Source organism: Pezoporus wallicus, unplaced genomic scaffold (genome assembly GCF_028554395.1).
Source record: "Pezoporus wallicus isolate ANWC-B61680 ecotype Strahan unplaced genomic scaffold, APGP_CSIRO_Pwel_v1 scaffold_6446, whole genome shotgun sequence".
In the NCBI taxonomy this organism is placed as follows: domain Eukaryota; kingdom Metazoa; phylum Chordata; class Aves; order Psittaciformes; family Psittacidae; genus Pezoporus; species Pezoporus wallicus.
The window spans coordinates 1,980,825-2,052,913 of NW_026636264.1; positions in this window are offsets into that span (position 1 = coordinate 1,980,825).

A 72,089-nucleotide genomic window follows, 5' to 3' on the forward strand; every position below is an offset into this window, starting at 1 on the left:
GTTCAGATCTGTATTTGAAAGCATGTAGTTACTTTTTGGTAGTCATTTTATATTACTGAGCTATATTTTTGTATGAACTTATTGTAATTGTATTTGAGTAGGCGATTGGTAATAATGAAAAAGATTCATTCCTATTATGCCTGAAAGAATAGAGGTTTTATAGAACTCAGTGGAATTACAGGCGTACTGTTCCTCACAGGAATGAATGTTTGCAGGAAGGGAGAGAATGTAAGAATTGGATAGCTTGTCTTAATTTCCCAGGTCTTTGACTGCAGTAATTCAATTACAAAAATCCTGAATTTTCATCACCAATGCTTATCATGTGGTCAAGAGAACTGTCCATCTTTTATTATTGCAGAAAAATCCAGACCTCTCTGGACACCATTTGCTTCTTGTTTTTTTTGGAACTTCCTTATATTACTCCTATATGCCAACATTTCCAAACCGTATTTTCCCACTCAATCCCCAGGGTATGTGCTGAACTCACATTAAATTTTGAGCTGCCACTTGGCATCCTAATTAAAGAGCAAGCCTTAACATATGCTTTGAATGTTGCTACAGCTCATCAGCTGTCAAGTAACTGCCATGATGCCCCAGTCTCTTTAGTGATTATTCATTGTATTAAAAGTTTTTAATGAGGGGAACTGTTTAAAAACAATTGCTTCAGTTATAACTCTAAGTGATAAATATCTGAAAAGATCTGAATTGCCAGTTTCTGGGTGCCAGTAATGCTCCATTATCTAGAGTGTGCCTGAACTACATGCCGGGGAAGGGAAGAGGGAATATTATAAATTAGAGATTACAGAAAACAGAGATGTGGCTTGTTGGCAGGTAGTCTTCCATTTACAAGCATGGAAGTGAACTAAAGTGTAAAAGCTTATAGAGAAAAAAGTGAATAGCCTTATCTGGAAAAGAGGAGGCTTTGCAATCTGTTGAGAACAAAAGTCTGCTAAAACATAACTCAGCCACCAACAGCCCAAGCTGTAGAAACTCAGGTCATATACAAGGTCTCATTTCACCTTGCAAAAGGGATCAGACTGTGGCCCTCTGAGACATCTGTGTGGTTCTAGTCACATCTGCTCTGCCCAGAGCCAGCATCCACAGAGCCAGCCACCTTGCCCTGACTGCACAGATCAGACATGTGTGCACTGCGGTCTGCACATGTTTCTGTATCTGCATGATGTCTCCAATTTTTTTCCTTGTCATTGATTGTACAAACAATGTGCTTTTTTCAAGGGTTCTTGATATTGTATAGCTTCAGAGAGTTGCCATATTTAAGTTGACTTTTAAGGACTGTTCTGTTGCACCATAAGAAAAGTAAAGTAATGCAGCCTAGCAGACTTGGCCAAAACTGAAGCACCCCACTCCTTCCTTTCACTTCTTGTTTCCCAGTGGTCTGGTATGTGATTGGGTCATCTCAGTGCTATTTTTTATTGTTGTGGGTTTTTTATTTTTTTTTATTTTATTGTTTTATGTATCCTTGTCTTAGTTTTTATGATTCAAGCATTGCTCCTTTCACATGTACAACTACTAGCACAAACCAGCTACAGTGCTGCCAGAATAATTGTCTTTCTTAGTTCAGGTGTTGATCCTGTTCTTTGATCCATATGAGTGGTAAAACTTGCCTGTGCAGAGGCATTTGCAGAAAGGAAAGCTTGGAAGCATGGCATATCCTGGTTAATAATTTGCTGTAAAATTAGTGCCCTGCGCTTTTTTCTTTTTAGTTTGCTTGGTTTTAAGTAGGTGATAAATATTGAGTAAATACACAGACTAAAATATACAGACTGATGTGTGATCATATGGCTTTCCATGCAGGGAGACTGCAAAATCCAGGCCTTTCCAGGATGGAAACAATGCAGAAGTCTGCAGTGCCCATGTCTCTCGTGTTTAATGATGAATTAACTCCAGAACTTCAAGTTGGTTTGGAACACATTTTCTTTTCCACTATAACATTTCATGAAGTGTGAGTTGTTGCAATTTTTTTCTTTCTTTTTTTTTTTTTTCTGCAGATGTTGCTGGCAGAGCTACACCACGTTTGCTTATTGATATGAGAGAGGTGAGGGAAAAGGAATGTGGAACTGAGGTGGGTCAGTTCTCCCTGACACTGTTCTCACAGACACAGTTGCAAAATTTTTGCAAGACAAATATTGAAGACCCACTTCGAATATTTACAGAATCAGTACTTTAACATACATAGACTCCTAGAATCATAGAATAGTTAGGGTTGGAAAGGACCTTAAGATCATCTAGTTCCAACCCCCCTGCCATGGGCAGGGACGCCTCACCCTAGATCATGTCGCCCAAGGCTCTGTTCAGCCTGGCCTTGAGCACTGCCAGGGATGGAACATTTACCACTTCTTTGGGCAACCCATTCCAGTGCCTCACCACCTTCACATCTTGGCCCTCTGCTCCAATAATTCTTTTAAAGCCTGTGGCTCTGAAAAGAACAGACATGAATAACAAGTCATGAAGTGTAGAGAACCTTATTTTTACTCGAGTCAGCCTTGCCACTTTTTTTCATGTCTTTATTACATATATATGGCATATGGCAATTCCTGTGATATGGCACAGCAACCCCTCTTGCTTGCTCCACTGCACACCAGTGAGGGGCAAGCAAGCATCACTGCTGGCTTCCCAAGACTGTTGGAGCTATGACTCTGCTCATGGCAAGGAAAGTAGAAATCCCCAGGAAAGCAAGGCAAGAGAAACCAGCTTATTGCTAGCAGCTCACCCTAGATTCTGAGAAGGCATTGATGCAGCAATTAATCTCACCTAATTTTAGAGTTGGGATTCAGCTTTAATTTAAAACACCTACATCTCAGTGTCTACACATGAACCTGAGCTCTCTTTACAGACAGTGGACACCCAGAGAAGCCTGGAGCCCCACCAGTAGGTGGGAGTGGGATTCAGTTGCCTTATCATCAGCATCTTTTACTACCTCAGATGTCCTCAGGGGTCTTGTGTGGCCACCAGCTACTGCTCTGGAAGGGGCTACTGAAGGGACGAGTCACCCACAGGTCCTGGGTCTGTATGTTCCAGCTCTAAGGAAGCCTCAGAGATCTGCACTGGTGACAAGAAAGCATGCTCTTTGGTGCTGAAAATGGCCTTAGGAGCTTATGCTGAGGTGAACATGGCTGAAATTCACATGCCTGAGCTACATGTTGAGACTCCTGTGAGAGAAAATGTGAAGAAATCAGCATTTCTCAGGGATAGCTCTCCTAAGCTAATTTAGGGTTTATCTTGAAAAGACGTTACAAAGGAGTCTGAAGTGATCCGTGTGCCTAGTTCCACATTAAATGTCCAGAGGTCAGAACATGTGTATGAGACTGGTAGTTATGACAGAGGGCCTACAAGAGACATGGAGCCTTTGTCCAGCTACCAGAAGCCAGGAAGGTTGTCTTTAAGCATCATGGTTACCTCTAGATGCCTCTGTTTTGGCACTGAGCCTTCATTTCTTCTCTGACTAGCTGAGGTGTAGCTCCTACACTGTCCAAACAGCTACAGATAGGTGGGATGAATTCTGTCCAGTCTGGGGCTATAAGAGTAAATGAATTGTCCTTCCCTGTTCCTGGCATCCTGTTTGTTCATGGAGGCTCCCAACCCCATTAAGCTGGCATGGATTATGGAAGCAAACACTCAGTTTGCTGACACCCACCATGCCTGTGGCGCAACTCTACCTTCTTTCACGTCGCTCCTTTCAGTCTATGCCATTGCTCAAGAAGCAATCTTCTGGAGACCAAACTCCAGCTGGCAGCTTCCACTGGCTTTCCAGACAGCAAGACAAAAAGCTGGAGAAACTGAGAGTAGAAACCCAGACCTACTTCAACAGCTTCTCTGCGGCAAATCATATTTCAAGGGGCTTAATTGTATGTTAAGGGATGGACTGAAAAGCAGGCTTAAATGGGAATGCAATTTTGTCGTTAGCTACAATGCAGCTAATTTTAGGGATAATGTGAAGGAAATTTCCTTACAGAAAACTATAGTAAATTCTAGCTGTTGTAGGAGAATTAATAAGGAAACAATGAAATAAATGAATGGGAATGAGACTTCAATCTAGTCATAAAAGCAAAGGATGTTTATTTAAGAAAAACATTGGAAATTAATAATTCAAAGTAGAAGAAAATAAAATATTGAGAGTAAAAAAAAGCATAGAATAATATATATGAATTGGTGGGATTGGGTAAAAGTATGCTAATACCTTAAAAATATAGATGTTTCAGTCCCACCAAGTGATATTAATTACATTCTTACTGTAATTCAAGCTTTACTACCTCCATGCTAATATGTGAATTTTTGATAAAAAGATTTGTTCATCAGAAACCAGAGTGATATTATAAAGGCTCCACATACTACTCAACCACTTCCCCTGGACAGCCTGTTCCAGTGTTTCACAACCCTTTCCATGAAGAATTTTTTCCTAACATCCAATCAATGTATATAAATACCTGAAGATGAAGGAGCCAGGCCCTTCTCAGTAGTGACTAGTAACCATACAAGAGGCAATGGGCACAAACTGTAACACTTTTTTCCTGTGAGGGTGATAAAACCATGGGATAGATTGCCCAAAGAGGTTGTGCAGTCTCTGTCTCTGGAGATATTCCACAGTATCTGGACATCAACCTGGGCAACTTGCTCTAGCTGATCCTTCTTAAGCAGGGAATTTGGACTAGATGATCTTCGGTGCTTCCTTCCAACCTCTCCCATTTTGTAATTCTGTAATTTCTCCCATCTCACTGATCTTCCTAACCCCATTAAATACAGAATGTGTGGATGGCAGCCCTAGCACCCACAGCTGATACGATAGCCCAGATCAGAGCATTGCCCCAGGCCTGAAGCCATCTCTCTGACATGCCTAAGCAGGTCTTCCTAGAGTGTCCTTCCAATCTAGCATTTTGAAACTGGTTTGGTCCATGGTCCCCTTGGTGGCATGGGCCCTTGGCAGAAATGCAAGTCCTAGGGCTCCTGGGAAGGACAGATCCTGCTGTCCCACACTGTCCAGCCGGGGGAGACAGAGGCCGCCTTGCAGAGCAGGGCACTGCTACTGGGTGAGAAAAAATCTGCAAGCTCCTGGGGCAAAGACAACAACTTTATTCTATATTTGAGCCATACCTTCCGAGAGCGTGTCCCGCTTGGTCCAGGTCAAACACTCTCTCATTCTATTGTCAGTACAAATGCAAACAAGCTCTGTCTGAAAACTAAACAGTAACAGGAAAGCAAATAGAAAGAAGGCAAGACCTATACAGCCCTTAATTTATTACCAATTTTTTAAGCTGCAAACCGTCAGTGGTGCCAGTCAGCAATAAGAACGGTACAAACACCGCATTAGGGAAAATAGAGTCACATTTTTAGCGATTGAAAGGCTCTGACTCAATGGGGAAGTATTTTTTTGTGACATTATACACTACTGTAAATCAAGGTAAGTTTTGGGGACATCCCATGAGCAACCCAGTTCTTTTCAGACTCAGTCACTCCTAGCTTTTCCAAAAGATCCAGATTGAGCCAGGCTGTCTAAATCCTATTAAAGTAGGTAAATTCATGTAAAAAGGAATGTTCCTTGGACTGCAATAAGGTTTCCTACCAATTTTCCTTTGATTATATTGCAGATGACAGTTTATAACAGAACTGCAGGCTATGGTAACACGGAAAAATACATAAAATTTAAAGTTTATGTATTTCCAGCTCCTTGTCAGACATCAGAGGGATTTAAAAAATTAAGCTAGGAATTTACAGCTTGACACAATCACATGTGCAGTAATAAGAATAACATAAATATCAAATGTAATCTTCTCCATCCCGTCCTTCCCCCAGTCTTGAGAAGAAGCAACATTGGAGAAGTATTAAAAAATAACTTGGACTCCCAAGGTGAAGATGATACTAAATACAAAAAGCCACAGGGAAACAATTTTCTTTTGCCATGTGAGGAGATTCAGTCAGCAAATTCTCTATATGCTACAGAATAACTCTTTCTGGAAAACCTGTGCATAATGTATGTACTACTGCTTTTTTTTTTTTTTTTTCTTTCTATGGGTAGCTTTAAAAAGCTTTTAGAAGAACTTGAGTACCCTTAAAGAGCCGCAAAATGTTTAAAACCCATATTTGACCTGGGAATTTTTCATGAATCACTCAGTAAAAATTGTGGGCATAATCACTCAAGTACTTCTGCAGAGGAGCAATAGGTGATTTGTACAATGAGTTTCCCTGAGAAGAGTCACATTAGTAAAGTGATGGTTTTCCAAAGGAGTGTGAAGGACTGCACCCAGTAACTGAACCACTGCGTTTTGCATGGCAATCTCAGTGGCACAAGCAGCATCACTTCATGGAGAATATGAATATTTCTATGGTGTTGGTTCCTTCCCAGCTCTCCTTTACACTTACAACACACAGCCCCTTTGTATCTTTACCTTTTGGTAAAGGATGAAGCAGTGTTTGTTTCACTATATATAATTTTTTCCATGGTTCAAAACAAGCAAAGGCATTAAAAATTCTCTCTGAGGTTAAGAATTAAAAAAAAAAAAAAAATTTCTATATGTTCAGAATAATTTAATACATCATATAGCTGAAGGGAAAAAAAAACAGCTTGCCTGTGCTATAGTAACAAACTATTTGTGTAAAGGACATACAGTGTAATAAGACAGTATATGAACAGTAGTTAGCATTAGCAGATTCTCAAGCTTAGGACTACAGTGTATGGGTAAACATTAAGCTCTGTTAAGTATGAAGTTAAAATGTTTTATCAGACTCCCTGTGAAAATAATTTTTGAGAGTAATAGAATTACCACAGAAATACAGGTAAGCCTGGAAGAAAAGGCATTTTCTTCTGGTGAGTTTGCCTTGATGTTCTAACTGCAGTGCAAAGGGAATGAGATTACAGTTTTTTAGGTAATAAAGATGCATTTTTTTCAGCACTTCTGCAGCTAATTATGAACTGTATTTTAAAACATCAGATTAGGAAAAGTTTGCCCCATCCAAGACTAGTCTCCTCATTAAAATCTTGTAGACACTTTCTGCCCCTGAAGAGGTTTGGGGAGTAAGTAAGAAGCTGGAATAGGAAAAAAAAAAAAATAAAGAGAGAGAAAAGAAAGCCAGCCTCATCCAACGTGCAATCCAGACAATGAGGAGCCTGGTGATGATGTAGTGAACACTGCAGACAGGGAACTCAGTTTGAACTCTGTTTGCTTCATGCAAAAAAATCTTCACAGGTATGAGAGCAGCTTTAGACGCCAAGATACGAGCTATCTGAAAACCATTGGAAACATTAAGCAATAGGGTTATGTGAATTCAGTTGAAGTTCTGCCTCCTACCGGGGAAGAAAATTTCTATTTCTTGTACTTAAAGGGGATGACTGAGGTTCCCCAGATTCCTCAGTATTAAATGAAAATCAAGAAAAACTCAGGAGAAAAGTTTAATTTACCACTGAATCCCTGACCAATCTGAGAACAGTGTGAACTCCTACAGGGGCTGAGTCGATGGAGAGAGTATGGAAAAGCTCCTGGCACTCGATTTGAAAGATTAGGGGGCAAAGGTCTGGTCAAGAAGTGGTGCAGTGAGAGAAATGGAAATGTTACAGAGAAAGCAGAATGAGAGTTTGAATCCTTAAGGCACTTTCTCAAGATTTGGCAGGATGATGGCTCCCACATTAAAAAATATAATAAAGCCAAAGACAAGGACTGAATTTAGTTGTGTGTCAGTAGTGACAGGATGCTGTTCCTTTCAACGCTGCAATACTGCTGAACTTGCCTAGTGTCACCTTAATGGGGCAAACAAAAGGCCCCTCTGTTCTGCACTACAGTGGGAATTCTGGAGCCACTGCGGCGCAGCCTGGTGACAGAACCCAAGCAGGCTTCTTTTTCCTTGGGGTTGGGTAAGGACAAGGATGGGAATGTGTAAGGTTGGGAAAACACTTAGAGGTATGTGAGCAACAGCCTGATACCGCCACTGAACCTGTGGACCAGGCAGAGGTTCAAAAGGAAGAGCCCCTTGACACAAGACAGAGCCTATGTGTTCCACCAGTGAAAGGTGGGCAAGGATGAAATGGTTCAGGCAAGGCTGGTTGTTTTGTCTGTGAAACTGAACCCAAAGAGACCACCATAAATAGACCATATTCAGACTATTGCTTGGTCTGAAAAGCTCTCTCTCTGTCCACTGCCAATGCAAATGTTGTCAGAACAGTCTGCTCAGTGCTAAGAAGATTACACAACTGAAGTAAGCAAAATAAAATTCATCTTTTCTAAAAGCTCTTAGTTTTTTGCCAGAGGGTAGTGAAAAGAGGAGCAGGAAAAATGATGAGTTAATTTCTTGCTGTTGTAAGAATCAAACATGTAATAGACCATACCATGTTATTTTGCTCTGAAGAGGATGCATGATACTGTGAAAAGGATATTGAGGTACCCATTTATAAATCTGTGTAGGAAAAGGTTATCTGAACTATCTTCAAAAGCTTAAACTGTGTGGAATATTTCTATTCATTGATGGTTGATCTGGAATGCTTTGGAGATTTTTCTTGCTTACTTTTAGAATGAATACTATTTGTGTTTGCAAACATATGGACATAACAAACCCAATGCTCTACCTCCTTTAAAACTGAACACACAAACTCCTTGATATTTCCTGAAGCTGGCAAATAAATGTTTGCCAGATTCAGAAATCAGTTCACGTTTTGACATCATAGCTCTGAAAGTCTTGTATAACTTTTTCTTTCTTGATTTGCTTCCAGAAAAAATGCCAGATTACCACACTGTGCAATTACAATTTCAAATTCTCCATAGAAACAAACTTTTCAGTTGCTATTTAGAAATATTATTATAGAACAGCAATTACAATGCTGCTGAAAATGTCAATAACTCCTTTTCTCCTACTTAGTTTTCAATGACTATGAACAACTCACTTTATTGGCATAGCTAATCTAATGACCATTTTATCATGGTCAGTGAATTACATACACAGTAGAACTATGCTAGCTGGATACCAACCCGATGTCTGCAAATATTCTTGAATTAAAGTTACAAGACTTACAAAAACAAAATCTCTGTAATGATTATGTTACTGTATTAATAATAAATTCCTCAATAAATTATGGTTGAGGAAATAAACATACAATAAATAGTTGGTTGACTTAACTATTCAGTGTAAATACTATAAATTCATGCACCTAGAGTTTGTGCAATGCCATTTACTTTAAAAAAAATTGTTATTATGCTTTATTAATTTGACTTTGCCAGAAAAAAATTAATTATACTGTGTTGACTTCATATTGAATCACATATCTCAGTTACTACAATCTTTTTTGCTTAAGACTTGTCAACATAATCCATAATAAGTTCATCTAATTTTGAAATAAAGTTACCAAAGTAATCAATCTTTGGCCTTTTTTCAAACCTTCAAACACTTTCATATTTGATTTTCTAAGGAAAAATATGGTACAAGATAAAGAAATAGAGAAGCCACAAGTCGATGTCAAAAAGATCCACAAGGATGGTGAACAAGTCCCCTGCTCAATTATTCTGCCATTATGAACTGAGTGTGAACTGATGGTAATTGAAGCGAGAAAGGCACTAAAACACTTTCCAAAGCAACATCTGCAATGAATCAAAGGAATGAAGATAAAATGACAAGGACATTTAATGACAGCACTGTTCCCCTGCCTGACTTTCTGCTTAAAAAGGTCTGGCCAAATTCCAGTTAGAAATTATCCCAGCACAATGCGTATACCATTTCTGTGTGATGTGTAACTGGGTTTCACTGAGATATTTGAAGAATGCAGTTAAGTATCTCTTTGAAATCTGGACTGTTCCCAAACTCTCTGGTGCTCATGCCACTCTGGGTTGAGCACTTCTTTCTCCTCATGTTTTTTACACCCACAGAATATTTTCTGTATTTTTTGGGAGGGAGCATCACTGATAATGAATGCACATTGGTATTACACCTTATGAGGAAATTGAGAGTATGCAAGACCATCCCAGGGCCCATGACACTCCTCCTCTTCTTCATAGTTCTCCTTACTCAGTCCTCACCTAGTCATACACTCCCATAACACACCACAGACCCACACCTGCATGAGGCTCACACTTCTGTTACATATACAGACTTCCAAGAAAGACAGAACCCCCTTTGAGAGTAAGTTCTTCCAATATTTGGTTACTTTCACTGCTAAAAATGCACATCTTATTTATAATCCTTTGATTAGTATTTTCTTAGAAGTTTCTTTATCATGAAATTCCAGATTATGACCAATTAATCTATAAACAGAGAAATTCTCACATGAATTTGATTTTCCTGTATTTTCAGACTTTGGGGTTTTCTTGTAACTTCTCTCTGATGTGGGCAAAGAAGTGAACAAGGTATCACACATTGCTAGAATGATAAAACACTGTGAAAAGCCAAATTAATAGATAGAATCAATGGCATGACTGTGGTATAGAACTGGTATACGCTGAAACTGATGCAAAAAAAAAAAAAGGCAGTTGAAAGAAATCTTTTTATCTTGAATAGGTTTTCAATTATGTTTAACAGAACCCTCACATTTAACTAATAAAATGAATAATACTGTGATCTTAAGTGTAAAACAATTTCACAGGCAAAATATTGATTCTTTGCCTGTTATCTGATTACCTAAAATTAGAAATGGAAAACATTCATAATTTTTTGCTTACAGGGAAGAAGCAAACAAAATTATTCCAAATCATGGGAGGATGGTGAAACCAGACTGTACAAGATGCTAAAGAGATGAGGTGCTTGATCTGCAGTTCCCACACTGCATGGACGTTTTTTGCATAAAAAGGTTTTGGCTTCCTAACAAAGCTGAAAACATTTATGGACTTGCAACTCAGTTTTTCAATCAACTGTCTAAATTCCTCCTGCCCCTATAGGTATATTTTATGAGAAATTTGTTTTGTCTGAACTACCCTGCCCCCTCCTCAGCTGTCCATTCACAACATTTACAGTATAAATTTTTTATCTGTTTTCTAGATTAGTTCTGGATCAACATATCTGATTGTTACTGTATGCAATGGAGGGCATAGAACTAAATTTTTGCAGTTGTAAATGGTTAATGTTAATTGAAAGATGCAAGTCATGTCTCAACAATTCTTGACTATTTTTTCTGAGTAGTAAGTAGAATTTTCTGAAAATCAAGAAAATTCACTTATCTAAGAAATACTTCATTAAACATACTGAAAATACATGGTACGTAGGAGACATGTAATCTCTATAGTGTTGGGATCCATTTGACCTTTGATACTCTTTTCAGTGGAAAGACGAATCAAAGCAAAAGTAGAAAAATGTGCAAGGCTTTAGTTCAGAGCCCTCTGAAGACACTGGGAGATTTACCAGGCTAAAATGAGAAGAGATTAGATTTTTAAACTATTCAATTTCTACCAGTACTTTAGGAAAGTGAAGTGTATTTCCGCTTAAAAAAGCCACCTGTCAAGTCATGCATAATCAGTATGAACGGTGAGATTAGTGGAGTGTTTTCCACAGTAACTACAGCAATTACTGGCTTTTGGGGAAGACCAAGCATATTTGAAAGTTTGAGCAAATTCAACAACCAGTTCTGAATGAGAAAAGGAGAAAGTTTTGGATTAGAATAAACACATTGTATTTCAGTATTTGTAAATAATCTGGGTAGGGTTTTTTTTAATTTTTTCAGTTTGGTGTGCTGTTTTTTTTTTCAAAACAGTGAAATGAAATTTAACTTTTCTTTTGAATTATAGAAAAACAGCTGTAAGAATAGGAGATGAATGTAGTGAAGGTAAAGGGGAACGTGAAATGTACCTGCAAATTATAAGAGAGAAGAAAAAAATTTGAAAAAGCAAGAAAACGCTCTCCAGTTCCGGAAAAGGGCACTGAGTCTTAGCCTGTGCAGGTGAGCAGAACCTGGGGACCCTTCTGTCCACTTATTTCCATTGACCTGCTCACAGTGTTTGGCAGATCCACTTTCCATGTGTTGCCTATTCTATATCAGGGGGAGGGAGTGGTGATGTAGAACAGAGACAGGTACATATTTAGTCCTGCTCCATGCCACTAACAGCAGATGTCTGAGACACTGCATCTCCCCAGCAGTCCTTGCTATAGGATGCGTATAAAGGAATAGTTGAGACATAAGCAAATATAAAAGACAGAGTAAGATGGCAATTGTTTGAAACACAGGCTGCCTTAATAGTCCTGTGAGTTCCTCAAGGGGATAAAAAAGATATTACAGCAGTCAAAAGTTATGTATGAAATAAACACATTTTTCCATATCCACATTGCGTATTTCTTCACCTGAAATTAGCTAGTGTACTGATAAATGAATTTATGTGGTTGATTTCACAAGGGCAGTCTGTATATTGCTACCATCTGTGCACCAAAACTTTTAAAAAGTACAATATCGGGAAAAAAATGCTTATAAACATTCTAAAAATGTGAGTGAGTATTCCAGGCTTTTTAAACTTTTTTTACCATATTAGGTTTGAATTAGAATTTGGTCTAGGGTGAGCAGGGTGAATTTCTAAACCTTAAAAGATCAGGCAAAAGAAAAAAATTATATCAAGTAAATCCCTATAAAAGCAGTATCACATCCAGAAGAAACATGTCATTTTGTGTCTTCCAAATACTTTGAGAAGAATAAAATGTGGTTTGGAAAGAAATATGGTATGCTTTGAAATTCCAGCAGAAAAAACAAGGAAGACCTATTTGTTTTCTTTTGTCTTTTCATGCAGCCTTTCTGAATTATTTTTTTTTTTTTTAGTATCTGTAAAGCATTTTTAGACCATTTTGTATGACAGGTTGAATATGCATCATTATTTTTATTGCTAGGACAAATGAGATAATCGTAAATGTTTTGTCTCCAAAAAGGAGACTGCTATCAGTTTCATGTGGGATACGCAATAAAGCCATGCGCAAAGTGAAGCCGGCGCACATGGTGATTGCCAGGTGGAGATTAGCTGCTTTTGGTGGCAACTGACAGAAGAAACAAACCCAAGATTTTGATTGAGAAAAGCAGTTATTTACAGATTTCTCTTCTGTCAGTGGCAGACTTAACTGCAACAGATACCTGAGTGTCTCTGGCTCTTCTCTAAGTGTGACAGGCAGGAGGTAAATCACTAAGTCACACTTAGTTGTCAATGGTTTTGTGCTTTTAAGTCACCAATGGCTCTGAAATTTCAGAGATAATATTGACTTAGGGGGTGATCTGCAGCGCTAGAAGTGAGGGGGGAGAAACCCTCATCCCTCTGACATCTGGATGGTGATAAGAGTGAAGGAATCCCTGAGGTCAAACTTGGCCCAAAGAATCCCTTCAAACACCTGCGTCTTGAAAGGAATTTTCCATCCTTTCAGCTCTCACTTTTCTGCCAAGGAGGTACAATAAATGTAGGAATATGGTTCAGTGCAATCTTTTCTTAAAGCTACACACATCTTTCTGTCTCTTTAGTGTTTCCCAGTGGTCAAAAAGCCAAGAGTAAAACACAGAGGGTGAGCATGTGGTGATCCTTCCCAGCTTCTGGACATCAATGGCTGGGGGCCTTCCTGCATTAAGGATGCATTTGTACTATTACAGTTAATAACCATCAACAGATTCATTTCTGATTAATCTGCAGAATCCCTCTTGAATTCATGTGTATATTTTTCCTTGGCACCATCTGACAGCAACAAATTCTGCATTGTATTCTGAGCTGTGTGAAAATACTTATTTAATTTGAAATCTTTATCTTCAAATCTCACTGAGCATCCCTAAAGCCCATGTGAGAAAATGGAATATTTTCCTTCACTTTCATATTCTCCATATCACTTACGATCTTATATTTCTCTTTTGTACCCCTCTTGCTTTTTCACTTTCTAAGCAGAGAAGAACTTCAACTCAGTTTTTCATTGCCTGATAGCAACTCCATATATATTATCATGCTTATGGAATTTTCCATTATCTTTTCCAGTTGTCCTATATCCTTCTGGGGTGTGATCAGGGTGAGATGGCATCATAAATCAACAAGATGGCATAATAACTTTTTTTTTTGGTAATTCATCGGTTTATTTCTTAATCATTCCTAACACACTACTTAACATTTTTTCCCCACCATCACTGATCACTGAGCTAGTGTTTTTCAGGAAACAGCCACAAGGACTTCAAGTTTTTCTCCTTTGCGGCAATAATTTTGACCCCATGTCTGCATATTTGTGACTAGAGATCTTCTGTCCTACGTGCCTCCTGAGAGACCTAGATGCTCTCATTAGGACAATTTGCTAGCATCTGTGCTCATGAAAAGGTAAAATATAAAACCAGCAATAACAACAAATGAAGGTAGAAGTTTAAAATCTGCCTAGGTTTTTAAAGGTGCCCATCTATTATCTTTCAGCTGACTGCTAATTTTATTGTAGACCAAATGGGTCAGGGAAATTGTTTTTTCTTACACTTTAAAAATTAAGTTAAAAGAGGCAAATTATGTGACACGCTACCTATACACATCTTACTTCTTATTGAATTAAAACTAGATATTTGAGAATCAAAAGGAAATTATTTTAGCACATTCTGGTCTGCTTGAAAAAGTATGTTTTAAATAGAGCAGGTAATCAAATTATTATGCAGTGGAGATGGATGAGGAAAATGAGGACTACATGATACGTCACAAATGATTCATTTCTAAGTCTGCAAGAGACCAAAAATGGCACAATTTTCTGTTAATGTGGCACCCAGCTATATTTTTCCCATTTGCCACTGCAAATGGGAAATTTGCGGGGAAAAGCCTGAGCTCTGCTAGCAGGGACAGGGCATCCGGATCACAATAAACCAGCTGTGTCGGTCTGTATCTGCACCGCCTTAAATTGGCAGTCAGTGGCTTATCTGAGTAGCAGGAACTGTAGCTGCAGCGCAATGGCAACAGCTATAATACTGTTTCTAATGCAGTAACTCATTAAAAAAAAACAAACCTCAGGTAAAGTGTGCATCCATTTTGCTTCATTGCCCAAACAGTAGTGTTTATTAAGGTAGTGAAAAGGGATATAAAGCATGCTTTGCTCTACATTAATGATGAGTTCTTGGATAGTACGTTAGTAGTGTCTTATCTAAATGATAACTTTAATTAGAAAACTGATCCCAAGGTACTTTCTGCTAAAAATCTCAGAGCGTGCACCTGCCACAGGAAAAAACTGCTCAGCTCATCTGTTTTATACCAAATTAGAACCAAAGTGCTTCATTGATTTATAAATTATACATAATTAACTGGCAACAAATTAATTATACCTTCAGGATCAATATCAGCAGTAAAACAGATAAACTGAAATACTAAACACTTGCAAAACATCAGCAAACACCTGCAAATTTCTAATCACCATTGTACAGTTAATCCAGGGAAGTTTTGGTTGCACATACACACTTTTACACACACACTTTCACAAGTACACCCCACCCACCGTTTGGATTACAAGGTCACTCAATGCAGTCTGCCAATGCACAGACTAGTGGGAATGGGCTCACAAGCACAGACCCAGGGCGTGGGTTCCCCTTTGCAGTACCCTGTGCTGTCACTCTGCTGCCTTCATGGTTTTCAAGAGGGAAGGCTGTGTGGGCATCCCCACATACACCTCTTGGCTTGTCATAGCCTTTTCCAAAGTTATGCTATGCCAGTGGGATCCAGAACTACACCCACTGACATACAGAAATATGAATGCCTATTAGAAAAGTGTTTCAGCCACGACACTTGCATGAGCTGGTTTATTCCTCACAGGAGCTTCAAAAGGGAATTCTTTGCTAGGGAATTCTGATCAGAAATCTTGGAAAACTTGTAAAAATTCCTTACACTTCAACTGTCTGTGTAAGTCATTGGCATAGTCTTTCATCAGTAACATTCTAATTAAATAGAGAGCAGAAAACTGTTGCCTGTCCAAGTTTCGTGGGCTAGAAAAAGAATTATATTCAGTTTGCCGTATGTGTGGCTAACATAAAAATACAGAAAGAATACATAAAAAAATGAATTTAAAACAAAGCCTTTTGAAGGAGGGGCTGCAGATGATGTGACTAGCCTCGTAACTCCCTGAGAATGAGGGCTTCCCAAAGCAGTCTGGCAACCATGGTCTGATGTGTTTGCAGAGTGCATGAATCCAATGCTTTCTGCTTTCAGTGGGAGCCAAGACAGTTAGGCAGAGCTTTATAAAATCTTCTAAGGCATGGAAATATGAGACAATATTGATAAACTGTAAAATTACTGACTTCTATGGTGCAGTAGCAGCTGGAAAGTACCAGAAAACAGAATATCCTTTACTTGTGGCAATGGAGGTGGTCTGGCACAACCTAACCCACACCCTGCTCTGAAGGCAGCTGCCTCACTACCTCTGTCCAAAGATCATTTTTGTAGACCATTTTAAAGTAATCTGGGAAAGGTTGGTTTCTCAAAGGCACATACCAAGAAGCATACATACCATTTACTACAGCATCTCTCACAGGCCTGATACTGGGAGGCCACAACAGTGGGTGCAGAGCTATTCCAGGAGGCAGAATACCTGCTTCTGCTTACCTGTTGGAGGGGCCTGATGTGAAACCATGGATGTGGCTTGGGGGTTGCCAGGAACTGAGATGGCTACTGGTGTTCAAAAGACCATGTAATGGTCTAGGTTAGGCAAGAAGTTATGGAGAGGAATTTCCAAATCCCTTTATTTAGTATTTCTGTTTTAAAGGGGTGTCCTGGGTTCAGGACCACAACAAGGGTATAAACAGTTGCAGATAAAGGTTTAATTTTGATTGCATGTGCACTGATATTTGATGAGTGGGAAGTTCCCCCATCAAGATATCATAGCAAGAAAGAGTGGGCTCAGACAATGAAAAGAGGGGAGGCCTCATATTCCCTCTGTATCCTTATTTCAACTATGCTTCATTTTAGCAACTGCATTTGCTTTCCCCATATCATAAATAGTTTATAATCTTTCAGCCACTAGGTTCATAATTTAAACAGGAAGGCATTTAGCATTGCTGTTCTCATTCAGCTTAAGGATGTGCTTCAAGCACGAGATTAAATCCTCAACTGATGTAAAACAGTGCAACCCCACTGGGTTTGAGGGAGCATCTTACCCCTGTGCCAGCAGCATTTCTGCTTCCATTACCTCCAGAAGAAGCCCCAGGTCCTCATGGGAGCTCTCCTTGTCACACTACCTCCTCCCATATGAGCTCAGAGCTGAGCAGGTTCGTCACGCAATGGGCTTGGGTTGATTGCAGCTGATGCTCCGCTCCTGCTGCCCCAGGCAGCCCCTGCTACCGATCCTGTGGCATGCAACAACCAAACTGCGCTGCAGATAGAGCTGAAAATAGGAACCATGATTCCTTCTGAAAGTGGAAGTATCTCATTCTGTCACTGACAGCCGGCACATCCCCAACGCAGAGAACGGGAAAAACAGTCAAGTCAGATTTACCTGTGACATCCCTTCCAACCTAGCAAGCAAGCACAGGCTTGCAAGAGTTTCACCTTGTGATTGTTATGGCAATGTAAAGCAATTATAAGCCCACAGCACCTAGAAAACTAAAGTGCATTTCACTTTTGCTTTCATGTTTATTTTGTTGAATGTTTTCCCCATGAAAGCTTGTGTCATTATACATATTTTAGCTGGATTTTGCTGGATTATGTAGACTATTTAACTGATGTTTCCCCTTAGCATTGCTTGAATGGGTGATCATGGAACTGATCCTGATCAACATCTTTGTCAGCAACATGGACAGTGGGATTAAATGCGCCCTCAGCAAGTTTGCCAGCGACACTGTTATGTGGTTCAATTGATACACTGGGGGGAAGGAATGCCATCCAGAGGGACCTTGACACACTTGTGAGGTGGGATGATGCCAGCCTCATGAGGTTTAACCATGACAAGTGCAAGGTCCTACACCTGGGTCGGAGCAATCCCAGGCACAGCTACAGGTTGGGCAGAGAAGAGATTCAGAGCAGCCCTGTGGAGAAGGACTTGGGGGTGTTGGTTGATGAGAAAATGAACATGAGCCGGCAGTGTGCGCTTGCAGCCCAGAAAGCCAACTGTATCCTGGGCTGCATCAAAAGGAGCATGACCAGCAGGTCGAAGGAGGTGATCCTGCCTCTCTACTCTGCTCTCGTGAGACCTCACCTGGAGTATTGTGTGCAGTTCTGGCATCCTCAACATAAAAAGGACATGGAACTGTTGGAACAAGTCCAGAGGAGGGCCACGGGGATGATCAGGGGATGGAGCACCTCCCGTATGAAGACAGGCTGAGGAAGTTGGGGCTGTTCAGCCTGGAGAAGAGAAGGCTGCGTGGAGACCTTATAGCAGTCTTCCAGTACCTGAAGGGGCCTATAGGGATGCTGGAGAGGAACTCTTCATTAGAGACTGTAGTGACAGGACAAGGGGTAACGGGTTAAAACTTAAACAGGGGAAGTTTAGATTGGATATAAGGAGGAAATTCTTTCCTGTTAGGGTGGTGAGGCACTGGAATAGGGTGCCCAGGGAGGCTGTGAATGCTCCATCCCTGGCAGTGTTCAAGACCAGGTTGAACGAGGCCTTGGGTGATATGATTTAGCGTAAGGTGTCCCTGCCCACGGCAGGGGGGCTGGAACTAGATGATCTTAAGGTCCTTTCCAGCCCTAACGATTCTATGATTCTATGATCATCCACATACAAAGCATAAAAGAGAAAGCTGCATGCAGCATTCAACTTGAATGTAACAGATAATTACCATAAGAATCAAAACAGCAGGGCATAAGCAATCCGGGAGGTTACTGGAATGCATTGATGATAATTTCCTCCTCCAAGTGATAGTAGAACCAACAAGGTGAGGGGTTATGTTGGACCTTGTTCTCACCAACAAGGAGAGGCTGGTGTGATGGTGAAGCTTCAGGGCAGCCTTGGCTGGAGTGACCATGAAATGGGGGAATTAAAGATCCTCAGGGCAACGAGGAAGGCACAGAGAAAGCTCACTACTTCAGGAGAGCAGACTTTGGCCTCTTTAGGGTTCTGCTTGGTAAAGTGCCATGGGATAAAGACCTGGCGGGAAGAGGGAGCCAAGAAAGCTAGTTAATATTCAAGGATCCCCTCCTTCAAGCTCAGGAACAATTCATCCCAACAAAGAGGAAGTCAGGCAGAAATACCACATGGCTTGTGTGAATGAAGGAGCTCCTGGACAATCTCAAAACAAAAAAGGGAAGGTGACAGAGGGTGGAAGCAAGGGCTTGTAGCCTGGGAGGAACACAGAGAAATTGCCCGAACAGCCACAGTATTTGACACTGTCCTGCAAGACATCTTTTTCTCTAAACTGGAGAGAACTGATTTGATGGATGGATTTGACAGATAGACCACTCAGTGGAAAAGGAATTACCTTAATGGTCACACTCAAAGAGTTGCAGTAAACAGCTTTATGTCCAAGTACAGTCCAGTTCTGAGTGATGTTCCTCAGGGTTCAGTTTTGGGACTGGTGCTGTTTAACATCTTTATTGGTGTCATGGTTTAAAACCAGGCAGAGGGCTCGTTCACTCACTCCCCCCCTTCTTTCCCTCCCCCTACTCCCAGAGGGACAGAGAGGAGAATCGAAAAGAATGCAACTCCCCCGGGTTGAGATAAGAACAGTTTAGTAACTAAGGTATAACACAGATCACTGTTGCTACCACCAATAATAACAATGATAAAGGAAATAACAAGGGAAGAGAACACAACACCTCACCACCAGCCAACTGATAACTCGCCCCCCCAGCCCGACCAAGCACCGACCCATACCTCCTCCAACCCCGCAGTGCACGAGGCCTTCCGGCTAACTTCCAGTTACATCCTGGGCATGACGTGCTGTGGTATGGAATACCTCTTTGGTCACTTTGGGTCAGGTGTCCTGTCTCTGCTTCCTCCTGGCTTCCCCTCCTCCTTGGCAGAGCATGAGGCTCACAAAGTCCTTGGCCAAACCAAAACATCATTGTTATCAGCTCTGTTCCCAAGCTGAAAGTCAAAACACAGCACTGCACCAGCTACCAAGGAGGAGATAAATGACTGCTATTGCTGAACCCAGGACAATTGGCAACATGGACAGTGGGATTAAATGCACCCTGAGCAAGTTTGCTGATGACAAAAGTTGTGTGGTGTGATGTACATGCTGGAGAGAAGGGATACCATCCAGAGGGACCTTGACAGGCTCGGCAGGTAGGCTAGGGCAAACCTTATAAAGATCAACGACGCCAAGCGCAAAGTCCTGCACATGGGTTGGGCAATCCCAAGCACAAATAGAGTCTGGGCAGAGACTGGATTGAGAGCAGCCCTGAGGAGAAGGACTTGGGGGTGCTGGTTGACAAGAATCTTAACATGACCTGATAATGTATGCTTGCAGCCCAGAAAGCCAACCGTATCCTGGGTTGCATCAAAAGAATTGTGACCAGCAGGCCAAAGGAGGTGATCCTCCTCCTCTACTCCGCTCTTGTGAGACCCCACCTGGAGTGCTGCATTCAGTTCTGGGGCCCTCAGCACAAGAGGGACACGGACCTGCTCAAGCAAGTCCAGAGGAGGCCATGAAGATGATCAGAGGGCTGAAGAACCTCTCCTATGAAGACAGGCTGAGAGAGCTGGGGTTGTTCAGCCCAGAGAAGAGAAGGTTACAGGGAAATATATAAAGCAGCCTTCCAGTACATAAAGACAGCTAGTAAGGGGTTTTTAAAGAAGCTGTGTAGGAATAGGACAAGGGGAAATGGCTTTAGACTGAAAGAAGGTGAATTTAGGTTAGATATTAGGAAGAAATTCTTTACTATGAGGGTGGTGAGGCCCTCTCACAGGTTGCCCAGAAAAGCTGTGTCTGCCTGTTCCCTGGCAGTGTTCAAGGCCAGGTTGGATGGGGCTTCAAGCAACCTGGTCTAGTAGAAGGTGTCCCTGCCTGTGGCAATGGGGTGGTAACTGGGTCATCTTTAAGGTTCCTTCCAACCCAAACCACTCTATGATTATATGATAAGAAGTTTTGCCCTTTAGGGACATTTCTATCTATTGTTTTCTTTTGCTCTTATTTTTTCTGCCTCACAAAGCTAGGAAAGCAGGGCTATTAAATCATATCTATATAAAAATTCCATATACTCAATCACTTTAAAGTGTAGAATTAGATATAAATAACAAAATGTGTCACATATCCTATCCTACATATCAAAACACCTCCCGTCTTCCAAATATTTTGATCCATCTCAACCATTCCTACAATGCAAAGCCATAAAAATATGTAGTTTTGTAACAGTCATCTCTAGACAAGTAACAACATAGCCCAACAGGGTAAGAACTCACTAACTCATTGGCTAGTTGTGGTGAGCTCCAAGAGTCTGGGTTTGGTCTGCACTGGATCTGGAATGACGGGGTTTAAGCAGTGCCTGGAAAGCAGATCTTGTCCAGGATTATCAGCCATGCAGTCCAGCCATCAGACATACAACCGAATAAAGAGCACAATCCAGCACTTTCTGGATACAGGTGGAAACAAGATCACTAACTTCAATCCTGCTAAACCAACTCACCCTATCAAGCCTGTAGGGAACTGAATGAACACCATAACCCTACAATATCCCCTTCTCTCTAGTATGCCTGATATGTCCAGCAAACAACCAGGGATATGGCAAGCTTAGATTGCATTTTGCCATATTATCAAATAATTCATGGTGAACTGGAAGCCATTCAGGGAAGGTGAAAATAAGACTAGAAAGATAAATCACTTACAATCATATAAGCATGTCACATACAATATTAGGTGAGAGAAAAGGGAGAAGAGAAACTATTTTCAGAATTGGATGAAAAAAAAGGCAATAAATGATCAAGAATTATTAGGTCTTGTTCTATAAATTGGAATTTCAAAAAAGGAAAAATAATTCTTTTAACTTACTGTGTCTTAAAAATGGAAACCAGCCACAGATTATGAAGGTGCTGGAAAATCTATTTTAACAGCAAACTGTAGGCCTTTTGAGTTTTGGAATTTTTTTTCCCCCACTGTAATTTACTTTCCATTTCCTTTTTTTTTTTTTTTTTTTCTACTTTGTGTACTGATCCCAACCCTGCAAACTAAAGGCATTTAAAGATTACTTGAATTCAAAGGAGTATTCACATGAATACATGTGGGTTGACAAAAGCGCAAAGAGGTGGGGGTGAAGGTAGGGTGTGTTGCAAGCCTCTGAAGTCAGAAATTTACCTTCTGATTTATCTGTAGAGACTACCTTAGCATGAGATATTGCAAGAATAATTGTGAATAGTTTGAAAGAAAGATCTCAAATGTAAAAATGTGTCATTTGCCTCAGAGTGAGGCTTACACTCAGGGGGACCGGGTAGCAGTCTGTAAATGTGCAAAGTGAATAGACCCCAAGGACCGAATACAATTACTTAGGAGGTAATGAGATGAGATTAAGAAGGGAATATTTAGACAGAATGCCAGGAAAAACTTGAGCTACTTTGAAGTGTTGAATAGTCTTGTGAGGGAAACGTGAAAGAGCAATTACTTGAAATATTTAAAACTGTAAGTATGCTCATATTTGCTGCAGGGAACATGTCTCCCTTTGCAGGGAGATAGAATGAGTGATGCAACCATGTCTCTACCCTTATTTTTTTTTCTTCCATGATCCAGGGCACAGTGCAATTCAGATGCCCAGACACTGCAATAACAAGTAACACAAAGGATGCTGCAGTGGTGAGCAGCCTGAGGCAGGTGGTGTGTAGGTTACAAAATTTTTGCCTCCCATATCACAAAGTTGTAGAGACTGATGGGTTCCTCAGTCCAGATACTGTTATCTGTGTACATATATATCACATTCGTGAATGCTTAGGGCTACAACCAGTATCACCAACTGGCGATAGAGGTGAAACTAGAGGTGAAACCTCTGTGCTTGACATCTTAGGAGTAGTGACATGGTGCCCTTGGGGGGGAAAAAGAAACAACTTTTGCAGTCTAAGTATTAGATCTGTCTCAATCCAGACTGCCACCACCCAATCTGCTAGTCTCACCAGCCATCAATCTTTCCACTTCTCTGCCATGAATCCAAAGGAGTCTTAGAAAGCGGATCTGTGATGCTCCTTGCTAATGGAGGTTACAGGTGCAAAAAGCTGACATGGAGTCATGGGGAGACTGGGCAAGTACTCACAACAGAAGCTGGTAAAGGACTATTAAGTAGAAGAGCTACATCAAGCTCAGGAAATTCCTAACCTGGACATAGTCAAAGGTTGGAAAGCAGTTTGGGGATGTATCATGTATGTTTGCTTTGCTCTTACTTTTCCCTGGGTAGCTGCCGATGGCATGTGCTGGAGACTGTGGTCAAGATGGACTCTTGCTCTGAAACAGTGCATCTGTTAATATACTTTTATGTTCTTCAGTTTTCCAGAATCTGGATGAAAGGCTGCCTGGCTGTGATCCCCTTTTATTTATCATTTTTGTATCATAATGATCAGGGAATTAGAATAAATAGGGTGGTTCTGTATCCATAAATTATTCCTGTATTTTTATATTTTCCAACAGATACTGGGTATTTAACACAAAATGTGAGGGTTTTCCACTCTTTTCCTTTTTTTTTTTTTGCTAAGCACTTTTTATTAGTGTTGTCCTAATAGCCAAGGAATAGTGCATGCCTAATATTACTAGTGAGAGGAAGCAAATCTCCTGTATAGTAAAAGGGAAGAGGAAGACACCTGTAAAGGGCAGTTGAGAAAATGAGTGGGATTGGCTGGTCCATTATTTAGCTTCTGGTATTGGCTTTACATAGTTGTTGAAATAATTTGAAATACACAACAGAAATGACAAATGGTGTTTATTATAACATGTTTTATGAAGTTAATTACTAAGAGGTAATTTGATATAGGTTATATTATTAGCTAATATGTTTTTCTATCATGGATATGTCATTGCCATTTTAACTGGTTACATGGATTAAAGTAACTCAGCAAAATATACTTGCTTTTTAGTTGAAAAAGGATGTTGATGTAGCACACTCTGGGAGGACAGTGGTTCTTCAGCCTTCACAAAAAAAAAAAAAAATTAAATTATCATTAATGTAAAACACTAAATAATATTTAAACACTACATGTGTGATCTCTGCAAAGGAAATTCACCAAGCTTTTAAAGTGATCTGAATATTAAAAAAAAACAAATAAAGGAGAACTTTTTGAGACTTCTAAATGAAAGTGAACACTCCTCAGAATATTTAGCATTTCTAGACCCTCTTCTATTCTGGGTTTAAAGAAATGAAAGGAGGCAATTTGCCACAGAATAGCAATTTCTTGAAAGCATTCTTGAAAGTTTGAGAGAACCGAGTTTTTAGAAAAGAATCCCCGGCAGGAAATTGAACTCACACAACAGCAAGGAGCCACAAACCTGGGGAGCTGAGCAGCCTTCTGAGCTGCTGTTTGAATAGCCCGTGTGAATACTCTCTGCCAAATCAGCAAGTGAGATTTTTCCATTAGGAAAAATTTCAGTAAGTTCTGCTACTGAAGTGTGGTTCAGGTGAAGAACAAAATTACAGACTTGAAACTGCCTAGGAAACAGAAAAGAGCAAGGTAAGTAGTGGATTTCAAACCTTAAGCAGAAAGTAACTGAAAGATCTCTATCATCATAAATATTTATCAATCGGATAAAAAATAATGCATTAATTGGGTTGTTTAAAACCAGAGAGAGTGGTAACAAACCTAATAAGGAAAAAGCTAGTGAGATAGGTGAATGGACCATGTAGAAGAGATTTCATTTCAGTCCTGAGTGCAAAAATTACACTCACGTTTGACAGGGTTCTTGACTAATAGTGTCCATTTGGAGAAGGGATCATGGCACAAAAGCAAGACAACTAAGAACAAAACACAGATTTTATTTTTTTTTCAGGGAGGTAACTTTTTATATTACCAAATTTTATTTGAGCATGGAGCATCAGAAAAGCATTTGGGGATGGGAAGTTCTGAAAATGCAAGTTCAGATATTTTTAAAGTCAGGAGACATTCTCAAGTGTGAATGTTCCCTCTTGTTTTGTGAAAGAAATGGAAAATTTATTTTGGTTCAGCAGTAACTTGAAAAACATGTCAGAGCTGTGATTTGGACTGCCTCATTCTGCTCTGCTCGCCAGGATAACTTTGTAAGCTGAACCCATGAGCTATGATGGCTCCCACAACAAGTTTTCGTGCTTCACTCTAAAGTGAAGAAATAGAAAACAGAAAAGAAAAATTTTGGAAGTCTGAACTAGATTAGAGGATCTTCACTTTTTGTGTCCTCTGAACAGGTTTCAGGTGTATGTTGAGAAGATGTAGCTGCAATTTCTTGACCTTGGCTGCTCCTTCCTAGTGAAATGCAGAACCGCATAGTTCCTGCTCCAGTTTATTGTTCAAGGAACAAACCCTTTAAGGCCTTAACTAACAAGGAAAGAGGCTGAGTGGAATCCAGGTCCACTGTGCTCTTATATATTTATGGAACATACTCACCTCATCTGATCCTGCTCTCTGGCCATCTTCCCTGAGTACAAGCTGTTGGAGAATAGTCCCAAGCAGCCAGAAATGTTATTACTGAAAATTATGATCCAGCTCTGTGCTGAGGTCCTGTAGTTCATTGAAATAGTAGTTGAAATACCTACATTTTCATAAGGCCAAATGCTATGGATCAAACTGAGTGCCCCATGAGGGAATTCATTGGTAACACCGCATATGCCACCACTCTGATCCATCACTTGTCCTGCACAGTCTTATTAAAGTGCTCCTCCATTACAAATTACAAATTACATTACAAATAAGAAGTCTGCTTTTGGAATGAGTCTCTCCATTGTCCCATTTAGGTAACTTGGAGCAAAGTAAACTGGGAGTACACAAATATAATTCCCTGTCAAACTGAAAGATGTACTCCAGGAGGGCGCATGACAAAAATACAGGTGCTAATGAGCATTTGGTCAGTGGGACCAGATTAAAGCTACTACAAAACGCATCCATGAAACAGCAAGGTTGTAAATGCTGGGTCTTCAGCCCAACTGGTTTGCTCCACAGATTCCTTCCTGCTGCACCACAGCAGCTAAATATAAAGACTGCTGGAGTGCACTGGCACCCCCTTCCTGCCTCTCCAACCTTACTAAGAAAAAAATGGTGCGTACAAACAGATGGATCCAAGAAGGCTAACATGGTGCCAGAACATAGAATCATAGAATCATAGAATAGTTAGTGTTGGAAAGGACCTTAAGATCATCTAGTTCCAACCCCCCTGCCGTGGGCAGGGACACCTTACGCTAAATCATATCACCCAAGGCCTCGTCCAACCTGGCCTTGAACACTGCCAGGGATGGAGCATTCACAACCTCCCTGGGCAACCTAACCAAAGTGTCAGAATATAACCAATATAACAGACTGGTGGCTGTGGAATTCACATAGTCTGGTGTAGATACGGCCACAGCAGTCATTCCAGTGAAAGTTTCTTTAGGACTAAAGTACTACTCAGTGTTGTATCATAGAGATGGGATTTGGCTGTCAGTATTTTTTCTTACCAATAATGTTGTGGTTCTTTCAAATTTGCCCTTAGGCCTATCTAGTTTTATGCAGATATGCTTCTCCAAAATGTGGCAAAAAAGACTAAAGTGAACTTCACATCATGGTCCTGTAAGCTGCAGAATAAGTTTATTGCAGGACAGACACACTTTGCAAACCACATCTATTAGGGCTTTCCAGGTTTTTCTCTATACCATCTTAAACGATTTTAAGGAATTAAAGAAACATGAGAATGACTTCAGGGAAAAAAATGCTTGACTGCAATGGGACCAAGCTGGTTATATGGCTCACTGAGCAACTTGGCCCTATTAGTAAACATCGATTTCCCCCCTCCCTCTCCATACCTTTCAATCTGCAGCATGCAATTGCAACAAATTCAGCAGGAACAGTTCACCTATTTCAATGCAGTAGAGCAACTGTTTCATTTCATACATTTTATGAGTCTAGGTTAAAGAGTGCCATTTCAAAGCAGTATTTAAGCTACAGGCTCTGTAAAAATGCTGGGATTTCAGTAAATACAGTATGACTGTTGTGTCTGGGGCAGAACTGACATCAAGCCAGATTGTTCTTTTCAGCTGTCTTCTCACATGGACCTGAATCTGAAAGGCCTTTCCAAGATGAATTACATAGTTCTCATTCAGGAAGTTTCCACCGAATTCCCCACAGCATTCGCTGGGATCGATATTTCTCATAGGAGCAGAAATTGCAAAATGTTGTCATCCACAAGCAACAAGTTAAAATTGTTTTAATATTTGCCAGATATTGCAGAGCTCTTGAGGAGTGTAGATCAATTCTCTGTCCCAGGTGGGCACATCAAGCTCTCTCTGAACAGCCAGTCTCGTTTACCCTGCTGGAAGATTTACTGGTGCAGTTACACTGCTTCCTCTGCTGTTTTCTTCAGCATCTCACCTAGAGCTTCAACTTGCAATGCAGATAGTCCCAGAGTGAGCATCCAAATCTGACTCCAAGGAAAAGAAATACCCGCTGATTTCTGAGGAGCTCTCTCCTTTGCTCCCCCCTCACTCTTCTCAGTATATGAGTTTCAGAGCCCACTCCAGCTTCTCTCACATGCCTCCAAGCAAGATGCAGTTTGCACAGTGACAGTCTCAAAGATAAAAACATGGGTTGTCCAACCAAAATCATACCTGTGTGTGGCTGATGATGCAAGGATGCTTACTGCACTTCATGCCAAAAACTGCAAAATTTTGACCTCCTTTCCCACATAGACACTACTAATCTGAGTCTCTTTTCTTGACCCAGGTAATAATGTGGGGACCTCATAGCAGCTTTCCAGTATCTGAAGGGGGCTACAAGGTTGCTGGAGAGAGACTCTTCACTGGGGACTGTAGTGACAGGACAAAGGGTAATGGGTTAAAACTTAAACAGGGGAAGTTTAGATTGGATATAAGGAAGAAGTTCTTTACTGTAAGGGTGGTGAGGCACTGGAATAGGTTGCCCAGGGAAGTTGTGAATGCTCCATCCCTGGCAGTGTTCAAGGCCAGGCTGGACAGAGCCTTGGGTGATATGGTTTAGTGTGAGGTGTCCCTGCCCATGGCAGGGGGGTTGGAACTAGATGATCTTAGCGTCCTTTCCAACCCTAACTATTCTATGATTCTAACTTTCACTAAATTCATGAGAATCTGCACATTAGAGACATATTTGTGCTGGTCAAGTGTGGCTGAAATCAGATTCAGTTCAAATGGGCTTATACAGGCAGGCTCTCAGGTGAGCAGCAGAGAGGCAGGCAAACAATAGAATTCCCTGCTAAACCTTGTTTCTGTTTGAAATCAAGCTAAAAACCAGACTGCCTTGGGAGGACCAAAGGGTTTTGGTTTATTTTATTGTTTTGGTTTATTTTAATAAATTGAGTGATTTGGTTTAAAAAAAGATATGGAACAGCTTCTAGACATGAACAATTGAGAAGGGTATGACTTTTCAGCCAGAAAAAGAGATTACTTTAAACAGCGTGTGATAAAGACCTCTTATTGTTGGTTCAGCCTGTCTTTGCTCATAATACAGTGATTTTTAATTTACTGGTCAATCAGTAAAAAATTTCCAGGAATGTTTGACGGTACCAATGAGCCAAACCCTTCTAGTCCAGGGAAAATTAAAAGCAGAAATAAAGAGGAATAGGGAACACTCTCGGCCATAAAATTAACACTTAGCAGTTATCTACATACCTCTTTCCTGCTTTTCTTCTTCCATCTTAGTGCTGCCATTTCTAACACTTCAATTTTCACAGACTGGCACCTTGCCAAAGAAAGAAGAGAAAAAGACTGAGGGAGAATAAGGAAAATGGTAGAACATCTAGGCTGTACAAAACAGGGATGAAAAGAACTCCACTGCACATGACAAGTCAGTAAAAAAGTTCCTGATTCCTTGCAGAAAGGTCAGTGGTATGAGAAATTTTAGAAAACAAGGAAATGGGTGAACAGTGTGGAAAAAAATGGACAACCAGAAATTGAATAAAGGAGAAGAAAGAAAAGCAGAGAAAAAAAATGGCTCATATGTGTAGGCTGAGAAGTTTTGAATGAAATCCCTGAATACCTCAGGACTGTACAGCAGCAGAAGGGGAAAATGGACCTGGAAGAAGCCCATGATGTACACTGAGTCAAGGAAAGCAACAGTGTTTATTTATCACAAAACTTATTCAGCTTGTAAAACCCAGACCAAATGAACTATCTGCGCACTACCTGCACATGCTCTGCATGCCATCTGCCCGCTGTCTGTAGCCCTGATGGCCCTGGCAGGAAGTCAGATGTGTCTCAGAGGAATCTGGTCCATCCTGGAAACTCCTCCTGGGGTTCTGGTGATTTGTGTTTCTGGGTGAGAGTGATTTGTGATTCTCTGGATGGGAATACATCGATCTTTCCATTGGTTACTGAGAACTGTTATCATTTGAAAGCAAATTCTTTAGGAGTGATTTGACCTCTGAGGAACCAACCAAACTCGATCCCCTCAAGGTGAGAGTGATCTGTGTTGCAATGGCGCAAACAAGGCGCCATCTATGCCCAGTATTGCCACTGTAGGCATGCTCTGTCCAACTCTGAGAATGCCCGCCTTGGGTACCCAGAGAACAGTTTATATTAGGTTTATGGATTATTCCTGCTTCTGTGACACAAGTGCTGATATGCCCAGCCAAGCAGCAGTTTTTAACCTTCTTTCAACTTTAACTATCCAGACAAGTTATAAGAGACCTATTTCATTCACAGCATGATTTACACCAAATTTCAGTGGGAGAGGATGACTGAGCAACTAAGCAAGAACATGGAGGTGCTTCAGACATAAAACCTCTGACTGGGAGCCACAGAGACATTTTTGAGGTAAGTTAAGACAAATACAGTGAATTATAAGACATGAGACCTCCAAGGGGTGTTTGGACATGACTGGAAGTGGTACTGGTGACTCAGATGGGCAGTGTTTTACCCCAGTGAGAGAGTGCGTAAGCTGAAAATTACACAGCACATTGCCTTCTTTCTGGGAACAGAAAACAGTACCCTTATACTTTGCCATTGTAACTGGAGGAAAGGAAGGTGTTTGGTCTGGAACACTAGTCCTCTCTGTGTTTCTGGTTTTCTGTGTACACTTGTGATTGGCAGAAGGTAGAGCAGCCTTGGAGCACATGTGGAGAGTGTTGTCTGGTGGCCACAGTGGGAACCTGTGACCTAGCTTCTGCAGTCTGTACCATTCACAAGACATGCAGCCATACAGTCATCCTTTATAGCTGTCTGAAAAAATTATGATTTTAAAGTTGCCTTTCATGTTCTCTGAATGATTGAAGGACTAGCCAAACTTCTCTGAAACTGTAATCACTTGAGCTCAGTCAGCTTAAACAATGGCATTGCCCAATACCACAACCATCTTTGGTTTATGATCTGCAGACTTCCCAGGGTCCATGGGCTACTTCTAAGGGGTCAGCAAAAGGTAACATAGAAAAAGCACCTTTTGATTTACAAGCTTATTTACATCCACAGGAATATTTTTAGGTGACCACAAGTGGGAAAAGGGTTGAAAACCAAATTTGTATAGCATTCTTTGCGACCTCAAAACCATTATATGTTATCAGTGTTTCTTCAATGGAGGCCGCTGGAACTCTAAAGTCTTCCCAATCTTAGAACAAAAATGAAGCTGTATTTCTGTGAGTCAGTGCTGAGTCATTACAATCCAGATAAAAATATCAGTGAAGGTATTTGTAATTTTTCAGATTTTTGTCACCACATTGTCTGATTTCTCTACAATATTTTCATTTCTAGAAGAAATACAAGGCAGTAAGCATTATTAACAGAGTAGCTTATTTTATATCATGACAAATCTCTTTCTCTAAGTCAAGCTTTAAAATAAAACTAATGTTGGGTGGGTTTTTTTGTGGTTTTTTTTGTTCTTTTTTAAATGGACTGTATGAAATAAGACTAGAAAAGAATGCATTATAGGACCTAATAAAATGAAACTCTCTGTTTACGCTGTGCAAAGCTTAGTCTTGTCTACGCCCAGAGTGTTTGTGTGTACATAAACACATGGAGAACAGCTAGCACAGACCAGCTCTAACTGTGAGGATTTTAATCTTCAATCTCTTGGGGCTACAGTAGTAGAAGTGATAAGTCAAAAAACAAACAATAGACCAAAGGTGAGAAAAACACAAAAAGCATGTGATTCTTTTCTTAGGTTTCATCAGTACCACCGGAGGCCACTCATAGCTTAGCCATATTAGCTAGCTGATGTTTTTCAGATACTCATTTGAAGCAGGGCTTGAAAGACTGGAGTAAAGACAGGGCAGTGGTCAGGGATGTCAGTTTTCAGGAGGCTGTTTCTCAATTAGGGAACGCTGTGGGCGTGAGGCAGGCACAACATATGTTTACTATTATACATAATACTTCAATTTATTCAAGCTGCAACAGTGTTGAAAACAAACCTGATATTTTCCATATGCAGACGAAGGCATAGTCCCTTTTCCTGAGAGCTTAGGGCCTAGGAGAAGAGTTAGTGAAAGGGGAGCACCCCTTCACACCAGACCTTCACGTTCCTCCTGGAGCAAAGGTGCCACTGCACTCCAACATTGCTTCTCCCTGTTCCCAGACCCTGTGTGCCAAAGCTTGGAACTGCCAGCTGGCTATGGCTGAAGCGTGGTCTACAAATGCCATGTGACAGCTTTCATGTGTGCCTCTGGGTAGGACTGAACATCAGGCAGCCTGCTGGAAGACTCCCCTGTTTGCCTTCTTGGTGCTGCACTCCTACCTTCCGCTTCAGCTGGTGCTCTAGGTAAGCTCAATGCTGGGACTGATTGCTGCATCTCATGTCCAGACAGAGGAGCTTTCCAAGGTGTGTCAACTGGAGTTTTACCTTGCATTTTTCTTAAGTGAGGAAGCTCTGGCGGTACCAAATAATAATTGTGAAGTAAAGAATTCATGGTATTTTTTTCCTCTATACTCAGTTCTTGAAATATCTTTTCACAACTGGATTTTTTTTTTCTCATGTGACCAGGTCGGATCAGGAAAACCTTTTCTTAGTTCTTCAGCTGCTCAGCTCCCAGCCTCTTAAAGATTTTCCTTTCTGGACCCCATTCCTTCCCCCCATAGTCTAGCAATTCCTCACTGTTATTTTGCATGCATCAGTTAGGCCTGATTTTGTGATGAAAGAACAAGAAAAACCAGACACATTTATTTTAATATTTCAGAACTAAAGATATGGGAGTGGTAGCTCCATTTTTCAGTATCAGGACACCGAGTCCCACTGCTCTGACTCAGAAACCCTCTGAGCAGGGGAAATTTGAAGAGCCTTTAGGATAGGAGCCCTCCCACACAGCTTGCACAGATACACATCTGATCTTACCTTTCATCTGAAAAGGTCTCCGAGGCAAAAGGAAAAGAAATAAGAGTTTCATAGCTAAAGCGGCAACTTCTTTCAAGCTGAAATGCAGTCTCATCCCACTAGAGGGTGGTCTGATCACCTTCATGTTACAGCAAACCCTTTCGGAAAGCCTGAGCCCGCTCTATTTAGATTGAGCAGCATGGAAGTATTCCTGTTACGAGTTTTTCCAAGTGCCTCATGTCCCATTATCAACACTGAACCTATCCTGCCATTTAAACAAATAAACACATTGTGCTTTTCACTGAAGATCTGACACGCTACAAATATTAGCATGCTCTGAAGTCTTCTACCAATGCTACAACTGCGCCTGTATGAAAGAGCAAAGTGAGACACTGCTGAAGAGGAATGCACTTAGTTTGATACCACTGTGAAACCTTTAAAATCTGTTTATGTGGTTGGCATTTTCTTTAGATCATTTTCCCAGGAAGCTGTACTGCTACATGTAAAACAAAGCAAATTCTTTCTTATGAGCTGGCCTGTGCTTTGACTGCCTCTTACAGTGAACCAGAAAGGGCTGTACCAAAACAAATGAACTGGAGGCTCTTCCACCATCTTTGCGAGACCTGGCTGTTAATCTCACAGCCAGCTCTTTCAGCAGCTGAATGGGATTCACCTAAAGCACCTTCTTCTGCCAAGCCAACCCTCTCCCTTGGAAGCCATGTCACCTCTGCTCCCCTTCCCAGGGCAGCCTGCTCATGTCCCTCTTTTTCCTCCTTCATCTGCTCATACTCAGATGCACACATCCCTGCCTCCATGCTTCATGGCCCAACCTTCAGAACTCCTGGTCTTGTTTCTCCTTCTGAGATGCACATTACGACCAATAAGAAAAGGTAATTTCAACCTGCTTTCTGGTTCACATCACTTCTGATGATGAGAAATTCTTTAATACCTTTGCAAGGGAAATAAAGGTACAGCCTTACATTATGGAACTGAAGCTATATCAGCTCCCAACACAAACACCATAGAGTTCAATCTGAATTTTGAAGAGATTTCAGATCATTTCATCCTACATGTTAGCTCCTACCTCAATGTCTACCCATTCTGGAATTCTCCCATTCTCATGAAAATGGAAGCAAAGACACAACAGCATGAGGGATAAACTGTGTTTGTGTATCTATGCAAAGATTCCTCTCCTAGGGTTTTTTTTTTTCCAAAAAATTAATTGGGCTTTGGATCCAGTTGCTCTGATCAGGTTTCTCTTTATTGACTCATTTTCTCAAGTGGTGTTTTCAAGTAGTTGGTAAATGAAAGAATTTATCTCAAAAACATGTGGTGGCAGGTATTTTCAGTCACAAAAATTTGCCATGTCTAAAGACGCTCCAATGTGGATGCAAGCTCACTAGAAAAATGTGAAGGCTCTGTGAGCAAAGCTGGGCATTAGTCACAATTACATTAAAAAATATATGTACTCAGATGTTCAATGACACAGAAATAAATGTAAAGTGATGGGGAGAAAACATGCTTAATTTGCATGAGTTCACGTTCTCATTCACTTTAAGAGATTTTATTTGCTTATTTGGTTTTGTCTGTCTCACATAGTTCTGACAGCAAAAATGTTAAAAGATTAAAGAATTCATTATTAACCTCATGGCATTTGAATCATGTCAACAGATATGGCCCAGCTGCCAATGATAATCAAGAGTACCTTCAGCTGTGAGTTTGGATGCAAATCACAACAAAACAGGACAATCTGTTCTGATACAATATAATGAATTATTACATCATTCATCTAGTCTATATAAACACAACATGGCAAAGAAATAAAGTCCTTTCTCTTCATAAATTTTTTACACTTAAATGTCTTGAGAGCTATATAGGATGTGGCATATTGTTTGGCTCCTGTAGTAGGGAAGGAAGTGATGTGGATAGGAAGTGTGACACTCAGGTCTTACAAAATGCTTTTGCCTCCTTGTGCTCCTTTTTGGTGGCAGCAAAGTCATGGATGCCTGGCATTGTCTTTAATAAGAAACAATTAGGCTACATAAGTAGACCTGTCCTCCATAATTGGTTCCAACATCTGGATACCACTGTTGAATAGGTTTGGGGAGGAACATGTGGTCCTCATTTAAGCACTGCAAAAATTATCATGATGTAGACTGTGAAATTTAAAGTAAGACTACTGCTGTTTTGATTATACTCTAAGATAAAAAATAAAAGTGGACAGCACTCTAAATAATGTAAAACTGCAAGAACACCAACATCCTTTAAGAGCAGATAAAGCAGCAACTTTTCTTTTATAATGTAACTTATTAAGGCATAGAACTTATATCTTTGTTTTCTGTTTCCCATGTGAATTTATTACAGAAGGGAAGGGAAGAAAAAAGCAAAAAAAAATATTCTAAATGTAGCTAATATTAGCAAGCCTGTCCTTTGAATGCTGTGTTCCAGAATCCAGGGCTCTGCATTGCCATTCTTCTGTAACCCCAATTAATTAGGTATTGACTTGTTTTTTCATTCAATTAAAGTATAATTAAATGTCAGTGGTCTGCCTCTGAAAAGCAGATGAAAAGGTTCTGTTAAGAATCTCTAGGTTAATCCAGCTGCTTAAAATGTGTGTTGTATTTGACCATTTGCCAAGAGACTCTGTGAATACATGAGCCAGCTGGCACAGGGAGGGCTGGTGGGAACCTGTCAGCTGTTTAGGACAATGGCTGAAGCTTTTTTAACCAAATCAATTTTTCAAATACCTAAAAATGAGACACCCTATCTTAGCAGTTCAGGAATTATGGCAGCAATGAAATCATAAGTTTGGGGGATTTTTTTCCTTTTCAAATATGAGTTTTGACTCATATTCTGTGAACCTCTGAACTGAGCTGTTTATTTAGATGACTGTTAAATGTCTGGCAAAGAGACACAATGCATCAAAGCCTTATTTTTGTAACGATGGAGCCCGAGTTTGCTATTTTGAAAAATACAGCTATTCAGAAGGGAAAATCTGTGTTAATGTGCTGAATGGAATTGCATCACCCATTGCTATTTGAATCAGGCAGGACTCCAGGCTTGGGTCCAGCTTTCAGGGCATCACCCCTCACCCCACAGGCCCTCAGGAGGATGTGAAGGTGCTCATTTCACCAAATGCACACCCTGGTGAGCAGTTGCTCCTGTGCACCCTGCTGTTGGCTCTGGCTACTCATGGGAATAACTGCTTACCAGCCTGAGCCAGAGCTCTGTGAACAAACCTTTAATGCACAGTTTCCCACTAATTATTTTAGACAGAAGAATTAGCCAATGGCATTTAAAAACCCTCTTTTGCTCCCTGTGTTTTTGCTGTTGAATGGAATGAAATGATTACAGACAGGAGTGATTTCTGGAGCACAAAGGTGACAGCGAATAGCAGGACAGCTCTTAAAAAGCCAGGCTGGGTGCTTGCATGTGGAGGCTGGGGTGTCTGCACGCCAGGTGTTGATGTGAAACTTGCCATGCTAACAAGAGCCTTGCAACAGGATGTTAGTTTGTTTTTTTCCACCTGGCGCTTGCTGCAGCAACATGTCTGCCTCATCATGTGAGTTATCTGAGGAGCTGTCATAAGACAGGGAAGAGATGGGAAGTTTTGAGAAACCTGGCCTGGCTTCTCAACAGTAACACTTTATGACACTTGTATTTTCAATCCAGAACTTCAGATGCTTCATTTTCTTTCCACCAAGGAGTACAAGTTAATGAAAGCACTCCAGCCCATGGAGATGCTCCGGCTGTGTGCTCTGTGGGGTGTCTCACTGCTCTGTCCAGGGCTTCTCTTCAGCTTCCAGGCTCCTGCCAAAAGTTCAGAATGACCTTGCTGTTTGTGCAGAAAAATAAAAATGCAAAATGTAAATATCTCCATAAGCATTTGCAAGATGAAAAACAGCAGATCTCCTTAATCCATTTCTGAAAGCTTCAGGTGTGTATCTGCATCACTCCATACCCACCAGTTTTACTGAGCTGTGGCCTTTGGTGCTCCCAGAAAATAGGAGAACCCAAACTGCAAATGCTAGATAGGGAGTTAATATGAAAGGGACAATCCTGAAATCACAAATGCAATGAAAGAAGCTGGGAAAATATAGCAGAAGGACTCATATGCCTGAATTCCTTGCTGCTCATCCAACTGAACCAGCAACTGTGTTTAGGAAAAGCTTATTGCCCTGCGGTACCCACCTCACTTTCTTTATTTCAGTTGACCAGCAGACCTGTACAGTGTCACAGAGGCTGGACGATGTACTGTGGGAAGGAGGAATATTTCTTTTCCTCACCTTTAGCCAGACCTAATTCTTTTCCTGTATGCTGTAGTCTGACTGCAGAACCACTTGCTGGTTTCAATGAGCCCAGAAATGTTGGTGTTTTGTTTTCCTAGCATCACTGTCAGCTGTCAGTGAGAGCACTTCTCATGGACACATTTGCAAGCAGCCAGGCTTGACGAGAGATGTGTAGGCATCTGATGGCCTGTGAAGTTGCCCACACCTCAATTCAGCTCCTATAACATCCGTCTGCCTCCCTGCTCCTGCAGCCAGGAGCACAGGACTGTGCAGCTCCTGGCCACTCTTACCATCCCGTGCTGCTCATGGTGAGACCTTGTGGACAGGATGGGAAGATGAAGGTACTTCACTCCACTCAGCAAATGTCTTCAAGCTGATAAGGAATAACATGGTGATGGGAGCAGGGGTCTCACACCCAGATCTATACGGGAGTCTTTGGGACTCCAGAAATTCATGACTTTTTTTTTTTGTGTACTTTGGAAGCTGTATTTAGGTCACTAAGTCTCATCTCCTGCCTCTATAGGAGGAACCAGAAATCTAGGGGGACCCCAGCGCTTTCACTAGAGTTATGGTTCAGAGAGCTCTGACTCAGGAAGGCTGTGAGAAAACACAACAGAGAGAGAAAAAGAGAAAGAAAGAAGGAAGAGAAAGTGAGGTTTGTTCCAGTTTGGACCAAACCTTTTCTTTTCTTTTCTTTTTTTAATTATATTTGCCATGAGTCAGAAACCCACTTTTTTGTAGCACAATTTTCTGCACAACAAATGTATTAGTTCAGCTGTTGTAATGATACCTTATAACAAACAAAATATATTAATACCTGAGGAAACATAATGGTGCCAGCCAAAGATATTCCCCCGATTACGTTTGTTTTTAGTGATTTATCATTCATGAAAGACACTAAATTAATTGCAGTCCATTTGCATTATTTTAAAAAATATCTTCACTACAGCAATGTGAAACCTAAATGAAGAGCAAGGGAAAAAGCAAGGAGGAAGAACCACCCCTCCTCCAAATAATTTAAAAAGTCATCTTGGACAGGGAAAAGAGGAGTAGCTGAAATATCTGATGAAGGAGTTGGAGGTTAATGGCAACAGTAGTGTGGGATGGTGTAGATGAAGTGGGAGTAAAGTCATAACAGATTTATTCCCCCTGGGTCTCCAGTGTTGTGTTTGTTACAGCATCCTGGGGAAATCAGTCCCTTCTCTCAGTGCCTGTGCTCCTGGGGACTGGGGCTTTGCTGCTGGGCTCGATATTGAGGTAATTCAGGGGCTGGTTTAAGGGCACTTTTCTTTCCAAGACCTCCCTCCTGAGACCAGTGATTCACATCAGACTGGCCACCACTATGAAAGTTATTTACAGTGTGGTTACAAGAGGACATTCCTTTTACCTCTGAGTCTCAGAAGTTGAGTAAAACCCACCAAACTTGAACAATAGTCAGGGTCTGACCTTGCAGAGAGCCACCAGAGGAAAATATTCGGAGTCACTGCAGTAATGAATGGGCAGCCATTAATTTAAAACAAACCACATTGTTTCTTTTACTCAGTGTAGGTAATGAAATAATGAAAGGAACCCACAAGCTTTCAAAACAACAGCATTAGCCGGATTTCCACTGCCACAAGATCAAAGCAAAAGGCTTTGTTACTTGTAGTCAGACAGTATCAGACAAGGAAAGTCTCTGGCAGCCTAGCAGAGCTGAGTCAGTCCCTCAGCCCATCTCCGACCCCTCCAGCATGCTCAGGCACATACACAATCATGCACAGGGTCTGTACTTACATCATTTTCCTCTCTTGCTCCATCATCTGATCCATCAAGCCAAGTAAACTCTGTAGCACCCCTTTGTGTCTCCAGGAATCGGCATGTTTCTTTCCTTATTTTATCAATGCAAAAAGAAGCAGCAGTGAATATTCTGGTAATCGCTGCGTCCCCCACTTCCACTGTTTGTTCAGGCACCATCTGAAAATTGTGTTTCTGGAAGCACCTATAGCTTGTGCTGCACTGTTTCTACCTTCATCTAGATTTTATGTCAATTTTTCCAGCTAGATTTTATGTCCATTATGTCCATTATGCCCAGCTAGATTTTATTGCCCATTTTATGATGGGCAATATTCTTCCATAGTAAGCCACAAAAAGAGAGGATCTGGAAAAATTCAGAGCCTGCTTTCTTAGAGTCAAGATCTTTTGGTAATTTGCATCTGAAACACACATAAAATGGAGGACATCCCATTAATTAATTCTTTTCAATTTTGACAGTCAGGCCCTGCTACGCTATTGATTTCCAATGTACAAATGACCCTAAACCACAGCTCTCAAAGTGTTTCTTGCAGAAAAATGAAAGTGCTGGTTTTGGACTATTATGGAAACAGATTATTTACGCTGGACTTGCATCTGCCCATGGCTCCTATTCATTTCATTCTCACATAGCCATTTCGATTTCGTTCTTCTCACCTTCCACCTTTTTCTTTTCTGATTAACTTTCTTTCTGATGTTACTATTTCATAATTAGCTTTTGAAATATAAAATTAAGCCTAAGTGGCATCACCTTCTGAAGGCCACAAGGGACAGTTCTTCACTCCCCAGCAACCTAAAGCACAATATCAGAAAAAAATAAGAGAACATTTGTCTATTTTGCAACTACTATGAACATTACATGTTGTCCTCAAAAGAGAAGAACCCCCAAAGAACTGTAAATTTTAAATACATTTTAAACCAAGAAGATTAATGCATGCTTTTATCATCATTTTACAGAACAATTCATACTGAAGCCTTTAGGTTCAAGCCATCTTAATTTTTCCCACCAGAGGAAAACGCAAACAGCAGATTCTGACCCAATGCAAGACTGATCCCCACCAGGCCAGAACCCAGCAGGGTCAAAGTGCCTGTAAAAAAGGTGAAATGACACAAAACCTTATCAAGGGCTCAATAGGGATCCTAGGGTATCACAGGGTGAGTGCAGTAAAAGCTAAACCAGGCAGCAGAAAAGATGCACATTTGCAGTCAAAAAATGCCATTGCTAGGCCAAAGCAAGAAGAAATGAAAGATTTATTTCACATGGGCATGGAAGACATGGAAGAGTATGAAAAGTGAATAGTTTCGGACTCCAAAGAGCAAATAAGATACAAAGAGAGGATGGGGAAAAACAGGTGTCCAGAAACTGTCCATATTGCTGCACAATTTTGGTTGGTTGTGAAAGCTTGGTATAAAAACCTTAAAACACACTGTAAAAGGTACTTGGATAGCTAAGTTACATCATGGCTTTTAGCCAACTTAGGCAAAGACAAACTATAAACCTGAAATTTTTATCGAAAATATGTTAGTCTGCCCAATGTTTTAGTTCTCTGAAAACCTAAACTTGAGAACGATGGATTTATTTGCAACTGATTAGTGAACTACTGCCATACATGTTTTTGATCCTTGGAACTGGAAAAAAACTGAATCACAACCATAGACCTGTGGAAGGTAGGTTTGGAAGAAAAGCAACTGTTACAGCTGAAACTAGGACAGTATTACAGCAAGAAGGGTTGCTGGCTTGTTATTTTTGCAGTTTATCTTTAATAGGGCTCTCTGTGAAAAGGGATTGCACACTCACATGCATTGTCTGGGAAGGTGCTGCAAATTCTCAGAATGAATTTACAGTTACTGTAGCAAGTGTAACATCTGCCATGCGTGGTTCCTTCAAAACCAGTGCTGCCAGATGAGTGCATTTTATGATTACAAAGCGGAAGAACAAACTATTTTATGTAGCCACTAATTGTCAGTGGTTTCCTTATGTTTCCCAGACATTCTCAAAGATAGTGGGAAATGGTTTCTTCACATATGGATGTCTTTGAGTTTTTCATTCACAGTTCCTTTCAATGTGGGAAGACTAATCATGATCTCAAAAAACTTCATGAACTGTAACTTTGCAAAGACTACTCAAAGAAACTTTATAAACTATTTTTACTTTCATTATTTTCTTCAGTAATTTCACGATACATAAATGTTTTGTTGAGACCATTTAACAAGCAGTATTTGTAGCTGTTACTATAGATAACATTTTGAAATAAAGGGTTGTTTCAAACATGAGAATAGTACTTTTTGCTTTAAAATGTCAAAATGAAACATTTAGATCATTAAAAAAAAACATTAAATTTGTTCTGCTATAAAACATCACAGACATTTCCCATGCATTGTATTATTTTTGTTGAATTGGCATTTTCAGATAAAGAATGCTTAGCTTCAGAATTCCCAGTCCTCCTTAAACTAAATTTATCATATCATTGCACCGCTGCCAGGAGAACAGTTCAAGGTGCATAGCTGTCAACATCATTGGGTCCCAAGGTGCCATATAAGGACAATTCATTTTCTCTTCTTATCTTGCAAATCTTTTCATAGTCACATTGTCATTTCTGCAACAAAAGAGATCTCCTGGAACTTCTACAAACCATGCAGATGGCTTTAAAGTAAAGGCAAAAAACCCAAACTACAAGCACTGAACCAGATTTGCTTGTATCTACAAATATCCTGGTTTAAGACATTACACCTTTACATCACAGACTCGGGCTATGAATATGCACAGAGGTCAAACAAGGTCATGGACACAATCTTCTGCTACACTTCCAACATCCCCATGAAGCAGGTGCGCTGTTCTTCTCCCTAGAGAAATAACCAAGCCCTACCTTGTGAAATCTGTGCCAAAATACTACAGCTGAAAGAAAACCTTTCTAGACTGCACCAGTTCACAGCGGTCTCTCATGACCTCTCCTCTTTGCAACCTTCCATTTGCCTTTATCCTAAAACCACAGCATTCCCAGCTGCTGAGCAAGAAAGACTGCGTGACTGCAGCTGGGTGAGCCAGAACCCTAACCTGGGAAACCAGGAAAGGCCTGTTGGGCTCAAGCTTGAATGTTGAACCGAAGTCTCTCAGTATGATCTCCTGCCCTGCTCTGCTTTAGCCTTGTGGTTGAGTATGTCACTGCACCACAGGCATGAGGCTGATGTGTCAGTCTGGTTGCTGCAATTCATCCTTTTCAGGTTCCGTAAAACGTGGATGAGGCCATGGCATTCACTGACAACAAAGACATGTGACCCTGATGAGCTTTAGTTTGAAATTCTGTGAGAAGCAGGAAGGCTGAGCTGAGATGCTGGTGCCAGCCAGGGTTGCCCTGAGAAGGTGTGCCTGGACTGCCTACATCAGTACCTTTCTGACTGCTGTTTCATCCCATTGAAGAAATATCTGAACTCTCAGGCACTCAGGAGGTTGGGATGAGGTCTTCCAGCAAAGCAGAGATTTAAACAGTATTAGTGCTGCATTGAAAGAGCTTGACACCAGAGAGGAAACCCAAATTATCCCAGTTTACAGATGAGAAGGGAAATGTGTTTTTCCAGGCCTGCTGTGTGGTTTTCTTTCCACTCCAGCTTCATTTCTGTGTTGCTTCAGTCTCAGGCAATTGTAGGTCCTTTGTTACTGGCTGATTTCTGCTTACTCGCTATCTAGTCCTGCACCATCTTGAGGGTAACAGAGTGATGGAGAGGAATGGCAAGTGGATTTTCAGCTCACTGCTTCAGTCCTCATCCTCTGGACAGCTCACCTTGTGACCTCCTGCAGATGTTGTAGCAGCGCTATATGCTGTATGTGCTCCACTTTTACACATTCAGATAGCTGTACTGAAAGAGCAGTATTTTGTGATAAGCCGCCTTCTCACTTCTTTCCCTGCCTGTGGCCAAGCAGTCATCCTGCCCCCTTCATCCACCACTTCCCAGCTCATCCTCCCACAGCCTTATGCATTTTTCCGATCAGTAAGTAGCCTGTCATATTTCTTTCTCCCACCTGCAAAACTGTGTTCTTCTATGTCTTATTAAGCTAAGTCATTGCTTCACTAAAGCCTGGAGTCAGAAAAAGGTCAGTTTATTTTTATGAATGTTTACATTAAATACAACCTGCCCAAACACAGCCTCTTCTTAGTGAGGCTAACAAAACAAAACACATAGAACGCTTGTGGGCCAAGTCATTTTGAAGGTATGATAACCCAAAAAACCTAGGAAAGCATTCCAGAAATGAAGGGTGGAATGTTTTGATACACCGTGTGTTCAATTCCAATCGATCAGGCGTCCTGGGGGAAAGCTCTGTCATAGTGCAAAGTAAAGCTGGCAAAACTTCAGAAAAGAGGGCTTATTTGAGGTGATTGTTGGAGGCATAGAGATGAAAATGGAGATTCTGCCTGGAAGCCAGGTTTGAGTCCAACTATGGAGCAGCTACTGCTGTTTCATAAAACTGTAAGTTTTGGCAACAAAATCTATCAGAGTAGAGAGAATAAATGGAACTCCACATGGAGTAACTAAGAAAACATGTGCTTTTGTTTTCAAAGAACAGCTGAGACTGGGTCAGCTGGTTGTGATAAAGAAGGAGTGTTTCTGAACTCATATATAGGTAAGAATTACGGGCTATTCCAAAAGTCAATGGAAAAGCAATTCCAAAACAACTCAGCAATTCTAAGTTCCTTTGGTATTTGTTGTAATAATATTTGTTACTGGAAATTTATTTGGTACAAAATGTAAATGTTATCTATCATGCTTCCTTTGGTATTCAGCATTGTAAAATTAATGTGCTGGGTTTTTTTTGCACGGTAAAATGTAGTGCTTTTGAGCAGTGAGAACACTGTGAAACAGAAGGATTAAGAGCTCACTGGGGGCACATCAAATTTTGTGCTGTCACAGTTATATCTCCAGGCTATCATGACTATATTAATATATTATAGCAAGGGAGGGCTCAGAAGGAGCCAAGCCCACTCTTACCACACTGTTCAGATGCTAATTTATAGCCCAAACCCAGGGAACATGCAGTTCTGTTTGATAACCTGTAGATTATGTTCTGATGTGATAGTCATTAAGAGGGAAAAAAAATCTTTCTTGGTCTGGCCTAAATCTGCTTTACTACCACATAGTTACCCCTCCTTAAAATTGTATCCTGCATTCTCCCTTTCCTGCTTTCTTCCTAAATTCCCCTTTCTCTTGCTTCTTTTCCTTTCACAATTGTCCTCTTTTGAACAGTAAATTCCTGAAAAATAACCCACTTTTAAGAGGAGTAGCCTGAACATCAGAGGTGTGTACCTGGATGTGAAATCAATGCAGTGCAGATCCCTCCACTTAAAAATTTCAGGAATTCTTGCTTAGCTGCAGCTTTCCAGAAACACTGCCTACTTGTGCTTCCTAGTCTGTAAGGGTGCTCTCGTCACTGGCACCATGTAAGACTGTGCAGCTCCATTTCACGTCACATCTTCCAAGAATCACTTTTTCTTTTCTTTCTTTTTTTTTTTTTTAAGCAAAGACTAGTGTAACCCTTTTCAGAGGAAATCTCCTATGCCTCTGACTCTGCTTCCTACCACCTCTGAGGTGGAATCTGTCCCTGCTCCAACAAGTAAACCAGCAGACAGAAAGCATTTCTCTGCAGTACAGGATCCTTCCTTCCTCTGTTAGGAATCTAGTTTTTGTTGTTCCAGATACCCAATCCATAAAGAAGACAGCTCTCAGGCATTTCTTCAGGACTCATCTTTAGACACTTCCTTGGATGTTATCAGTTCTTTGCTCCCCAGGACCCCTGTCTTGATGTGTCCTCTCTGTACACACCTTACAGATCCCGCAGGTTTCACCCCAAATGCTCTGGCTAGAAAGACCAGCCTCTGAAAAAGGGCCACCAAAATCCCTAAGTAAGCAAAAAAGGACAGACACACACACCTATATTACTTTTTGATACAGAGGCTTCACCTGTTTTATTCTAATGCTTTTTTTAATGCAAAATATTTTAAATTATGTGTCATATGACCCCAGCAAAAATCCTTTTACTTTAGCCTTTTCTATGATGATGGGTCTCACCATGGTGTTTATAAGAGCTGGGTACCGGCACCACTTCTTTTTCCATAGGTGATTTGTTCTTTATTTCCACTGAGATGAAAATGCCTCATTTACTGCTTATTCATCACAATCTATCTTTTTTCAACTAGTATAGGATCATCAGGAAGGTGAGATCAAAGCACAAAAGGCAACCTTAAAGCAGGTCAAGAGAATAAGCAAATAAGCTGAGGTAATGGAGCCTTTTTGAGAGTGGAATTCTGACTGACCTTGAAAAAATGTCCCAAAGTTTAAAATTGTAAGTGTCTGATCCTGCGCAAACCATCCTCCATCCTCAGTTTGGTCAGCGAAAGACTGAGCCACCTAATTCTCTCTGTGGCTCACAGGCAGTGGGTGGCAACCAAAAATCAGAGACTAGAAGAGAAAATGGAAGGTGACAATAAATTTTTAACCACCATGAAAAAAGTTCTAAAAACCTCAGAAAATTTAATTATATGCCAACTTAATAACATGCCCTATTGTGACATTAGAAATGAGACTCTTCACCCAGAGGCATTAACTGTCAAACTGCAGAAAAAAAAAAATAGAAGTAGTAATCTTTGTTGCTTTATCAGTGAAACCCAGGTGAAGAACTCAGTGTTTGTGGTAGCTAAATATTTGGATTTTACATGAGCTACAGGAAATGAAACAAGTCACCTGAAAAAGATTAACTATTCATTTTCTAGGGTTGATGAGTTGACAGCTACATAGTGTTTCCCAGATCGGGTTAGAGGCAGCACAATAGCACCTTATTGAGGAGGAAGTACCCCCAGCTAATGAGAGAAGATTGAAAAGTTGCTATAGTGTGTCACAAAGGAGGATTCTGTTAGATGTTCCTCTTAATACAAACAAATGCACCTGCAATCTGCCTGGTAATGTAAGCAGAATTCCTGCTCCTCCTCCATTTTCTTAACAACATCTAGAATGGGCTCAAAAGGTACATTTACAGGAATAAGAAAAAGAGGATTGTTTATAATTTAATAATAGTTCAATTTTTAAAGGCAAAAGAATGAGTTAGGTTATGAGACAAATAAAATGTGACTTAAAGCAGTTCCTAAAAAGGTGTGGATTTTAGAAATAAAAACAAATTTGAGAACAAAAGCCTTGTAACTTCAGTAGTATCCAGGCATGTAATTTAATCTACTTCTATTTGTTTTGAGACAAGCTTTAAGTTATGGTGTGGTGCAGAGTGGGAATCAGTTTACAACACCAAGACTTCAGTGGGTAAAAAGGTAAAATAAAGGTTCCTAGAAATGCCATTCTGAATTCCCAGGAAGGTGACTGCCATTCTGCAAGAATGCGTGTTTGAGAAGTCTAAGCTTATAAAGTTATACTTAAAGACTTATTTCTAAGCACGTATTTGACAGCAGATAAGGAAAATCAGTGGTTTCCAAGATGATGGATTTATGCCTTTGTGTTTTCCTTTCTTAGGATGCTGCCTCCATAGCTGATGGTCAGCAGGCAACCCTGGAGTTCAGGCAGAGATTTAATGTACAAACAAGAGCTTTTGTTGAATCAGTTGTAGGACTGGAGCCTTTCCTAAGGCTTTTCCCTTCCTTGTTTGTCAACAGAAAACAACAAGAACCACCAAATCCATGCTTGTTTTTTTTTGTGTCCATAGCTCTGAACTTGGAAGACATAAAAAAATCTCAAATGCTTTATCTCAAGAGAAGCAACTGACAGGAGGAAGAAAGCCAGGATCTCCCTCTCTCCAGATTTCTACCAGCAGCTGATTCTCAATCCAATATAGTGTTTGTGAGTTTGAAGGAAACTATATATATACTAATTCATGTTGCCACTAACTTTCCAAATGTTACTCATTCTGCAAATAGATTCTCATTTTGGGTTGCAGCCCAGCTGTGAACAGAAGATGAGCAGGTCTTCAGTGTCACACAGACTTTCTGCAACAAAGAGGACTTCACAATAAGAAACAGACAATGAATGAAAGCTGTGAGGGGGTTAAACAATGATTACAGAAGCACTTCTGTGCAGAACATCTTCCTTCAGGCAACCTCACTGTTAGAATTTGGCTATGCAAGTGCAAATGGAAGTCAATAACAAAAGAGGACAGTGATGTACCACTGACAGTTTGGGGGGTTGTCAGGCCAATCCGCTTGGCCAGCAATTGCTGTTCATTGTGTAGGAAATGTGCCATGTAAACAGTTTTGACAAAGCCAGGACATTCAGATTCAAGTGTGTGAGTGAAGGGTCTTCCTGGTCTCTTTCCAGTCACAGTGAAAAACCCACTGAAAACTGCACCACTTCTCACCAGCCAGCAATGACTGGCCCGAATGTGTGAGAAATTACTCCAGTGTTTATGAGGGGAAGAAAAGTATGAACACAGCATCTTCAGCCACAGAGATACAGCTGAACACAAGCCTCTGAAATGATTCCTCTGTTGGCCATTCACCACCTCTGACGTCCGTCTCCCAGAGCAGGTGGGAAATCCAGTGAATGTTGGTGTGTCATCCTCAGTGAACAGCTACAGGGCAATGATAGTTGGCCATTTGCATGATATATCTCTGAACGTGTTTCTGAGGCATGTGAGACATGTCACAGCAAATTACTTGAGTGTGACGGATGCTTCAAAACACAGTCCCTTGTATGTCATGGCACTGGTCCAATTTTACTTCATTAAGTTACTGCAGTGTAAAACAGAAGTAAAGCAGTTCTTCTGAGGACTATAATTGCTCTACAATTTAGCAGTGACCTTCCATCTACAGAGCAGTGACTGTCAAAAAAGACCCTTCACAATTATCCAGTCTCAATTTTCATGTGCAATGCACCATTTATTTTTCTTTTTTTTTTTCAAATTCATCATTATTAAATGTGAAGTACAGTTTCTTCTTAGATCTGAGTATGTACAAAGTTGGTCGAAGAAATATAAGGTTTAAAACCAAATATTGTCATTTCAAGAGAAAGTTCTCCTATACCACATGTTAACACACCTTTTCTAACATAGCAGAAAAGTTTCTGAATAACAGTAAATGATATCACAGATTAAAAACTTTCAAATGCAAGTGGTAACAGACTTACTGCTAAGGTTAAGGTCTGCTAGATGTCTTTACTATAGAAATCTGAATATAAAATCATAGAATCATAGAATAGTTAGGTTTGGAAAGGATCTTGAAATCATCTAGTTCCAAACCCCCTACTACGGACAGGGACGCCTAGCCCTAGACCATGTTGCCCAGGGCTTTCTCCAACCTGGCCTTGAACACTGCCAGGGATGGAGTATTTACCTTTTCAGGTAAATGCTACCTATTCCAGTGCCTCACCACCCTCACAGTAAACAACTTCTTCCTTATATCTAATCTAAACTTCCCCTGTTTAAGCTTGAACCCATTACCCCTTGTCCTATTACTACAGTCCCTAATGAAGAGTCCTTCCCCAGCATCCTTATAGCCCCCTTTCAGATACTGGAAAGCTGCTATGAGGTCTCCACACAGCCTTCTCTTCTCCAGGATGAACAGCCCCAACTTTCTCAGCACCACATGGGAGGTGCTCCAGTCCCCTGATCATCCTCGTGGCCCTCCTCTGGACTTGTTCCAACAGTTCCATGTCCTTTTTATGTTGAGGACACCAGAACTGCACACAATACTCCAGGTGAGGTCTCACAAGAGCAGAGTAGAGGGCCAGGATCACCTCCTTTGACCTGCTGGTCACGCTCCTTTTGATGCAGCCCAGGATACAGTTGGCTTTCTGGACTGCAAGCACACACTGAAGCCGGCTCATGTTCATTTTCTCATCGACCAACACCTCAAGTCCTTCTCCACAGGGCTGCTCTGAATCTCTTCTCTGCCCAACCTGTATCTGTGCCTGGGATTGCCCCAACCCAGGTGTAGGACCTTGCACTTCGCGTTGTTGAACTTCATGAGGTTGGCATCAACCCACCTCACAAGAGCATCACAGTCCCTCTGGATGGCATTCCTTTCCTTCAGTGTATCAATCGAACCACATAACAGTGTTGCTGGCAAATTTGCTGAGGGCGCACTTAATCCCACTGTCCATGTTGCTGACAAAGATGTTGATCAGGATCAGTTCCAACACCGAACCCTGAGGGACACCACTCATTACTGGTTTCCAGTTAGACATTGAAACATTGACCTCAACTCTCTGTGCGCAGTCATCCAGCCTATTCTTTATTCACCTGGTGGTCCATCCATCAAATTTGTCTCTCCAGTTTAGAGACTAGGATGTCATGTGGGACAGTGTTGAGCGTTTTGCACAAATCCAGGTATATAAAAAAAATATTTTTCTTCACCCTTTGGCTATGAAGTCAAACTTATCTGCCAAAATCCAGGGCCATATTTCACAAGATCCTCAATGTGCCATGTGGATTTGCGCATATAACTTCTTTGCATGCTCTCTTTCTGGGGCCAAAATATTTTGTACATTCAAAATTCAGAGTCAGAAATATCATTTTTATGCAGCGTCGCTCCAATTCAGTGAAATACGCACGTGCATGTTTAAACCTCAGTTCTCTAATTGGGTTTTAATTCACCAAAGCTAGACTAGCTATTCCCAGTGATCACGGCCACTGGAACATCTACCGTAGGTCATTACAATGCTTTTCTATTTTTCAGATTATGGTGCAGATATTTTCTCTGAACACTCTTGGATAGCTTATGGATGGTGTTCAGTGTTTGTAGAATGGAATATTAATGGAAGAGTGATCTGGTCCATCAGCAGGCACCTAGATTTTCTGTGCTCAATGGGGCAGCCTTCCTGATTTTAGAGCTTTCATGTATTTCAATTGTAATATACCCAGAAGCTCAAGGGTTGAAAGAGATGAATATGTTTGGAAGTTGCCTCTGAAAATTTGGCTCTATACCTATCTCCCTCTGATTTCTCCACCAGGGAAACAGGAAAACAGTTAGGCTCAGTACTTTAGGGCAGAACTGCTGTGGTGATAAATCAGATACTGATCTGAGGGTATGAGGTAAACCCAATTACAACAGCAATGGAGCTGCCTCCCACTGGGGGCTTTAGGTCAACATTTTGTGCTAATCACCTTAGCTGGGCAAGTGCTCGTAAATCAGGAGCTGCTTGGAAGCTTTCTGGTTTTCTCTTCGCGTGGCTGAGATGCTCAGGGCAGCCTGGCTGCTCTTCAGCCAAGCCTCCCACTGCAGAGTGGAAAGTGCTGTGGGGAGGATGGGAACCAGGACTCCTCAAGAGGAAAATGTGCAAGTTAGCAGCTGTAACAATACTTTAAAAAGGTAGCCATGGGAAAGAGTATTGTTTCTCATGTAGCTGCAGCTGGACTCGGAAGCTGGGCTTCTCCCTCACCCTTCTTTTGCAGGGCAGTGAAAAGTCTCTCCTCAGACAGACAAAAGAAGGGCAGAAGAACTTATTGTAAAGCCCTTTACGGCCTTATGTTGCAATGGCTCATCCCAGGCAGATTAGTGCAGTCTGGTCAGCTTTCAAGAGACAAATATGTTCTTCTCCGACTTCCCCACAGTGACCACTGTGGTGGGGAGAGGAGAAGCCTGGCTGGAAGCAGTTGCTGCAGCCCTGCGGAGATGCTGGGGACAGTTGGAGATGCCCTGAAATCTTTTCACTTTTCTCTTGTAGCCATCCACTGCCCTCAGGACCCATCATATTAGCTCTTGTAAGAGGAAAAAGAAACAGAAGAGACAATCGCAGTGTTTTTTACAAGAATTTGTTTTTTCTTAAGATTATATGGACATAAGTCCACTACTAGAGGTTATAAATAGGCAGAAGATACTGGAAGTAGTATAACGTAGTGTACTCATATTTTAAACCCAATGGGGTGACCCTATTTGAAGCACTGTGTAAAAGAGAGGGCAGCAGACATACAGAGCAGTTTTCAGAGAGTAAGCACTTTCTGCCTGGTTAAGGCAAACTGTGGATCTCTAAAACTAGTCAGCTGTAAGAGTCTGAGCAAGAGGCAGTAATTCACTATTTTTAACTGTTCAGGAACTGGGACACCCATTGAAATTATCAAGAATTACCAGGTTCAAAACATACCTCAGGGAGTTCTTCCTAACACATGGTGTAATTCAACCCAAGGGTTCATTGCCATAGTATACTGTAGAGGCCAAAAGTATAAATGAGTTCATAAAAGGATTAGTCAAATTTATGGAAGATAGGTCCATGGATGGCTATTAAAAACAATGGTCAAGATGCAATGTCTGACATTAGAAAGTCCCTAAACTGTTGACTGCCAGGATCTTTGGGATTGTAGAAGGGGAAGGAATGGTCCATACATGCCGTATTTCTTTTCTCTTCCAAAGCATCTGGCACTGGCCACTGCTGAAGACAGGATATTGGGCTAAACAGATGCATGTTCACAGCTCACAGCAGTTCCCATGTTCCTCACAGAAATGGGAACCAGTGTTGCCTCATTTCAAGCTTCTATTTGCTTTCAAGTAAGCTCTTAAGGCATACTCATCTCACACGTATATGACTACCTGCCAGTCAAGCATTAAGCAACATCATTAACATCTGTCACTAACACTTGGACTTACTTTGGTGAAATGTTTTGGAACGCTTTCATATATTTCCTCTTGTTAACCCCAGAGATTTTTTCCTGCTCTAGATAGCAGCTGTTCCCCTGTCTCTGAAAGAAAGATTTTTGTATCATATTTTCATATCCTCTTGCAAACTGCATCTTCCTCACTCAACACTTTGTCTATGGTTAGAGCTGCACTGATTTTCAGTTATGACATTTTAAAACACTGCTCCAAACTTCAAGTGCCCTGAATTTATTTTAAAGTTAAAATTATTTTAAACTTCTCTTTGACTTCTTCAAACCTTGAAATAAGACACACTGGATCCGTTGCTGCTGCAACTTGGAAACGCAAAGAAACCTTTGCGCAGATAGGGAGACTTCCCAAGAGTTACCTCCTTTGATGCATGAAGCAGAACTGTGCTGGGTGATGGCCAAAAATGCTTATGTGCATGGGAGGGGAGCACATGGCTAGGGACATGCTGTCAAGCTAGGCAGCAACTGGGATTTGTGACTTCTGGCTCTGCTTTACATGTGTGGGATGTGGCCACAGCAGCAGAGGCAGCAGGAAGCAGTGCTTGAGCCTCACACTGGGTGCGTGAGACCCAATGGCTCTGCGTGTAGGATGAGTATAACCTCTGTCAAAGTCATGTAAAAGCATTGTATAGTAAATGAGAAATAATTGCTTCTGATTCAGCTCCAAACCCTCCTTATCCACTGTGTTTCTTGCATTCTAGTCCACAAAAATCTGTCTTAGATCTGCCACATTACTCTAGGTGTCTCAGAGAATGTCCCATAGACAGATCTGCTAAGGGGATCAGTACACAAGTTTGCAGTTCATACAGGGAAAAAGCCATCAAGATCTGCTCCACCTCTACTCAGGACCAAAAAAAACCCCAAGCTCTTATTGGTTCAGACAGAACAAGTTCTGATTTTCAGCACAGCTATTCTCGGTTTTCATCTTTCAAGAAATGCAGAGGTGTCAAATAGTCTCCGACTTCCTCAAAAGCAGTGTGTATGTTTAATTCTGTGATGACACACATATATTCTCATCTTAGGCCAGGGAATCTCAGCCCTTCCAGACATGCCATCCATTCACCTCAGCACTCAATCCGTGGTGAACATTATTTAGTAAATTCTACAAATTAAAAAGAATGTGCCATTGAAATACTCCACCATTCAGGTACAGTTCATGAAGCTGATTTTCCAGTCATTACAAATGGAAAATGAAGTAAGTGACCTCTGCATGAAACCTGTAGCCATGAAAGAAAAGCCGCCTGGAAAAAATAGTCCTTGACCCCTGAAAGCAGTATTGATGCTAAGGGAAATGGTGATAAGGACTGGCTATTTCAAGGCTAATTAAGTCAGGCACACTGTATGCCTAAATCTAGCTCCTGCTACAGAGTCAAATCGTCCACCTGGTGTTCAGGTATTGCTCCCCGATGCACCTCTGAATGAGCGAGGCCAGTATGCTTTGAAAGTGCTGCCCAAACTTTAGGAGAAACTCACCGTGTTCAAAACCCCACTGTGGAATATTCATAGCTCAATATACTTCAGTAAAAAAAGTTGTAATGTTCACGATTTGGAAAGCAGAATGACACAATCAGCAAAGCGAGGCCAATTCATCACATGTTTCCTGAGCATCTTAGGGTGGTCCAATTGCCCCTCAGGAGTTCCAGCTTCTCTCCACTGACATGGAGAGCCTGTGAGTAAGGTTAGAAATCAAACATATGGGTGGCTACAGCTGGTGAAACAGATGTAATCCTAAAAGCTTAACCCCATTCCCAGTGATGTTGACTGGAGTTACTCTGCTGCTTTCAATAAAATCCAAATTGGGCATGTGCCTGTTATTTAGTTTATGTCCTACTAAATCCACCAATCTTTCTTTTCTCCCCCAAGAAATGAAACCAAGTTAATATAACAATAATACCCATTGTTCACAGAGCACTAACAATGTGCCCTGCTTGGCTACCGTACAGATGACAGAATGAGGCTAAGCCTAGCACTTTTCCAAGAAGTTGTGCTGGCAGCACTTCTGCTGTTTACAAAAAAAAAATAAAATAAATAATTCAAATGCCTCCAATAGCAAGCTGAAAAAATAACAATCTTTCCCAGGCAAAAGAAAGATGAAGTTGGTGTAAAAAAATAAGTCAGAGATATTTAGGAGAACATTACAAGTAATAGAAAATACATAAATTAAAAAATAACTAAATATATATGATAGCAGAAATACTGTTATGTGTGTAACCACTGATGCATTTAATTATAATTTATTATGTATGTATCACAGATATGCACAAATTCTGAGTCTTCATCACTTGATGCTGGACAAGTTTTGCAGTAATTGCATCTATTCATGTCAACAAACTCCAAATGACAGAGACAGAAGTTTTGAATAATCTGTTTTTACACTTCAGATATTTCTACTGCTTTTCCCTGTTAGTACTTTTCTATTTCTGCAGAAGGAACACTCTCTCATGGCACACAGTGTTATTTCTGAAACTCTCACTGAATGACTCCTGCAATGACCTGTAAGTACCTTCCAAGACTCTCATGAATACTCACATGGGGCCACAAAATTACTAAATTAAGTGTGTTGCAGTTGCTGTTAGAGGAATATTTGTTGGACAGGGCCTTGAGCAACCTGGTCTAGTGTCCCTGCCAATGGCAGGGGGTTGGAACTAGATGATCTTAAGGTCCTATCTAACCCTAACCATTCTATGATAACTGCGTTAGACCTGGTGTACCTATTCAGAGGCAAAGGCTCTCCAGGAATGAAACATAGGAGGTTTGAGGTACATCTATGCTAACACTACAGGACATTTGAATTTTAATTTAGATTTGAAGTGTGCAGTCCAGCTGCTATTGGGTATTTGGTCTGTGGGATCCAGTTAGCACTAGTCCAGAGAAAATCACCTTAAAAGACATCTATAGTAGCCTGAACACCATTTAGCTCTATGGAGCTGATCCAGTTGTCTTGCAGTTTGCTAACATAAACAGCCTTTCTATGCTGAAAACTGGGAAAGAAAAAAAGAAAACAAACCAAAAATACTTGTGCTGTATTTCTGTTCAGCTTCAGGGAAATGAGACCTAATCTCTGTCCTAAAATACAAAACTTGTGGGTAAATATATACCTGTTCCAGGAAGACATCCTGGACAGGTAAGTGTGGCTTGATCTAACCTGAACAAAATTAGGTGTGTTGCAAGAGCATCATTACACAAGTATTGTACTCTGGAGCTTTTCTGAGTACTAGCTCTCAACCTTACTTTTCACTAATGTTGGTACTTAATTCAATTGGATTTAATTGTGTACCCTTTTCCATTTTCAGTTACTGGGAAATACATATGTGCTTCAGACTTAAACTGCTGTAATGCCACAAGACCTGTGCCCGCTATGCAATATAGTGATTATGTCAGCTTCTCCCCTTTCTGAACATCATATGGGAAGGGGCAACATCTGCCAGTTTGTAAGCAAGGCAGGGGTAGTAAGGTTAGCTCTTAACCATGCATTTATTAGCTGGTAATCCCAAGGCATCACAAGCATGGAGTGTTGCAACGTGTTTTGGGCACAGGCAGCTTTAGCCTAGCCTCCCATACTTCTAAACCCATGGAAACAGTCAGATCCTGGGGCAATGCAGGCTTTTTTCTTTGTTTAGAATGATTTAGGTGCTTGAATCACTGATGGCCGCATCCTGTTGTGCTTTAATTTTTCCTGGCAGGGGACAAGTGCAACATGGGTGTGCTCAGCATGGCAATGCAGCCTCCTCTGCTGGCAGGAGAAATTCCCCCACACTGCCTTTGTAAAACACACCCATTTCTGCATCACAGCATAGCTTGGCTCCCACAAGGGCATGGCTGATGCTTTCCTTCTGCAAAACAAACAGTAACTCTTGAACCTTTTCTGGAAGGAATTAAAAGACCAGATAAATGGGAGCTCACGGCAATAATTTTGCTGGTCTTGTAAATGTCTTGATTATACTGCAAGTCAAGGCACAGCCCAGAGCGGAAGACCTGCAAGTGTGTACGGTAAAGTTTTTGGGAAATAACTGGAGAAGCTACTGCCATAAAACATTTGTGTTACCCTGACCAGAATAAAGTGCCCCATTTTGCTAGTGCTCTGCCATAGTTTGGAGGATCAGCCCATCACTCTCAGCTTTGGCAGCAACACCACATAATGGCTGCCCTTCCATGCAAGGAGTGTGATGTTTTGTTTCTGCAGCTTGGAAATTCTTGTATTTGTTTTGCCAACAAGTGAAGAAAGAAACTAAAAGATGTTTTGATTCACAGGTCAATTTATTTTCACTAAATAAGAACACTTCTTATGTTGGTGTCTTATCAAACAAGTTCCTGTCATTGCAGGTATGTACTAAAGGAAAAAAATGTGTTCAGACAAATCTGCATGGAAAGGTTAACAAGATATAAATGATCTTAGGAGAGGTATTCTTCCTCACTGCTACAGAGGTTGGCATGAAGTAAAGTAGTTGGGCCCTTTGAAGAGCTGCCAGTATAAATAGCTTGGAGTTAGAATTTTGGCTTTCATAACAAATACTGAAATGCAAAAGAACTATGCATTGATGAATATACTCTATGATTCAGTGGGACTAGACAACTCAGGCAGCGCTTAACTACAGTATAAACAAAATATCTTCCAAACCTTTGTAAAACTTGTCAATTACGTAAAATGATTCCTTGATAATGACAATAGAATTCAAAGGAAGACGTGTGTCTTTTCTTTAGACTTCCTCAGTTTTAGAAGGCAAAGATCTCACCTGCAAAAACAATGGTGGAGCACAGGACCCCAGCTTCTCTCAACAGCCATCTGCACAGATTATTCATTCTCCTGTTTGCTCTGATCTATCTCTGAATTCTAAGTACCTTTGAAATATTTTTTCTCATTTCTTTTCTACTTTGAAAACTAAAATGGTAACTGTTTGAATTTGCTAGCTTATCAAAGCTTTCCAAGCCTCCCAGAAGGTACCAAACACTAACATGAGAGAAGTTACAGAAATTCCCAAACAGAAAGAGCATCCTTAACTTTGAGACAGATGTAAGTTGGAATTTACTGGGGACAATCCTTTGGATTTTAATCTTGTTATTCATCTGAAAGGTGCCTCACAGGTGTCATGAGAGGGATCTGAGTGCAGATTTGTCCTACCTAACTTAATCTGTCTTAACTGAATATACTTTGTCACAGTTTGTACTTTTTTTCCTGAAGTTGGTGGAAAATGAAGGGCACCTCCAAAGGAGGATTCACCTTTATGTATCCTCTAGACACCTGTCTTAAGATGAATTATACCCTGAAGGTGTACATCTTTGATCACTGACTGCAGGAGGGACCCCAGAGAACCAGAGAACAAATTAGTAGGTGACTAACTCTTTGATGGTTTAAAGAGTCCAGTTTAGTGATCTGAACATCTGGAAAACTCGTGCAGTGCCCTGTAGTCTTCCTTTATCCTCACCTCCCATCTCAATCAAGGATGATGGCAGAAAGCTGAGTGACTGCCAGGTCTGCTCCCACATATGCAGTGTAATAGAGAACAGCTCTTTCTGCTGTGAGCGTGACTGATGTCCACAACCCTAGTCAGAGCAAGCAGCAGAGGCAGCTTTGTTCTACTGTGATCATATGACTTAACATACACATTTACTCACTTATAGGCAGATACAGAGGCAAGCATATCTGCATTACCTTTAAGGGCCTAGTCCACATGAAACTGAGTGCAATGAACTTGCATTAAGTGGGGCTGGGTTGCAGGGATGCTAAGGCCTGTTTTATAGGTGCCACCTCTGTAGGTGCTCCTGAAACAGGTAAAAGTCCCAAGACTTTTCATTCCTTTCCTCCACACAATGACCAGTCAAAAGGTTGACAACTTTATTCATGTTATTCAGAGATCTCTACTTTTGAAAAGGGTTTAGGAGACAACAGTACCATGTGGAGAATGGTACACCCCTCTGACAGAGCCCAGCACAAGCCCCTTGGGCATGAGGGCATAGCTCTGCTTGGCTCCAGGGAACAGAGCAGTTGTATTTGGATTTCCTCCAATGCACATCTCCTAGGCATCAAGATGATTTAGCAGAACATCCCATGTCCAAAGATTACAGACCAAACTAAATAAAGCCCTTGTGTGGGTGTGCAAAGCCCAAAACACTGCAAAAGCTAAAGGTTTCTCTTGCATTTCTCTGTATGGGTGTGTGTGTTGTATGAGTCTGTGAGGCCCAGAGCTACAGAGAGGGCAAATATATATAGAACCAAGTTTCAGAAAGCCCACATAAGGAGGAGCACTATATATCACATCCCCACAAACTGTGTCTAGAAAGAGATGGATACATGTGTGTTGCCTTACAGGACTTGGTAGAGTCCAAGGAAGGCGGTCATGGACAGCACCCACTCCTGAGCCTTAGCTTCCCACCAGCTGCACAACTTCCTCCCTGCTGTTGCTTTCGGTCCGGGTTCTGTATCAGGAGCTCTGCAATGCTCAAAGTGAAGCAACTACCTCATGCTTGGTGGGGTATGTCCGTGTATTCTAACTGCAATGGCACCACTAATGCCCCTTAACTGTTTAGGTCCCCCTAAAAAGAAAAGAAAAAAAAAACAAACACAAAAAAACCCAAAACCAAAAAACCCAAACAAAAAAACAAAACAAACTCCTTTCTTTTTTCAGGTACAGGTTTAATCTTGTGTCTGAGAATTTATCCAGTGGAGCCCATAGCACTAGGCTGGCAATGAAAAGACACCAATACCATGGAGTGTGTAGGAGAATAACACAGGAGACTGTTTAAAGGGTATAGGAGATTCTTATTGTTTATACATGTAGCAGCACACATAAGCTGAACGCATCACAGACCCACACTCATTCACTTGCTTGACTTTCCTGACCTATGTACTTGTACAAATGCAGCCAGACAGGTGAGTAAAAGGTTTGCAGGTTCAGGCTCATCTAGTTACAGCAGGCGAAAAAATGTCTATTAAAAAGCTGCACTGGAACTAAAAAAGAAAGTCTACTGCCAAATTCAAATAGCAGAGTTAGAAAAAAAAAAACAAAAATAAAACAAAAAAAAAAAACCACAACCAAAAAAAACCACAACCAAACACAGAAACCTCTTGAAAATAGAAGGAACAAGTTTCTACATGTACTTGTTTTCCTAAGAGTGCACCATTTGTGAATTCATATTTCATGATGACCACTCTGCTGACAGCTCCTTTGGAAAGGTAAACAGATTGTCCTGCTCCAGAACGGGCTGGGGGGGGGAATCTGTCTTTACATTTACTCATTCTTGTTTGCAAAATTTTCAGCTGCTTACTCAGGTCTGAAGTATTTGAAGAACCAGATGAAAAGGAGATTGATGGAACACATTTGCACTACACAAAGTTCCTGCTCTGTATTTTAATCGCTGCTTTGATGGGCATATCAGAGGAGGTCAGCAGAAGTGAAATGAGCTATGACTTGGGTGGTCTCTCTCAACTGAACCTCTAGCATACAATTCTTCTTATCTCCATTGAAGTGGGGCAAGAAAGATTTACAAGGCGGCCAGGATCTGAATGAGCTGGAGCCTGGAGATCCTGTCTGTTGCAAAATGCTTCCTATGCCTTAGTGTTAAAGTTTAACAGCAGGGCCTGCAATGTGATGTGCTTTGCATTCTCCTGGGGCAAAACAAATGGACGGATGAAGTGCTCACCTCAGCACCTCTGCAAGAGTTAACTACCCACAGCAAGGGGACAGCTGGTGTGAATCAGGAGAACTCCTCTGATCCCAGTAAAGCTGTGCAGATTAGCACTACTGAAGATGTTGCTTAATGCAACTCTTTCTAGAATGTACTTATTTTGAATTTGGTTTCTAACAGTGAAGTGGAGAACAAAACCCAAACAACTCTCATCCAAGTTGTCTTGTTTATCAGAAGAAACAATAATTTACAAGAATGAAAGCATAACTTTTAATGAGGTTTAGAAGATCTGCTTAGGATTTGGATCTCGCTAGGAGAGCCTAGTGCATAGACCACTTTCCTAAGCCTGTTTCTCTGTAGCTGCTCTCATTGTAAACGCACTGAGTTGAATCACTCCCACATTGCTGTGCTGTTATTGTGGTACTGGGGCAAAAATATTTGGCAGGCATTTCAAAGTAAGTGCTTCAGATGGAATGACGGCAGCTGAGGAGCAAAATGCCAAGATTAAGGAACGTGTATGCTCTGCTATGCAGGGAAGCTTTTCTGGAAGACATACTAAAAAGAAGTTTAGTTGAATTTTAACATAATTGCTAGTAACTTTTACTGGAAACAATACAGCAAAGTGGTCAATACTTGTGCAGTATTTAAAGTGTTGTTGAGAACATTAACATACATAAAGAAGACTAAATATTTCCTACTCCTGAATGAAACAGGAGTTTTAATTTATCAATACTATAAAGAATACACATCCACTGGGGAATTCTACTCTAGTAATAAAAATTTCTCACAAAAAGATTGTGATGAGCTTTGGAGTATAGAAAAAACAGATATTTTTAGTTATTGTAGCAGCACTTTTACCTCACCAAAGCTTGGGCAACTTCAGCTTTTCCATTAGAAGTTACTGTTTTCATGGATTTTTTTTATAACTTGGACATCAGAATTGGCTTCCAGCTATGACTTTGTAAATAAAAGCTCAGCCTGAGTCCCACTTATAATGCCAAAATTTAAAAAAAAATACTATTTTGGACACCTTTAGTTATAGAAGAGCAGGAAAATAAAACTTTTCTGGTCTCATACCATTTAAAAATGCCTTTGGTTTACAAAGACAATTTGTTAAGCAATTAGTTTGATTTCTCTAATCCCCTTTGGGATTCTAAAACATAAATGGTTGAGACACTAGATGTGAAAATGACTTTGCCATATGCAGTGACTACTTTTCATAAAAATTATTAATCTGATATTTTAATCTGCTTTGCATTTGCACACAGTGGAACTGTTCACCTGCTTATGCCAGCAAGAGTGAGTTGGACTTGCGGTGCAGACTGAAATGCACTCTCTGCACCTCCAGGAGTTTGCAAAGTGATTGGAGAATCTCCAGTGGGCACTACATGGTCTTGCATGCAAATGTGGGCATTTTCCATGGTTCCCAGCACATCTCTCAGCAGTGCCCTGAGAAGCCTGCTGCTTGCATGCATGCCACAGAGGATGACGATTCTGTTTCTGTTTTCTAAATGCAAGGTTTGACTTTCAGTTTATTTATGCATTTAAAGTGAAAAAAAAAAACAACAAACCCACACAAAAGAAACAAAGAACACACAAAAAAGATACCCCCCCCCATCCAAGCCCCCAGCAAAATTCTATCATGATAAAATATCTCACACCATAACCCATCAGTGTATTGAGATAAAAGAGTGCAATTTCTCCTGTAGTTTTTGCTTTTCCCTCTGGCTTCTATGTTCACCTGAACTTCTGATAGATCTATCTTTCCTGCAGACTATCACTGACACTTGTCCTTTGCTTCCCTTTGGCACTAAAAGCACTGAGTGTCTCCCTACAGCCTTGGCAGTGATAGGGGGCAGCCCCTGTGCTCCAGAGTGGGTGGGAGCTCTGCAGCATTTCCTGACTCTGCCGCTGCTGAAGCCCCCATCCCACTGCTGAGCATTGCCATTGCCATAGCAAACTCCCACACCAGCCATATTGCCATTTGTCACAACCTTTTTCTTTGATTTCACCTAGCACATTATTTCTTCATTCACTGTCTTCTGCCCTGAATACTTGTTTATTGCCCCTATAGTTCTGCCCAGGTGTTCCTACACAGAAACATGGACACGTGCACTATATTATGTATGCACAGTAAATCCAATGCTTCTGGGAAGCAGCAAATGCTTCCCTTATGGTCTGCAGATACTCAGTAAGTTCAACACCTCTGGACAAGTCCAACTGGCTGTAAATGTGCAAATCTATATTGCAGAGAATGTGCTGTAGATCTAGCACTTTTTGGAAATACTGCAAACAGTATTTGAGTGCTGTGTCATTGATACATGCATGTACCATAAGTCCATCCAGCTTTTCCTGGAAACTGCACAGCTCTAATGAATGTCTCACAACTGTGTGGTAGAATTTCTCTGTGCGTGCACATCAGATGAATCTGGTGTTTCTGGACATGCAGAAAAAGCTATGTATTTCTTGTAATACATGCAGAAACCTCTGAAAAACATGAAATACTCTCAAAATCTGGCTGCATACAATAGCTGAGTCTAAAAGACGCATTTGAGACCCAGCCTAGAGAGTAGCCCTCAGTCTGCAGAGCTCTGCATAGCTCCAGCCTTCAGATTTGATTTCTCTTCATCTCCCAGGTGCTGCTAATAGTTCTGCCATGCTGTCCTTCTCAAACCTCTGCTTTTATCTGCAGCAGGGCCCCAAGTTAGCCAAGACTTGGAGGCAGAATTGCCCCACTGTTTCTGAAAAGTGAGTGTACCAAGAGATACTGAAAGGTTTCCAATTTCTAAAGCAAGATTTTATTAGAATATGAACTCATAAACTAGAACAAGGTATCTCTTTAAATTGAGTTAGCTCAGACTACTGGTCAAAGTAGGCTGCATGAAATGGTTTGAATACAATCTCCTCCCTTCACATTACACCCATTACTGCATTCCTGCTCTCTAGTCCTGCAATTCTTAGTGGCTTCCTGGGTTTGAACAACTGCTGCCATGTCCTTTTTTCCTCAGATAAATCCTCTGTCTTTCCAGCACTGTTCATACTTGGCTTGGCTCTGTTGTTGAGAGCAACTCCCCAGTCCCTTTCAGGAGGCTCCTGCTCCATGCAGCAGGCTTCCAGCTTGGTTCACCTCCTTCCCACCACTTCTTCACCCCAGCCACAATCAGCAAGGCTTTCCTCCCACACACAATTACTTTGAGGTGGGAAAAATTCCCCAGTTCCTCAGAAGAGTGATAGCTGGTGCAGCAAATATTGACAACACAAACTCTAGCCCCTCTGTTGCTGTGCCCCCATAGTAAATCTCACTGCTCTGCTGTTAGCCCCACTCTCATCTTCCATGACACCCCCCAGAATCATACCTTCCTGCTACTCTGATTCATATGGAAGCCCTCCTCAGTAGAAAACCTGAAAATGCTCTTTCTCAAGGAAACCCATCAGAGACATTAGTGGGGAAAAAAAATTTGCATGTGAAGGATTAGGCTGGTGAGTGGAATTGGGACTGCTTCAGGCATCCATCCAGTTTCGCTGTTCTGGGAAGAGACACAGATACTCAGTGTGGCCTACAAAGAACAGAAATACTTAGGAAGTTGTCAAGTATCATTGCACATGCCAAAAGCACAGGTCAAGGCAAGTATAAGCTGGTAGCACAGGAAAAAATGAACCCTTGGAGGCAAGTGAGAGCAGATGTGTTTAGTTTGTTTATCCTGATCATTCTAGGTTCATGTTCTCACTTCCTTGAAAATCAAGAAGATATGAGAGCTAAACAAGCAGCAGTGCCATCCACGCTGAGCCATGGCACCAGGGAGTGCAGGTAGGACACTGTGACATGTTTTGGTTGCTCGGTGCAAACAGACCAGGAAAAAAAACATATTTCTGGCACTTATTTTAACCATTGAGGTTGGAATACACCTCACTTATTCATAACCATTGGAAAACTGGGTAAATGATGTAGGCTGATTCATGATTCTTGTACATCTAAAGGGTCATGGTCGTGTGCATTGGTCACAGAGAATGAGCCTTCGACTGGACACATTCTGGCTGCAACTTTGTGAGCTGGCTCCCATCCCAAACACTCAATGTGTGCTCTCACAACTCATCCTCTCTTCAATTTGCTCTTTGTGGCCCAGAAGAGCTTACACTTCCAGGGATTCAGCTGACAGGTAGCAAGTAAATAAACTGACAAGAAGAGAAGCATAAGGTGAGGAAAAGACCAGCAGACAATTATGTTTGCTCAAAGGATTTTTTTCCTTTTAAGCATTGCTGTATTTTCAACACAGGCACCATAGTGCTGAGGATGAAATAGGTACAGGATTTAGCAGCAGGATCACAAGCTCTGGGAAATTACAAACTCCTGTAAATCCAGATTTCTAATGCAAACACAATTATTTCAATGTTTTCAGCTCTACCATTTCCACCTTAGACCCACTCAAACAGGAGAGAATCAAGAGTCTATTGGAGTGATACTGAAATCGGTTCAGGACAATCAATTTACTTAGTGTGCAACATCTTTTTCTATAAATATCGTTTATGCTGCAAGTGACCAGCAGATAGATTAGACATAGACACCTTCACTACTTCCTTCTGTTTTTCTTATGTGTCATCTTTATAAATTAATGCATGCACCTGAAAATGGTAGCATTTGTTTTGATTCCAGAGAAAAATCCAAAGTCTGCACTTCCTTTTGTTCTCCAAAATGCACTACGTTACTCAGTCCTCTGCTCCCCAGCTATTTTGAAGAAATGTCCTTTCCTTTCATGTGTGAGTTAGGTGATGCATTGCAGCCAGAGGGAAGCAAAAAAAAAAATGGATCTAAAGAATGTTGAAATACAGCCACAAAATTGGGCAAGTAATGTATGTTTTCCAGTCAGAAAAAAGCCTCACTTAAAGAGTGATAACTGAGATGCCCTGATACCAGTTTTTCTCTCAGCCAAAAAGTATGTTAAATCTATTGGGCAGCTGATAATATGTCAGTTTTATGGGTGTCTGTTAAAATTGTTCATCTGGTAAAGTTGGTACAGTGCTAAGTATTTGCCTTTGCTTGGATAAAATAACTACTCAATTAAGGTTAATCACATTTGATGGGCTTGAAAATCCTTGTAGTTTTTCTGTATGCAACAGCCCTGCCAATCTTTTTCTGGATCTGCAAAGACAAGTGGAATGAAAGCAGTAGACAAACAGGAACACCATCAGGCTACAAGATAAGACAGAAAGGTCTAAAAGAGCAAAGGATATACTCAAATTTCTTTGATGGTAAATGATCTGTCAACCTGTGGAAAAGCCCAGGTGGTAGAACAGATAGGTGCATTTCCTAGGGGTGCTTACCTAAGCAAATCATTGGAGGAATGAATTGTTGTAGTTACTTGCATTGCTCCTCTCCCCACTTACCTGCAAGGCTCAAAGGTAACTTCTTCTATATTTTAAGAATTTTCCATATTTTATCCTAAGATGCCCTCATCAGGAAAAAGCCCTACACCCTTACTGGCCCTTGCCCAAAACTGGGGTCCTCCTTAGTAGCCCATGTGTTGTTTTCTGTGCCTGCCATCTTTTTCTCCTTACCCTGAAGAATGTGCCAGCACACAGTTTAGGAGCAGCTTCTTGGTCTGGAGAAATGATCCCAGGGTCTATGAACACCAGGAGTAAAGTCCTCTTCTGGGAACAGGCCAGTGCTTAAGTCACTGCCCTTGTTTGTCTCCCTTACTTAAAGCCACTGTCAAAATTTCCATCTCTTTTCACAGAGACATGGTTAGCTCTTCTGAAAGGGGTGGTCAGAGGCAGTACAAGCTGCTGGTAGCCCTCTGTTTCTTCATGTCTCTAAAAAGATCTCTGGAGAACTTTATAAACCTAGAGAAGAAAAGCACTAGGAGGAGAGCCAGCAGGATGATTTGCTCCCACTCCAGAAGATGGCTTGCTAACATGGACAAGACCTGTCACAGGGCTGCCAACCAGGACTTATGTTACCACAAGATATTTTGTTACATAGCATGCATGAAGGAGCCAAATAGAGAGAAGTGCCAAACACCTGAAACCACATTTGGTGTCACAGGGAGATGGAGATGCTCTAAAACTCCCAAGCAAATATGTCCTTCAGAGGGTTTTCTCTAAACACTTATTTTCAGGAGAATAGGAAGCAACCATTTCCTTTCCATCTTCCCTGAGATTTTCTTTATTTTTAGGTAGAAGCAAACTTTGGTTCTTCCCCTTTTGTGGAGCATCTCAGATAACCGCTGTTTCTTCAAATCTCCAGGTTCTCAAATTCTCTATTTTCTGCAATTCTCTATATTCTGCAAATTAAGAGAGAGTTTCTGCCTTGAATACCCAAAGGCACTGTATTACCTAAAGTGCCTCACAGCTGCAAATGTTTAGGTTACAAGTTCCTACCTATTGGAAAAGCAGAAATTTGATTTCAAGGTTAAGGCATAATATTCCATCCCTGGCAGAAATCTAAAGAATTTTCTAAATAGGAAAAAAGCATTAGGCGTGTTCCCAGCCCTCCTGCAGTCAGCACTGGAAATCCCAGGTGCATGGCTGGGCCCACAAGGACATCTTTCAGAGAAGCTTTCATTCCCAGCAGCCAACTGTAGGAGATATACTAAAGAAAATGCCAGTCAATCAAAGATGTCTGGGACAGGACTCATCTCACCTAATTCACCAACTTAGAAGATAGGCATTTAGTTTAACCTAAGTAATCAACTACTTTTGGGAAAAAAGGGATGAATGCAGAGCTGCAAGTCTCTACTGATGGATGCAACACAGGGACCTTAGGGCTGTTGCCTAACAGTGAGTGGACAAAGTTATTTGGGATGAATCCTACCCTAAAACATTTTCTACAAGAGTCTCAATGTGTGTGTTGATTATTTTTACTTAAATTCATCAGAGAAAATTAAGATCATAATCCAACAGTAAGAACAAGTAAATGAATTCCTCTGCCCACAGAACCCATCTGATTTCCCTAGGATTCTGGATTGGTTTCTGAAGATTTTTTGCCATATTTGGCCTCCTGTCCCTGTCTTAAGGCCTTTCGATAGAGGGATTCTCTTTATTTATAAGTTTCCTGGCTTTCCTATCATATGCTTAGCACCATCCCTTTGACACTGGTTTAGCATAGTGTTGGGTTTAGCATTATTACTATAAAAGGGAAAAGTACAAAAAGCTGTATCTGTCTTTTACTAGAGTGAGTAAAGCTGAAATTTGTTTAACTGACCTGGAATTTTTCCTTTCTTATACAGCATCATTTTCATTAAAAAAGTGATAGAGCTCAACTAATCCCAGCAATAAAATGGTTGCTATTGAATGCTGTGGTAGCTTTTGAAACAATAAAACCTCTTTCTGTGTTCACTGCAAAAGATTAAGAGACTGTCAGGTTTGAAAAGTTGTTGGCTCTGCTTAATACTTGCTAAGCACAGTTTAGACTGTTTTATTCATTTATACTCCCTTACTTGTCTCCTTCATGTGTCTTATATAATAATTTCCGAAGTCAGAAACAAAAAAAAATGAAAAGACATCAGCTAAGATAAAATGGCACAAGATTAAAAACTCTTAGCAGCCGTCGAACCTGGCGAGAAAGAACAAAGAGGTTTAAAAATCATCATATTTTACAGCCTTAGAATGCCACATATTAAATATAGATTTTGCTGATTATACTGTTACACATTCCATTGTTCCCATGCCATTGGCCTTCAGGACTTTATTACTTATATAATTCCAAGATCTGACACAGCCAGAGTGAAATGCATCTGATCTCAATGAATGGCATCAGATGAAAAAAAGTGGGTATTAGGAGAAAAAATACCATTTAATTTTACTGTGAGTCCATTGATTTTTGACAGATGTTACCATTCCCATTTAATTATTCTTGATTAATTTTAAAAAAATATAGATAGGTGTCAAAGTATTTGAAGTCATTCAGATAAAGCTTTTGTTTAAACAAATTCTCCTTACTCTTTTTCTTTTTTCTTCCCCCTCCTCCAGATTTTCCATATTAAGGGAAACCTGATTCAGAGTGGTACATAGAATCTTAGGGTTTCAAACAATACAGCATATTGTTATTAATTAAGGACTAAGAAAGCATGAGGCTGCGCAAAGAGGAAGGGGTAATTTAGTAGGAAGTGTTTTATAGTGAGCGCTGTCATGAAACTCCAACACGATACTGAGTCAACAGGAAGACCTCAAATTGACATTTCTTGACCACTATGTATTCAGAGCTACAGATATGAACATACTTATTAGACGTTATTTAAAAACATATCTAAATCCCAAGGAACTGGCCATTTAAAATAAATATGCAAAAGTTGACTAATTCCCCACTCTGGAATATGAGCACATACCTCATGTCTTTTGGATAAAGGGCTGAGAAAGAACAAGAATGTGTCTCTCACTTTCTCAACCTACTTGTGCACTAGTGAAAAACCTCTGCCCTACAAGTACCCACAGGTACTTTCATATTTCACAGATGAAATACCCTGTTTATTTGAAATTAGTAATTAGCATTACTTTAATTAAAAACAAAAACAAAAACAAAAAATACCAAAACCCTAATACTTAATTTTCTTGCTTTTCCTACACACTATTTTCACAGGAAATATATTTTACCATACTCTTCATTATAAAGGATTCCAATTGTGATCCAAAAGGATGATTTCTTTAGTTTACTCTTTAAAAGTGTAGCAATGTATGCACCTGAATATTATAGATTCAGTTTTTTAGAAGCATGAGACATAGATAAGAAAAACCTCATGGCAATGAGACTACATGTAGACCATTTTTTTATATGATTCAGAAGATATTTAGTAATTTAAAATAAGAAAATGCTTTGAATAAGCAAGTTAATTCCTCCTGATCCTTGGAAACCTAGCAACATTTTGCTGTGGTCCACAGGCAGACATCTGGTGTATCTCAGGCACTTGAGGCACTCTGAAAAAGACTGCTCTGAGGCTGGAGATAGATAACTGAATATAGGGGCTCAACACAGGTGTGCAAACTGTCAGCCTCAAAATGGTCATCCTTCACCATTAACTTTGCTGACAACTTTGTATGGCCCCTGGTATATCCAATTTCTAGTCTATTCTCTCCTTTACGCATGCTGGCCACTGAAACAAAACTTTCACTGGTGTGTGGTTTGGATTTAAGGATAAAACTGCTTATACGGCAGAGTGCAGCCTCAGAAAGCCCATGGCTGTGGCAGAGCACTTATGGCCCTTTACTTGTGTGTGGCCCCTCTGCGGATCACGGAGAACCTGCTGATTTGGAGCCTGACTCCTGAAGAGGATGAGGAGCTGCTGTACAGCCAGAAATATCTCAGCCACTGCTGTAAGAACCCAAATGGGAGATAGGAGCCTTCAAAACAAATCACACAAGTACAGGAATTTTAAATGAATTACTACTCCATTTCAAGACATCTTAATGGGTTTTCACATTTTGTTGGTGAGCCCTGTTAACTCTGTGCTCTTCTACCCATATCTCATTGGAGAAACCTGTGCAAGCAGCGAATGGCCTGGCAGTGCTTCAAGGAATGCTGGCTTCAGACATATAAAGACTGCAGTGAAACTGCAATTCCATGACTGGTGCTTATCAAGTGTAATATTTTACTCTGTATAGTCTTGCTGTCCACCTGAAAAACATCTAATAGGGCACATTGATTTCTCAAAATGTGGCCTCAGATCCTGGTTATGCTCCTGTTTTAAATAACTTGTTCAAGCTGTCCTGTGGATTTTGTGTTCTTAGGTTTCCTTTGATGTGGTTCAGCGTAATTTGTACTACACTGCCTGTCTTTTTTAAATACAATGCTTAATCATGTTTCATTCTGAGAGTCTTGATTTAGCCATGGATCAAAAAATTGGGTGCAGATTTTATTTTTTTGGATTTGCTTCTAAAGATGTCTCCCTATAATGTAGCAGATGAACTTTGTGTTATTACATAAAATATTACTATGTACAAAAAAAACCCTCTGTGTTTGGAAAAGACATTTCTCTTTGGAACAATCTCTACAGAAATGTATTTTGCTGTTCTGCTAAAACACCAACAGCTGAGGAGCATGACAGATCACTTGGCATTCTTAAAGTTGAATTGCCCTGCACAACATATTTCTGTGGCTGAAAGAAAGATAGTGTTAGAGCTTCAGAACCCCTATTACTGTAATTAAGAAAGTCAGCCTTCCCAACATCTCTCCATGCTGTTGTGCTGACAGGAATGCAAATAAATTAACCATTGCAGGCTTCAGTCTTCATGCAAGCAAAACGTGGATAGAATTTAAAAAAAAAAAAAAAGAAAAGGAGGAAAAGTAACTCCACATCTCTGGACTCCTGGGAAAGCTGGGTTGAAATACATAGCATGAAAAAAAATGTCTATGCTGTCTGGCTATAGCACATGTCAGCTGGATCCCAGAACTGCTCTTGGGAGGTGTCCCCTGAGTACAAACTAAGCTTATTCCTTATCTCTCCTAAGGGAATTCCTCCTATAGGTCTTCAGGGAAAAGTGCTCATTTTTACCTGTGACTTGGAACAGCCTCTCACCTGTGCAGAGGATTGATGTGGAAGGAAAGGGAGCCCTGGTTCTCCCTGCCACCACCATTTCCAAGGCTTTACATTCCAGGAGTGCAAGAAAGTGATAACATGTCCCTGCATTAAATGCATTAGCACCTGGGTATATTTCTATCCTGGTAAATTGCTGTTTCTCAGTTCTTATTGCACTTTTCCTGGTGCAGATGCAGTACCTGAGGAATAGTGTGTTCCTGCACTGTCTTTCAGAGTGAACCAACTACTGCCTTCCAAAACAAAACCTGTGCTCAGTTCTGAGTACAGTTTAGTCCAGCAGCTGCTCCTAGAAACAGTATGAGTGACTCTGCCCTAGCTTCAAGCCTCTGCCTTTCATAGTACTTCAGCATCATGCCAGCAAGCTTTCCAACTTCAGACACCTTCTCATGCCCTTCTGTCATGTTGTCGTGGTTTAAGCCCAGGCCGTAAATCAGAATCACACAGTCTACTCCCCCCCGGCTTTCTTCCCCCCTCTCCCAGAGGGATGGGAAGGAGAAAAGAAAGAATGTAACTCCCACAGGTTGAGATAAGAACAGTCCAGTAACTAAGGTATAACACAAACCACTACTGCTGCCACCAATAATAATAATGATAAGGGAAATAACAAGGGAAGAGAATACAACTGCTCACCACCCACCAATCGATACCCAGCCTGACCAAGCAGTGATCTGTCCCTTCCAGGTAACTGCCCCAGTTTACATCCTGGGCATGACATGTTGTGGTATGGAATACCTCTGGCTAGTTTGGGTCAGGTGTCCTGTCTCTGCTTCCTCCTGGCTTCCCCTCCTCTGTGGCAGAGCATGAGACTCAGAAAGTCCTTGGTCAGACTAAACATTACTAAGCAGCAACTAAAAACATCAGTGTTATCAGTGCTGTTCCCAGGCTGAAAGTCAAAAACGCAGCACTGCACCTGTGATAAAGAAGGAGAAAATATTACCGCTACTGCTGAACCCAGGGCACATGTCCCAGAAGATCAAACAGTTGCCCTTCGGTTTCTGATGCAGAAGAACTATGGAGCTGCAATATGACCTTCATATTGCAGGCATGTTGAATTAAGTAATTAAATCTCAGGATTATGAGGACAACATATTGGCCACAAAGGAAACCAAAGGGAATGGTCTGTGTAGGATGTAACATAAGGCCAGTTTTCCTGACATAATTGACATGCTACTTACATTGTGCCTGCTGAGCTGAACATCCCCTTGAGGTCACCTGGAACAAGCACACTCTCCAAAGTGCCCAGATCCTCTGAGGAGCCTCACCCAGCAGGCTTGCTCAGAGCTTGCCTACCATCAGTGCAAGACATACCAGCCACACCCAGATAATTTTAGCATTGCTGTGGTCTTTGTATCATGGCTAATGGCTAAATCAATCATGCAGGAAGAGAGAGATTGAGATCAAAATTCTTCCTTGGCCTGGGGTTCAAAGCTCGTATTCCAAAAAGAGTGACATAAATTGCAGAACAACATACCTTCCACCTCCCCTTTCCCTTATTAAGTATTAATTGGATGAGAATAATAATCCTAAATGTAGACCCTAGGATTGCCTGTCCACCTGAATGCCTGTATGTGTTACAATATCTTGCTCCTTCATAATTGCTCTCACTCTAATGTCATTAATATTGAGAGTGCTTTGGCCTGAAATCTTAAGAAGAGTTCTCATGTGGCAAATTCACATGAACTTCCAGGGGATGTGAGGGAGTACAATATGGACTGATGTTTTAGAGTAATGTACCTGAAAACCAGCAATCTTGAATTTCTTTAAAGCTGTTTGAAATTTCACTTGGTATAACCTTAGGGAAGTAAAGAGGGCACAGTCACTATATTTCCTTCCCTGAATGTAAAGATTGCATTTATGCATGGCGCTGGTGTGAAATACATGAGGCAGGAGGAAGGAGAGGAGAGCATCTGTGACCTTGGCTGCTATTTCAGAATAACCTGGAGCCAAAGCACAGCTTTGCCCACATTAATCCATGAGTTACTTATTTTTCCGTAAGAGAATAACTGCATTCAACCATGGCTTTTCCTTTAGATACAAAAGACCTAATTCAGTTGTGGTGTTGGTTGCACATTTTTCCTGGTGTCATTCTAAGAAAAGCAAAGATAGTCTGTGAAATGGATAGAGATGCAGTTAATAAAGACTTTCTTGAATTGCTCGCTAATGGATATAACACTTGAATTCACAGGCAACCTCAGTTGCTAATGGAACCTGAAAGTTGTCAGGAAGATGCAGTTGCATTTGGCGTGACACACGCTCTCCTCTTGCTGACAGCTCTGCAAAGTTACATTTTTAAAAACATATTGTCTTAATGCATTTTTTGGCTAACCCAGTTGTCCCCATTACCTCTGAAATGCTTTAGTCTAATTCACATTAACCGGCTTACTGAGATACCAACAACATTCTTTTTATCCTGGATCAATTGACCAGACTTACAGAGCTGCTGGTATTTAAAGAAAGTTCAAGCCCTTTCCTGACTGCTGTAGGGCTCTGAACTTCTCATTTATCTGGCTCATTAAGAATATTCCATCATCTATGCACATAGTAGGCAAATAGCTTTAATATTTCACAAAATGACCTCTTTTCTCTTGGTTAAAGTTGATCGTACCGTAGAGAGCAAGGAACAGTGGATTCTAAACTGGAAACCAGGAGCACACAGGCAGTCCTCAGCCTTTCTCAAAAGTCTTTACCATGGTGTGAACTTTTCAAATGAATAGACCATGAAAGTTTAAGTTAAGTACTTGAAGCTAAAGTGCTGACTGCCTTATAGCAGATCATCAGTGGTTCACCCCACTTTAGCAGTCATTGCTACACACTCAACCAAAAGAGGATTTCTGGGGTCTCTCAAACTTTGTAGCAGATCTGAGGAGAGGATTTACCCATAAAACCACAGATTAACATACAATTATAAGGATAGCAAAAAAGGTGCATATAGGTAGCATGGAGTTCTGAAATATGTGAGAGATGGTTTACATGCACAGTCATTTTATGATGTGGAAAAGGTTTCTGTTAAAGCTTTGCAGAGAAATTTTGACGTAACTATCAGAATGTTCCATCACAATATCCAGCACT